Here is a 69,371-nt window from a genome sequence, read left to right on the forward strand (position 1 = left end):
GAGTAGGGTTGTTAACTTCCTGTGAAGTGGCCCGAACCTGTATATAATCCTTGTCTCTGTCTCTTTTACCTCAATCTCGCATATACCCTGGTAGGCTAGTACCGACGATCCCCATATCATGCAAATACCTTAGTCGAGATCTCAAACATCGACAGTGGTGCGCCAGGTAGGGGAATTTTGGTGCTTCAAGGTTTCAACGAGATGGGTTCAAGAGGTGGATTCTCCGACAACCTCTGTAAGTGTTTGTATATGCAATATTTGTCCATTAATCCTATTTTCTTATATCACCCTGTCTTGAAGTCGATCCTATCGTTCCTTTACGCTACTCTCAATGCGTATTAACCAAGCTGCATAAATCGGGAATTGGTTTTCCCAACTTCATGGCTAGGGCCTAGGATTTCGTCAGCTTCTATTGACACGAAAAACACGCACTGGCCTGAGAGATCTGCTTAACTATAGTGCAGGTCCAAAGAAATTGCCTTCAGGTTCTGAGCATGCCAGCTGGTTTGATCCTGCAACCAACAAGATAGAAAAAAGACAAAGAGTTAAATCCATCAACGGTAGCCAATCGGTAGGATTGCCGATGACGTATCATCCGAGGCCATGCCGATGTAACTTGCGTCAGATCGGCAGAGGCAGATTAAACTTGGAGATTGTTGGGTGTACTTGATCGACTGTAGATGTTAACGATACGTAATCCAATCCAATGGGACACGCTTAGATCGAGTGATTGGGATAGATCAGTCGCTGCACCGAGACAGTATAAATCACTCCATATCTAAATGTGCCCCAAAGTAGGGATTATGCATGCTCGCAGCATAGCCGATGGGGCGAACCTAACTTGTATCGGCTAATACTCTAACACCACCTTATACCAAGATATTAGCACAGATGAAATATACAAAACTGAAACCAATCTAGCAAGCAGGATGAACTAGCAGACTGATAGGAAGCTTAATATACTTTAAATGGATGAGATCTTGATATAAGGGGCAGATTTAGATGATCCAGAACCAAATAAGAAAACAAGACGACTAAATCAAGTGAGATCGGCTGAAACTCCGATGCTATCTCTATTAGCAATCAAAGAGAGGGCTAGATAAAGCGTTTCAAGACAGTACTTAACAGATCGAACCTAACCGATCCAGCATTAAGCATGAAAAGAAACATAAGATCTAATCAAATCGATGAAAACTCATTCAAGATGGTAGATACACCGCATAGTCTAGCTTGATATCGAAATCTAAACCTGCCAGCTGTTTTCGATGATAGAGACTAGCCGATAAAGCTTAGATAACAAGGCCAATCTAGATTATGCGGTATATATGATAACTCGGTGGTTTACATTGACAGGATTAGAGTGCCATGAAGATGTAAGCACTAATCCCGAGAACGCAAACCGCCATTGAAAGTTCAAGCGCCATTAATTTGGTTTTGGTGATTAATGACAAATTCAATCACATGAGACTAATATTGTTATAAGCATTTCTTTGTCTACTAGTCTCATATGGATATGAAAGTGGAATATGTGAGATGTGATTTTCGGACTTCATATGAGTTGAGAGAGAAACATTCATTGATGGTTTACCTAAATCACAAGGATGAAATGCATGGAGATCAAGCTATATGTATCACTCTTTCTCTCCGTGCACATATTGATATATTCATATATAATATTTTCATGTGATTACATAAACATGTGAGACTAATATTTTGTTTGAGCCATGTCTTGTTTAGTCTCTTTACATTGAGAACATGTAGATGATGAAGGTATGCTTTTATTTTAATGTCTATATTTGAGAAATACCTTCTATTCTTATATAGGATAAGCTCTCAATGTTTTATATCTTGTTATGCATACTCTTACTTCACACAAATATTTTGTATGCATACATTTAGGGGGAGCAAATCCTATACTTTAGTTATGCACGTAATCGATCCAAGTTATTCACTTTCATTTAATTGGGATCTTTACATTTGAGCATACATTCAAGTATATGACACTTGTGGTGTTGATTAGTACTCAACATTTATTCATATCCTTTTATATACGCGATCGGTTGGTCAACATGTGGAGGTTGACATCCGGATCATTGGGACTAATAATTTTATTGAGTTGAATGAGAGAAATAGGTCCCAAGGATTGCAAAGGTGTTGATGTTCAAGTGATATCATTACACCTAACGATACCAAGAATGACAAAGTGAAAAATGTTGAAGATGTGGGATACGAAGTGGCTACTATGGCAAAACGGTGAAGGGCAAGCGATGCTCGGTCACGATGGACCATGCGGCGGTAAAGGGCAAGCAAGGGGCTTGGCACCGAATAACCAAATCCGGTGGTGAAGGGCCAGTGACGGCTTTGTCATGATGGATCGTACGAGACCATTTGAAGCTACAAGTAACCACATCAATCATTTGAAGAATATATGGTGAAACGGTGTAGACATTGGCGTCCCTTAAGACAATGAAAGAAAGATGGAAAGAAGGCATTCCTATTGGTATAATTCTCTTCCTATTTACATTTGAGTTTAGGAATGCCGTACTATTAAGAGAGATGCAACGTCGAGGTGTTTGTGTATGTCTCGGTGCTCAAAGTGACCTATCATAGTGCTACCTTGAGAGAAACCCAAGCTTTAACCTATCCTTTGAGTGGTTGTAGACCTTGGTTTTGGTTGAGTTGGGTAGTCCTCTCAGTGAGCTTTCCATAGAGTCCAAGTTCATCAAAAACGGACTCCCGAGCGAAAAGTTATATCTGTTTTTCTCTGTGTTTTTCGGAAATTCCGAAAAAGGATGCGAAACTGAGATTTGCTTCAGTAGATTTTCGGACTTGTCCGAAAATGCTTTTCGGAAAATCCGAAATTTACAGTTTTGGCCTTCAACGACTAGTTTTTATGAGGCTCGGGTATATAAACTCCTCGACCCCTCCTTTGAGTGGCTGTTGTTCCTGGGCAACATTAGACACATCCAAAGCCAAATAGCCATCCCTATTTCCCTACCTTTGTGGTGCCTTTTGTGAAGGGGATTTGAGAAGAGAAGAGAGTTGGATTGAGAGAGTGAGGAGTTGAGAGCTAGCGAGCTTCACTCCATCCTTTGTGGTGCCTCTTTGTGAGAGGGATTTGAGAAGGGGAAAGAGTTGGATTGAGAGATTGGGAAGTTGAGAGCTAGTGAGCTTCACTCCATACTTTGAGCACTCTAGTTCATAGCAAGCAAATCTTCGATTGTGTTTGTTACTCTTGGGGACTAAGGTCTCCTAGATGGTCAGGCGTCGCCGGTGAGCACCCAAGGTTGTGGTGTGCCACGGAAAGTTTGTGAAGGCTTTGATTTCGCCTCCACAAGGGAAGAAATCAAGAGTGAAACCGAGGAGTGCATTTGTGCAACCTCGTGAGGAAAGGGTTGAAATAGACCCGGCCTTGTGGCCCCTCAACGGAGACGTAGGATCCGTGGATCCGAACTTCGGGAAACAAATCAACGTGTCTCCTCTCTTGGTTTGCTCATTCTTGCCTTCTCTCATATTGTGCTTGAGCTTGTTTTTACCCGATCTACTTGCATGCTTAATTGATTTAGTTGGTGACCTTATATCTTGCTTAGATACCTTATTTGTCACCTTTTGATTCATATACATTTTGTTTATTCAAGCTACAAGTTCATAGCTAGTGTTTTATCCCGTTATCTGCCGAACCTTTCGGTTGAGATCGGAACTTCCAATCCTATACCGGAAGTTCCGATTTGAATCAAAAGTTCTCATCACTCTAATATGCTATGAAGTTGTGATAATTTTAGGAACGCCTATTCACCCGCCCTCTAGGCGACATCAAGGTCCTTTCAGCCATAACAAGCTTTACCTCTTCGTCGAAGATCGTACCCGATGCAGCTCAACTCGAAAGCAAAAAAACTCATCGAAACAATGAAAATAGAAAAGGGTGGCAATGCACCGAAGTATTATTGAACTATCGTCCTTTGATTACATGGTGTCGGGTCATATTTATACCCGAAGTACATAACATGTACTTGCTGGACACGACTCTTATCTCTAAGACAATTTAAAATGAGTCCTTCAGGGGGACTCTTACCAAACATATCTCTAAGGAAACTGGAAAATGTCCTAGTTAATAGATACAATTGTCCTTTTTAGGACTCCAGTCCTTGTGTGGCAATGGCTATGAAGTGCTGCGACCAATCCCGACGACGAACGTGTGACCATCTTTCCCGAGACAGGTTGCATCGGCTTGACTCTGTCGGATCCGGCGCTTAGCCGATATGTGGCAGGCGATGCTGCTTGTAACCGATGCGTATTCTTTCTCGAACGGAATTTCTCCAACTCAGTCTTGACTCTAGCTTTGAATCCATGATGTGGTATTACCAAATTTGTTCGTTAACAACTTCAGCTTGGTTTGTTATAAGATTTAAGCTGTCTTTGTGGAAAAACGATTTTTCCATAAAGATAGCTGGGGGCTAGGAAGAGTACCAGACTCCAATTGCTAAGGGCAGCTTTAGCGAGAGTACTCTTTTCTTGTCATGTGCATATTCAATTTATTTTCATATTATATCGTGTTACCCTAGGGCGTTCTGTCACGTCCTGATAAATTCACCCCGAAATAAAAATCATTCTCTAAAAGGAATAATAGAATTAATTAAAATTCGAAAAGAAATTGGCAAACACTAAAATACACGTACAAGAAAAATCCGAATGTGGCCCAGAGAATTTTTGTTAAATTCTCCTTGGCCTAAAAGAAGCCCTCAAATTTTACTTGAATTTTCAGAACGCTGTAAATAATTATTAAGCAACAACAACCTTTATCAAAGTTTATTAAAAAGAACTAAAAATCATCCTCCTCCCTCCTTTGAGCCAAGTCTGACCCAAAGTCCCTCTCCTCTCCCTCTATTTTCCTCCCTTCTCCCTCCTTTCCTTCCCGGCCCACTCCCTCCTCTCCTCCTCCCGCCTGGGCCTGCCCCGGCCCAAGCCGAGCCGCAGCTCTCCCGCGCGCCGCACGCGCGTTGACTGCGACCCACGCGGGTCCCACCCACCCGGTCGTCTCCTTCCTCCCGCACGGCCTCCTCTCTCTCTCTCCCGAAAACCCTAGTTGCTTTCCTCCCTCAAATCCACACGATTCAAACATGGGATTCCAAAATTAATTAGGGAGAATTAATCCCCTTTCCTTCCTCTTCAATTGCGCCTAAGGCCTCGTTCGGATAGAGCCCGGCCTTTTCCCTCCAATCCCTAGGGATATTGGTCCACCACCCAGACCAGTGGAAATCCACCACTCGCCGCCGCCTCGCTTCTCTCGTCGCGTGCCGACGCCTCCTCCTCTCGTCGCGCGTCGCGGCGCCGCCGCCGCCTCCGTCTTCTCTCCCCGAGCGGCGCCCACGCCGCCTCTCCTCTCGTCGCGCACCGCGGCGTCGGCACCTCCCCTGCCGCATCGCATCCCTCGCGCGCGCCGCCTTCCTTCCTCCCCAGTGTCGGCGTTGCTTCCCTTTCTTCCCCGGTGCCGGCGCCTCCTCCCTTCCTCCCCGCTGTACATGCTGGACAGAGTGAAGCAGTCTTCTCCAAGCCCAGATCCACGACATCAGCCATCAGGTACACCCCTTGCTCTTCTCCTCACCGCATCTGTTCATATTGATGTGCATATTGATTTTCTTGATTCAGAGCGTTTCACTATTCAGATCGATTCATATTGATTTTCTAGTTTCATATATGTACATGGATCTGCTGTTAGAGCTGCTGCATATATACACTTTTTAATCAACTAACAGTTAAGATCTTAAAAGTCTGGTCAAAGAAAAAGAAATTCTCAAAATTGGTAGATACCATAAAATTGGTTGTTAGTTCAGTGTTTCACTAACAATGAGATGTTATTATAAATGAAAAGTTAATTTTAATCATAACTCGAATTTTTAGAAGTGTGTAAATAAAGAAACCATGCGAAGTTTTATTATCTAAGTGTTGCATTTCAAGTCTGAAAATAAGTTGGAGATAGGTTTAAATTCATTATTCTCACTTTTGTTTTTCATCATCTTAGACTAAATGTCTTTGTTTTCATGAAACTGGAAACTCAAAAAAGATTTACTATTATAACATCTTGCTTGTTCAAGCAGTTCTTTGTTGGTTTGGTTTCTCCCTGCCGGTCTCGTCTTCTTACGTGTTCTTCTCTTCTGTCCAGTTGAAGCAGTTCGGGGGACTCAAAGGCCGGAGGGCTTGTTCGCCAACCTAGCTCACTGAGCTGCCAAGCTCGCTTGTATTGGTAAGGTGGTTGCTTCTCTTCCTCCTTTGTTCCTCGTGCATCTGCTACTGCTTCTAGTTTTGATTCCATTCACCAAGTAGTATGTGTGTAGTATTGGTCAGCTAAGGTCATAATTTATAGTGATTGCTTCTAGTTGAACTGCAGTATGGCACACAATAAGATCAAGTTTATTTGCATTCTTTGCCATTGGTATAACATATTACAACTTACCTAAAGATTGCTTTCTATAAGGTCCAATTGAGTTAGCGATGTTAGAAACAATCATTAAAGAACTTGTTTTTGTGAGTAATTTCATATTTTAGAGCTATATTTTACTCAAGTCACATTCCAAAGAGGAAGCATGTTTGAGTGAGGCCATATCCTGTTCGAAATTTTATATGTGTAGGAATAGATTTTTCTCTATATGTGCTGCTAAACATCCAAATGAAGACTGATTGACTTTGTTTTCATAATAATGGAAGCTCAAAAAATGTTTGGTGCTGAGACCTTATTACCCTTAACATGAATAAATGAATTAGTGATGCTGATATTTAATGAGGAAATCATTTTTTTAAAAAAAGTCCTTATTGACCCAACCATGATGTGAGTATAGTATGCATGAACAGTACACTTTTTTTCCTCTTGTGTGTAGTTAAAAAAAAAGGGTTCAAGGGCTATTCGAATGAGGAAGCGGGAGGAAGAGGATGACGATATGATTCTTTTCCTTTTCCCTGCTCTGCATCTTTTCTACTAAACACAAGTACTGCTCAGGTTATGAACTTTGCAATGAGCTAATTGTCAAGGAGCAATCATTTTAAGCATGCAAAAAGTACCTTTTAGAAGTGTATAAATGGACAGATAATGTTGCATGATGAGTCCCCCTAATAATATTTTTGACGTTTGATTCAGTTTCCTTTACAGTCCCTGTACCTGCTACTTTGTGTTGCCCAGACTTTTTTCAGTGAAGAAGTTAATGGTTGCGCCAATGTATCTCAACTATGTGAAATAAAGATAATTGCATCTTTAGCATATGAAATTGTCCTGTTTCTTCATGATATTGTTGGTTTGAAAAAGAAAATAAAGTGGGGTAAGATTGTCATGTTTTTTCATGATATTGTTGGCTCCCAGTTAGTACTTGGTACTCCTAGTATCCTAAATCCAGAAATAGATCAGGTGCATGTTTCTCTGAAGGATCTGTTGAATTGTCTTGTGGCATGTAGTTAGTTAATTTGATTAAGGTGAATATGCTACTATGGTACTAATAAGAATTAATTATGTCTGATTCATGTGGATAGTCTCTAAGTTATTAAATAAAATTGTAGAGGAATTACTTACAATCAAAAGTTAGATTAGATGGGGCTGGTCATGGGCTGAAGATTTGATGAAATGTTCCTTCTGTGATTATGAACATGTATGCAGTTAGCTAATTATTAATGAACAGTTAGCTGAATTTTTAGAAGTGTATTTACAGGTGCCTGTCAGGCTTTTGACACAAATAATTATACTGACTTTGACATATTGTTTTGGTGTGCAGTTTTCTGATATGTGATGTCCACGGGCCTTTTGTTTGCTGCACCAATGATGCAAGGAAATGTATTATGATGTATGTCGGAAAGTGTTGTTACTAGATAGAACTATTAAGGCAATGAAGCTCAAGTTATGTCTTGTTTTCCCCTCAAAAAAAAAGTTATGTCTTGTTCGATTTAATACTTGTAACACTGAGAGATATTTGTGTCCTAAATCTCAACGTGTATTGGTTCTTCATGTTGGTTGCCTTTTTTTTTTTTGCAATATTGTAACAATTACGACATGGATTTTGCAGCAGGTCTTCAGTATTTCTTTAATTTTCTACAATTTTCGTAATTTTCTAGGCATTTATATATCTTTTTTCTGTATTTTCCTGAAAAATTAGATTTTGTTTGTGCAGTATTTCGAATTATGTGCATAATATTTTGAAATTTCTGGAGTGAGACTATTAAATTGATATGATATCTCACCACTCACTATTATTTACCACACCAATATACTTAGATCCCATGGGTTGAGGGGATTATATCCCATGGTGGAGTGGATTGACGTGGGAATTGGGTGGTGGGAGGGGATCCACCCAATCCCTGCCGCCTAGTGGTATTTTCCCTGGGGAAAAACCACCCCAACTACCGAACAAGCCCTTAATTATCCCTTGATTCGTGCTCTTATTCACCCGGAACGGCCTAGCCATTCACGGCTGCCATTTCCGCCGCCGTTCCATGCCTCTCCCGTGGCCGGCTCCCTCCCCGCGCTTATAAAATGGAGCCCCCTCGTTCCATTCTCGTGTTTTTGCCTCCTCCCGAGTCTCCCGTGGCCGCCCCGCCCTCTCCCTCCTCGCCTATGCGCCGTCCGGCCGCGTCGTCACCGCCCTCGCCCTCGCAGGTGTATCCTCTTCCCCGGCGTCGCTTCCGTTCCGCGTGGAGACCACCGGAGGTACATCCTCGCCGGCAAACAGTGGCGTTGCCGCGACTCCACCGCCTCCAGTCGCCGCGCCAGAGCGCCGGTCGACGTGGCTGTCTCCTCCTTTGGCATCGCAGCGGCAAGGTCGCCCTCGACCTCGCCTCCCCTCCTCCCGATCCCCACCGGTCTTCGTCGTCGTCATCGTCCTCCTCGTCATCGTCTCCGTCCGACGTCGCCATCCCCTCCTCCGGTTGGCCGTTCATCCTCGCCGGCTCGTCGTCTCGCTGCGCCGCCTCCGTCGTCGGCCTCGCAGCGGCGTGTTCCACGCCGTCCTCGCCTCCGTGTAGCAGCTGCCGGCTGCCCTCGTCGCCTCCTCGCCGGCCCCGGTAGTCGTCGTCCTCTCATCGTTTCGTCAAGTGTGCTGCAGCCCCGTCGTCATCTTCATCGTCGGGTCCGCGTCGTCAAGCCCTGCGCCGGCCGTGTCTCGCCTTCGTCCAAGGGTCGCCGCCGAAGTCATCCCCTCGCCGTTCGTCTCCGTCATTCCCGTCCGCCTCCGCTGTGCCCGTTCGCCGTCGTCGTTCCCACGCCTCGTCGCGTGGTGGTAAGGATCCCTCTTCTCGCTGCCCCGTCCTCGTTCTTTCGGTGTCGCCCCGTGCCCGTTGTGCGGTTGTCGACCCCGATACCCGTGTACCGGTGTCGGTAGTCGTTCGTGTGTGCGTGTGGTGACCGTGTTGGTGTGCCCGCTCGGTAGCCACGTGGTTTCCACGTGTGCAGCCCGCGTGGTGTCTAGTGGAGTCCGTTTGTCGGCCACTTGCCTCGGTTGACACATGGGGTCCGCTTCCGTCGACCCGTGGACCGTCTCTGTGTACTCGGTCTACCGTGGTCCTTTAGGTTGACATGTGGGGTCCGCATGTCAACAGCGCATCCTTCATGTCTTTTCCATGCTAGCGCTTACACATGTTTTATAGTTGCAAAACCTAATTACAATAATCCGTAAATCTCCATGTAATAGCATTAAACTTCGGATTACCATTTCTTGGTCATACGAATTCCGAATCGACCCGTTCAAGTCTCTTAGTGTTTGTTATAACCTAAAGAACCCTGTGTTTTCTTTTTATGTATTGTTATTGCTTCTTTTTAGGCTTGTAGCTTTGCTTGTGTGCTTCGCGTAGCTTTCGTCGTTCCGGAGGTTCCCGAAGCGTGGTTCGCTGTCGTCGCCGAAGGTTCGGAAGGACGTTCTCTCTGAGCAAAGCAAGTCACATCATCCTTGAGCATATTGAATCCCAATTTATAAAATTAATTATTTTGATTTAAATTTTTGCATTATCGCTTTATTTAAATCCCTGCATTATCACTGTTTTATTTAGCAATACCTATTAATCTTTGTTATAGCCTTATTATTGCTATTGTTTATTATCACCTTGCTTACCCTAAGAAAACAAAACCCCAACTAGTGGGTACTCTATTAATGGTTCCACTAGTATGAACTTAACTAGATGCTTCGCTGATTAATTAGGCAATACTAGGTGGTTTTTTAACTTTAGACTTTGGGAGCTCTCATATCATTTGGACATTATGGAATGGTTGGCTTGTGATGGAATTGAACACACACCTCCCCCCTCTATTCAAAACTCCCAAAATGGTTTTAGGCTGGGCTCAAGGTGCATGGTTTTGCTAGGAGCACCTCGGCCACCATAAGGACCAGTCTTCGGGCCTCTGTTGCAAAGCACTACCGTACTAACCACATGTCTAATGGGTAAGGCTTAACTCGGTGCTCAGTCTAGTCCTGGCAAGAGGACACGGATAGATATGGACGAAGTTGGGGCTCGATGGACATCTCTAGGGCAAATGAAGGCTATACGGGCTACGGCTCGGTAGTCGAGATGTCATGGCACAGGGCCGGTGTTCTGCTGCTAGGGGCTCAATCCTGCCTACCTGTCCCGGGATTCCAGCCGTAGGCGGGGTTGGGTCAGTACTTTTGTCACGGCTAGGATGGGTAAAGGGGTTATGTCACATGTTTATGACGGGTTCCACGGCCTTGGAATGTGAAGTAAAGATGTGTCTTGTGGGTAAAGATGTACACCTCTGATCAGAGTATAATCTATTCGAATAGCCACGCCCTCGGTTATGGGCAAGCCTAGCAATATACCCAAGTTAGTGGTTTAATTCTTAAAACTTGCTTAACAACTAAAATGTGGAATGGTTGGCCTGGGTTGGCTTGGGACGAACTGAGACCTGGGTATGGTTGCCAGTTTGGTCTGAATCATCATAGGCCTTGGGTTAAGGCAGGTTCGTGTGGGTTCACGGCCTTGATTAATAATATTGTGTAGCCCTAGGATCATACTTTTGAAATAGCTTTGAGCAACTAAGTGTCTTTTAAATGCTGTTTACTGCAAAATCTAACCCCTATATTATCACCCCCTTGTACCCCCTTGCATTTTGTCTAAAGAAAAGTTGCCTATTAATAAGCAGTCTTCCCTCTTTCATAAGGCTCTAACTTGCGTAAGGAATCAAGGAGCTACAGTTGTTTCCCGCCCCTTTTGTATTTTTCTGAACACAAGTTCACCGCATCGCGCCTCGTGCACCTTCAATTTCACCATTGGACCCTTCTCAAATGCCATCTACATTTATCCCCAATCCTCCTTCATGATTCGTCTCCTCAACCATCTGTAGGCAGTCGATCGCCTTTACTTGCCTTCGATTCTTCTGGACCGCCGGACAGGTCAGTCAACCCTTGAGCTGTACTGAGGGGTTGGACTGGAAAGCATACTTTATGTGATTCCTCCTTCCCCATTGTCCTCTCCTACCCGCCTTTCCCACATCCATCAAAGGGATGGCAATTCTATGTGATTCGCTACACTTGCTGGCGCTCCACCCCATAAGCTAACTCTATTGCCTAGCGGTTAGCGACACTTTTCCGGTAGTACAAATCACTACACTTCGCTTCTTTTTCTTTCTATATGATAATATGCACCGTCGGTTGCTGCGCACCCTGCGGGTAATAGCAAGAGAGTGAAGAACGAACGATCCTCAGTCAGCAGTGAATGAGTCCGACTCGAGTTCGTGAGTCAAAGGCGTGGCAAGAGAGCGAGTTCGACTCGCGAACGACCCGCAAGTGAAGGACCGATCCTTTAACGCCAGTACTGTTGCGAGACTGGTACTTGGGGGCTCACGAGCAACATATAGACTAAGGTTGCCCATCACTCCCTCGCTCCTTTTTGAAGGCCCACCGGCTTGCATTTTGGGGCGAGTACTACAGTTCCTCCATAATCACACAGAACGCCCAGCTTCGCAGAGCTGCTCTCTCCCCAGTCCACAGCAAGGTGTGGAATCTGGATCTACAGTGTGTTCTGACCCTATTGGATCAAGTCAGATACTAAGCCTTCTACTACTACTTAGGTACTTAGGAGAGAAAATGCTATATTTCAGAGATTGGACTCTCTTACTGTGTTTTTCTCAGGGCAGTTCCCGAGCCGGGATTAATCATGCATCTCCCGGTGTGACTTGTTGAGTACTGTGGTTGTACTCATTCTTGCTCTATCTCCCCCCCAATTCAGTAAGAGAAGCTTTGGAGAAGAAGTCCTAGGTGAAGTCCTGGCTTATACCCTAGTTGAGCGCCTGTGAAGATGGAGCCATAGGCCCGCTAGTCCGCTGCTGTTTATTTCTGTTTGTCAAGCCTTAAGTGCCTTTGTAATAATGTAAATATTATCGATATAATAAAGATGTGCCTTTCATATCATGTTTGTGTGGTGTACCCCGACTTTTCCTGGGACGGGGATTAATACACTAGCGTTCTGGAAAAGGTATTTTTCCGGGCGCGACACGTTCGCTCGGGGGCTATTTGTATCTAACAATCTGTTCTGAGTATTGATTTCAGGAAAGTCATATTTCAGGGCTTTATCGTAGTCGAGAATGGTTGGATGACTACTCGATTATTCAAGAACGGTTGGTGGAGTTTGACAAAGATTACAGAATAAAGCGATGGTGTACACGCTGTGAATGAGTGAATATTAGAATCTGTGATATTGTTTTTCCCTTTTCATTTGTTGTTCTTGAAACATATCCAGATGATCCATTGAGCTCATCTGCTCATGTCCAGAAAACACATCTCTTAACTGTTGTTTATATGCACGGTTGATTTTTTTGGCTGCTATGTTGGACTATTGAAGCGCTGATTAATTTTTGGCTTTCTTGCTTCTGCGTTGGCTCGCGAGCTAAACGAGCTAGCTCGAGCTGGCCAACTAGCCGAGCCGAGCTAGACTTTTATTAGCATGTTAGTATAAGCTTGACCGAGCTGAGCCGAGCCGAGCCAAGCTAGCTCGGTATCCACCCCTAGTCGGGTTTATTGATACCACATACCCAATAGTAATCCACTAAGCTCGGCAGGGCCCACCATATACCAAGTCTTATATGGAATCATACCTCATATATAGAAAATCAACGGTATTGTCAGACTAATTCCGTAGATACATCTGGTATGTATCTACAAAGGTACGCCATATTTTATATGCAATTTATCGTACTATCTATACAATATTGTCATATCAGTAATTTGTTATGTTTACCTAGAACATGTTTTTTATACAATATCTATTGTGCGAGTGTTTCTGAAGTTAGCCCAACTACAGTTTAATACTGGGGGCTCGCTTTATTTTCTTTTGTATAAATCATGCTTGCTTATGGTTTACGTAATGCCTGATATTTAAATATGCTCGTTATATCCTAATAATGCTAGAAGATTCATGCAGTTCTTTGAGTACATACTCGATATTCTCTGCTATATATCTTGCCTTCTAGACAATATTTTTCAGGAACAATCGAGCACTCAAGTAGATTGTGGTCGAGTACACCCCATTATCGAGAACGTTCTCGGTAAAGGCTGAGTTGTCACACCAAACCTACCAATGAAGACCGATGACTTATCTCATGTATAGCGCCGGCTACGCCTGGACTATTTGGGCATAGGTTGTTAACGGATAATTCCTCGTGAATGTTGTTGGCTTGATCACCCGATATGATTGCGAACAGACATCTGGATAAGCTACAAGTTGGGTATGTGAGTCATGCTGGCCACATGAGATGCACATGTAATACCTAACTGTAGTGCCCCTATAGGTGATTGAGAGATGTCTATTTTTGGTTGTCGACCAGACATTTGTAGTGACATCTTGCCGCCTATCAGTTGCCTTCAGGTGATCGATAGATGCCTACTCCTGGTTGTCGACCAGATGGTCGTAGCGATCTCTCGACGCCTATCGTGACAATCAACATGGCCATGATAACGATAACCGAGACTGACAGGATCGTCGTAGTCACCCGGATGACAACGTCCAGGACTGACGAGATCAAGGCGACAACAGACAAGGTTAACGACATCACGACATCACATGGTGACGATGAAACTCGAGATCCCCAGACTTCCAGAGGGCCTGAGGATGAGGTCGTAGGTCCAGGAGACAAACCCCCGACTACGATAGTCCCTCATTGACTTCGTCGTCGTCAGCAGGCAGTTCTCGCAGGTTGCGAGGATGCCGTCCATCTATCTTTCTAGATTCTCTTCAAATGGTCGAGAGATACCTACTCCTGGTTCTCAACCAGTAGGTCGTAGCGATCTCTCGTACCTCGGCTTCAAATGGTCGAGAGATACCTACTCCTGGTTCTCAACCAGTATAGGTCGTAGCGATCTCTCCTACCTCGGCTTCAAAAGGTCAAGAGATACTTACTCCGGGTTCTCAACCAGCAGGTCATAGCGATCTCTCGTACCTCGACTTCAAAAGGTCGAGAGATACTTACTCTTGGTTCTCAACCAGTAGGTTGTAGCTATCTCTCGTACCTCGACTTCAAAAGGTCGTAGTGATCTCTCGCGCCTCTATTTGTTGAGTACAACTATACACGTGGTCTTCGCCCAGTGTGGTGGTTGTCTCATCAAGTACATCAACTTCTATAAGTGTTTATATGTGCAATATTTGTCTATTGATCCCCTCTTCTTATGTCGCCCCGTCTTGAAGTCGGTCCTATCGTCCCTTTACGCTATTCTGACAAAGCCTCCGAGAAACCTAAGGGGATTTCAGCTGGGGACGCCCAGAACTGATAAGGCTTTGTTAGATGCTGCAGAGCCAAACGACCATGTCAGATTTGGTCATGTCAGAGTGCTCACTGGATGCGTATTAACTAAGCAGTGTAATCGGGAATTGGTTTTCCCAACTTCACGACTGGGGGCTAGGATTCGTCAGCTTCATATTGGTTTGTTATAAGATTTAAGTTGCCTTTATGGACAATGGTTTTTTCATAAAAACAGCTGGGGGTTAGGAGGAGTACCAAACTCTGTTTGCTGAGGGCAACTCTAGCGAGCGTACTCTTTTATTGTCACATGCAGATTTAATTTATTTTCAATTTTTCCATACATATTATGTCATGTTACTCTTGAGCGTTCGCTCGGGGGCTATTTTTATTTAACAATTTGTTTAGACTTCAATTTTAATTCACTTATGGACCGTTGGACTCCATTCAGCGTTGTCGAGGACTCCATGTCTCTACGGTCTTACACCGGGATCGACTAAGCGAGTATGACAAATGTTGACTAGAGAAGTCGCGGATGACAACCTGAGTTCATTTAACTCTACCCAATGTCAGAGTTCAGAACAGTTAAATCAGATTTCAGGGATCTGTCGCAGACTCTACGCCTACTCGATTACTCGAGAACGGTTGGTGGAGTTCGACAAGGAATATAAAATGAAGCGACGGTGTACCCGCCGAGATGGAATTTCTTGACTAAAATCCAAATTCTCGATTACGGTAAGACGAGAGACTTAGTCGTATGCTCCGTACTTTCTCGGTTGACATCGGAGATTAACCTAGACAAACCCAATATGGTGCCTGCAGAGGTCGATAAGAGGGATCTAGCGCTATCTCTGATCTCACCATGAACGGTCAAGCGAGCACGACAACAGTTATTCCAAAATCTTCGGTCGAGAACTTCAACTCATTTATTTGCATTGAAGTCGGGGGCTACTATCATGGTTATGGATACCACATACCTAATAGTAGTTGATTAAGCACGGCGGGACCCACCATATACCAAGTCTTATACGGAATCATACCTCGTATATAGAAGGAGTTCCAAATAAGGAAGGACAAGTAGAGTTCTATATGGAAACGACAAGGACTACTCGGATTGTATCCATATTGGTCTCCCTAGTTCTAATTGGACAAGGGGACATTTATGGGTATAAATACAAGACCCCCTAGGGGGAGAGACCAATAGAACAATCAAGATAGGCATAGACCAACATATACACAAGCCAACACACGCCGCTAGACATCGATATCAGAGATAAGCCTGGACAAACCCCGTATGGTGCCTACGGGGGGCCGACGAGAGGGATCTAGCACCATCTCTGATGTCAACGAGTTTGTACTCGAGGAGGAAGACTACCTGTCGTCGACTACATGTTGGTAATCCATGCCGCCAAGTCGACGACAGCTAGATAGGTTATCCTAATTATTGTACTTGTGTGATTCGGATGAATAAAGAGAAACACCGGCTTCGGCCAACAGGATAAGGGGCTCGAACATATATAAAATCCTTGTCTCCATCTCTTTTACCTCAATCTCGTATATACCCTGGTACCGACGATCCCCATACCATGCAAATACCATAGTCGAGCCCTCAAATGTCGACAACTGCGTCTGTGGACGTACAACCAAGTCTTGCTGCCAACATTTGACTTTGTTGTTTTAGCCTTTGCAACAACAAAACAATTGAGTTAGAGGCAAGTTATATGAATTGATGGATTAAACTCATAGCTTAATTACCTATAGTACGCTCCGAAGAATACCTACTTCATCTTCTAACCCAGGAGGTGTGCCAAGGGCCACACCCGCGTCGTTTACGGACATCATTAGCTCAAGTGCCTGTAGGTGGATTTAATCTAGTGAGAAGTAGGTGTAATGTGAAATGAAGAACTCTAAGCCTTAATATCTTACTACTCAACCATCGTCCTTGCTCGAGTTTGGTTGTCGTACTCATTCATCTCCACAAACCCCTCTGGATCTGTAGTTATGTCAGCTAGAGTCTAGGCCTTGTTGTGAGCGACTCGTGAAGCACAACATGAGCTGCTTAGTCACTATGTGGCCGAGAAATTGCACTTCTTTCATCCAAAATTCACACTTAGAAAAATTAGGCTTTTGTAGGATTAATCAAATTTGCTTTTTCTCGTTCTATCTCAGAGTATCCATTCATTCGATCTTGCTATCCGCTCTCAATTGAATCCCTTCTCTGTTGTCGACATGTGTGTCCGCATCTGGACCAGAATCACGATCTAGTATCTCCGTACTCGAATACCTCGTACTTTATTAATTAGGAAGTGAAGTAGGGAACAGTTTCCTATTCAAAGTACAGTGCCTTCGGTACATTGGTGCATTGGATATTTCCAGGTAGCAGGTCGGTAGAGTGAGGGCTCCATCCATAACAAAACAAGAACGTCTACTGAAATGACGGAAGATGCATATTATTCTCTCTCGTAGCTGGGGCTAAGAACGATCCTCTTATCCAACTTTCTGTCTATCCCAAAACCGAACCTTGCTCCTGCTTCTACTTGACCGGTGCTTGCTTATTATTGGCATTAGTTAGTAGCCTAGCTAGCGCCCTTCTGTGTTATTAAGCATATCTTGCAAACCTACTGAATGTTGAATCTCGATCGATGTCAAAAACCAACCGTAGAAAGAGAGGTCGAAGCACCTGATCACTCATTCAACTCGTTTTTCGCTCATGCCTGTATGGAATGCATAAGTCATTGCGTTTTGGTGGTGGAGTTCGCTCTGCCGCGTAAGATCCTCGAATCAACCACTGCCACTGTCTTTTGTCTTTTTTTCGTTCTCTTCCCTATGCTCTCCCTTGGCCCAGGGAGAGATGTAACAAACTCAAATTTTTAGGGAAAAAATTTTGCGAAATATTTTAAGACTTGATCTTCTCGATTCTTATGTTGAGCGACCTTGCTTTCTTTTAGTCTCTTTTACTTTAGATCTAAATTTTATTTGCGAAGTTAAAAGATCTCTTTTAAATTTCATAAAATCCTTAATTTATTCTCTAATTCGTTTATTTCAAATTTTACAAAACCTCTCTATTTACTTTCTTTAATCTCTAACTTTGGCTATAGATTATAATTCCTTTGAATCCTTACCCAAATATCTCCAACATCCAAAAATACCTTTTCTATCCTCACCTAACTATCCCCAGAGTACATGAAATATCACTCTTCAACCATCCCTAGAGTACATAAAATAGCGATTGCCACTTTCCCTAGAACCAATACTTTCCCTTTGGATCTCTACCCAAATATTCCCAGATTCCATGAGATATCCTTTTCAATCTCCTTGAGTCAATATACCTATCCTTTGGAGCTTACCAACCTACCACCAATTACAATCCTATAGAAATTCCTATGATTCCCCATTTAAAATTATTTCTAATCCCTTCTATTCAAAATCCAACTTCCTTTAGCCACAACTATTTCACCGAGAATCCATACCACATATTTGGAGGCCAAAATCCTAGTCATTTGCCTCCATCTATTTTTACCATCATCCCAAAATTTATCCAAAGCTAGAAGGTTAATCATTTGTATTTCTTTCCCTTCCTATTCAACCATTTCAATTTTTAAACTTTTAAAATATTAGAGAAAATCTTTTGTGACAAGTTTTACATTTGGTTCTTATTGAATTTTATAAAATTGGAGCATTTCGATCCTTTTTTCAAATAAATATCTTTGATTTTATTTTAAAAATATTTCAACTCCTTTTGCTTCAAAAAACTTATATTTAAATTCCTTTTATAAAGTTCAAAAGACCCTCAAGCATTTGTGTTTTAGATTTTATCTCTTTTAAAATTTATTTAAAACCCGCCATTCAAAATTCCCCTAGTTTTCAATTCCTTAAATTCTATTTAAATTCCTTGTCCAAAGTTCAAAAGGTTCACAAATATCTTCCTTTAGAATTTTTCCCCTTTGAATTCTAGTCAAATTCAAAAAGTTCACAAACATTCTTCCTATAGATTTCATCTCCTTTGAATTCCATTCAAAATCCTCTAAACAAAAATTCCCAAAGGTTCCTATTCAAATCGGGCCGAAATTCCTTCTCCCATCGGCCCATTTCCCACCTCAGCCCAAGCCGAGCCAGCCCCAGCTGAGCCGCCTCCTTCCTCTTCCCTGTGGGCGCGCGTGGCGCACACGCCACCATCACTATGGCTTTGCGCCACCGTCGCCGTCGTGTGGATATTATGAATAACCCATACCCACAGGGCATGTATATCTGACTGGGTATAGGGGTACCATATGTAGATATAATATCTTTAAAGGACTCGGATTAATTTCCTAACTTGTGTATCAAGGAAATACCCGAGGATCTTAGTCGGTTACGATTGTAATTTATCTTTACCTACCTATTCCGTTAGGAATATGGGCTGTACCCTGTAATACGGACTCCTCCCCTTATATAAGGAGGGGTTCGGGTGCCTCTTGCGGCATAACTTTTCTCCCAGATCATACGATCAATAACATACTCGGCGGATCAATCCCCGGACAGGAGTAGGGTATTACTTCTCATTGAGAGGGCATGAAACTGTATAAATCTCTTGTCTCTAAACCCATCCACTTTTCCTGCTTGATAGCCACCCCTTTTTGTATTGCCGAAATCTTGTTTCGACAGTTGGCGCGCCAGGTAGGGGTAGCGTCAAGCTTTTCGCCGATCAGTGCGATGGTGATACGACCCGACCAAGGCCATTCACACATAATGTGATTGTTGCACATCAATGCAAGGATAACGCTATGCTTAACTCCAAGTCTTATTGTTTTCATCAGGAAAGGCTGCTACTTGGCTTGTATGATTGTAGGTTAAAGCATATCGTTGTGCTTAAAGAGAGAGACTTAACTCAGATTACCACCACTACACCAAGGCAACGTAATCGTGCACTACCCTTGCTATCATATGAACGTAAACCAACAATTGGATTAGTGCCACCATTGCAAGGACCAACTACGCTAAGCCATGTTGTGACTCCATCACCAAGAGATTGTGCTGAGCAAAGATGGAGTGCACAACATCATTCAATAAAAACACGACAAAAGGTTAATTCATTTCTTGCTAAATTGAACTTTAGTATTGATGATAATTTTATACTATCTAAATGGTGTATATTTGCTTTGCTAAGGTTCATACCAAAGGAGATGGTCACTACTACAAATATCAATGACTACATCAATAACAATAAAGATTCCACAGAAGATGAAGTGACATTTGCTCAAGTGGAGATGGTTTACGACAACGAGCAGACTGGTTACACGCAGATGCTCCAACTTCCAAGGGATGTGCGATCCAGCCAGTCAAATTTCTCCATGCATAATATATATGGTTACAAAGATAATTAAGTCTAGTTTCACCTCCAACAAATGGCTCGTCATTTCGACTTCCCAATAAGGAGTTATGAACAAATCATTGAGGACTGCTCAGAAGCCAAACAGACGCGTGAGTCTTCTCGGAAATTCACTTATTGTGACCTTTGAGATAGCCTATGTCCTGTAAACTCCCAAGACCTTTCATTCCCATCTAGGAGGGTTGTTCCTAGTATAAATATCCCTTATGTTTTATCATTTGGAAGACTTTTGAGAATCAAAATACAAACCCCTTTGTTCAGCTGTGTGCTAACAAACACCGAGAGATAGAGATCTCTACCCCTTTGCTCTTGTGAATTCCTCGTGGGATTACATAGGCGGCCGCTTCATCGGCACCCAATCTGTGCTCCTGCTACTTCGTGTGCAGGCTGCTTAGGTTGGTTCTTTGAGAGTGTGATTGGGCGAATCCTTGGTTCAGGCTGCCGTATAGAGACGGTGGTTGGCTCCTTGTGCGTGTCGTCAGGTTGCATTAGTTATCCGGCTGCTCGCAGCTAGTTATCTTGGCTGATTTTCAGCTAGTTATCTTGTTCAAGATCCTACATCCTGAAGATCAGGACAACATCCATATCATCTGGTATCAAAGCTTTCGTTGTCACGGTAGGATTTTTTATCCCTAGCTACATATATTTGTTTTCTTCCTATCCAGAAAAAGACTACAAGTAAAATTTTCCGTAGCCTTTGTTTGCATCTGTTATTGTAGTGAGTTTGGTTAAGTTTCAGTTCATTAGAGTCTTTGTTTAGTTGCTGATCTATTTTCCTTCGCGTGTCCTTTGAGCCGATCTATTGTTGTCTCTAAGAAAATCCCTACAAAAAAAATAGTAGTAAACCATATCTATCCTTTGCGTATACCTTGATCCTATTATGTTCTAATTGCTGATTTTATATTTTTGGTTTGGTCTATCATTTGTGTAAGTGTTATACATGTTATAGTGTTGTCTTTGGTGAAAAGAAAAAAAAAGTTGCAAAAAAAAGGGACTTGAGAAAAGATTGAAGAAAAAAAAAAGAAGGAAAAGTGAATAGATAAAAAAGAACAGAGGTGAAAAAAAATTGTGAGAAGAGAAAGGTGAAAAGAACAATCTGTTGGTGTTATATGTGCTGAACCGTTTATGCCACCTTGCAAAATCAGCCGTTATCTACCTTTGGTGCAAATTTTGCTAGATCTGAAACGTAAATCATCCATCCCTAGTGTAATCCTTTGTTTTGCATCAAAATATCCTATGTTTCTTTGTGCGTGAGTTTGTGTTTCTATTCCAAACATTTTGGATCAGCACTAGGCATTGATATCTAGTTTGGATTGCTACTTAGCTTTACAACAACTAGAATTCAGATTGCTCCTTGTGCTTTATCCCCTACCAAGCTCCACATAAAAGCCATCGTGTACGGTTTACTGGTCTTGTATTCGCTCAATTATCACTTTCACTTTACCACCACACGGATTGCCTTAGTAACCTCATAAGAGCTTCGGTTGGTAAGAGAAGGTGAGGTTGTGAGAGTTTCCACATACTATCATATTCCACATATATTTTGCTACTTGTTTTACTAACCATGGCAGGGAGAATGTATATTCATCTTCCATTTTATGGAAGCGCTGATCCAGAGGAGTATTTTGGATGGGTAAATCAAATGGAGATTGAACTTGAAGCCCAATGTTTTTGTGAAGAGAAGAAATTGCAGCGTGCTACTCTCGAGTTGAAGGTTATGCCTATACTTGGTGGAAGAAATTTTCTCACAAGCAGTATGTGAAGTGTTGGGAAGATTTGAAGAAAGTGATGAGAAAGGAATTTATTCCAAAAGAGTACGAGTTGTTTTTACTTTGTTGTTTGAAGCATGTGAAGCAAGGAACCAAATCTGTCCAAGCATATTATGATGAGTTGAGTTCTTGCTTGTGCCGAGCAAATGCCATTGATGATCTAGATGCAATTGAGTATTTTAAGAGAGGTCTCAGTCCTAAAATTGCTACTGCAATTGAGGGAAGATATGCAAGAAGTGTTCGAGGTTTCTTGATCTATGCCATTAAAGAGGAGAAGAAAGTAAAGAAGTTGCAAGAGGGGCTTGCAAAATGTGCTGTTTTATGCCAAAATGTCCTCTCAAATGTGTGTGCTTCTACATCATACAGTGGGAATATTATTGCAAGAAGAAAAGAAGTATATCACCAAGTAAGAAGATGAAGGTTGACGATTCCACCCCCACGCCAAATTGTTTACGTCCATTGGAGAATACCATTGTTGATGGTGGAACTTTTGCTCCTGGTGTTCAAGTGGCTTTGGAGGAGGTTGCAGTTGACGACCATTGTTCTATTGATGCCCCTTGTTATGCTGATTTGGAGATGCAACAAAACCCAAGTGAGAATGAGAGCCACATAGCCAAATTGAGTGAAAGAGATAAAAAGAGTGTGTTGTCTGATTCCACCAAATATGAGGTTGAGAGCATCCACAATGAGAGTGAGAGAAATACACCACACAAAAAGAGAGGATTAGAGTGCAAAGCATGTGAGGATGTTTTTGATTCTAACAAACTTATCTCCACTTTTAGTGTTGTCTCTCCTAATGTTCAGGTTTGCAAAGAAAAAGATGAAGAGATAGTTGTCAACCCGATGAAATGTCAAGAAGATAAAAGAATTGAGAAGATAGACCTTATGGAGAATTACCCAACTACTGCCCTGAGTATTAACCATGATGATAAGGGAGGTAAAAATTCAGAAACGACACCCACATTCGATACGTCTCCACAAGAGCTGAAAGGTAACAAAGACGAATCATATTTCTGCAAGCATGAAGAGTTGGTGAGTGAATTTGTTGATACACTTGATCAACGTGATATTTTAATTGCAAATAAATTTGATCTTGTGGAACTGATTACTCATGATGAAGTCTTTACAAAAATATTGCCTGTTGAAATTTTGTGTTATATCATCCTCGATAAACATGTTGAAATACACGATATGCTTGAGAAAGTTTCTGAAATAGCTTCGCTGAAATCTTTGAATAGTATTCATGTATGCAAGTATACTTTTAATTTGATTGGTGGATATGCTGAAAATAAATTCTATATGTGTGCTATTTGCATTACTTGTGACAAGCTTGCTGATTTGAGGTTAAAATTAGTGAATAATCATGCTTTTGAACCTTCTTATGCTCAGCGTAAGTTGAACAAAATGTTTGGTGCTTGTTGTTTGGAACCATTTATGTCACCGACATGTGCATATTTTTCTTCTGAGACACTAAAACATAATGGTAGAAATGATGATTCTTTGAAAATTTTCTCATCCATGCTTGAAATGGTTGGCTTTGAAACTAATGAATTTGATTGCTCGAATATGTTGCATGATACAAAATCTTGGAATGCAGATTTGGTCGATGATGATAGGGATGACCGTCGGGTGGCAATACGCACTGCTCCTTTCACCGATATCCACCGGCAAGACACGAGGCGCCGTGCACAACTCCTTCCCCCCTCCTCCCAAAAAAAAAAGACGTGAATATTAGGGAAGGACCTAATATCAAATAATTAGAAGGGGTAAGGCTTCGAACCCAGTTCGTCCAGCCCACCACCTTGTGGAGCTAGCTGGTAGACCTCTGGGTGTTTCTCCACAACTCCTTCCCCGACCTCATCCTCCGTACAGCGTTGCCTCGTTGCACGCTACTCGCACCGCCCCTCATCGACGGGTAGTCCTCCTTGCTCATTCAAGAGAAAAGAAGAAGAGGGAGAGAGAAATCCCAACCATCAATGACGCCACGTCGGGCTCATAGCTCCATCGATACAACCATTGCGCGGCTTCAATCCATCGCCGCCCTGGCCGATGATTGTCGCCAGTCATCGACCACGCCGTCGCTACTACTTCGCTGCCCATTTCTAGGGTTGAGGAGAGAGGATGGGGAATGAAGGTAGGGACAAAATTGTACTCTCACATCATCACATCATTAATTTTATCTCTCCGATTCATCCGGCAATAATAAAATAAGGCCGTGGGTGTCCAGCAGCTAATTACCAGTCTTTTGTGATGTCCGACAGCATATATATATTCTTGCGATGTCCACTAGCTAATTACACGTTTTTTTGAATATCTTGTAGCAAATTTTACCTTTTTAATTTGGGATGAATTTATCACGACTTGACATCCCATGCCCACATCCAATGTGCTCTCCTTCTCGTACACCTGAACAAGAATGGAAAGTGGCCAACAACGTTCGCATGCCATCTCAACATATCTTCTCCATGTATCAGTGCAATCCATAGGCATAAGCTCCCAAAAATAACCTACAAGTTGACGGTTAACCAAAACATAAAGTACTATAAGGCCATGGGTCTGTGGATTGATTTTAAAGCCTCTCATCAGCCAGTTGCATACACCCCCGGAACTCCTTTCGACAACTCTATCAATGCCCTTAGTCATACTCTTGAACTCGAACATATCTACCTCATTCTGACCATATCTAATGTTGCCTTCACTGTAATACAAGTCGAATATCAGCTTACTTAACATATCTGCTCACAGATTAAAGTCTCGTTATAATATATTAAAATAAACGCAATTGCTATCTGTGTTGCTAAATGTATAAGTACCTAAATATGTCATAAGGTTACTACAGCATACATACGTACTAGATCTACACCCCTAGCATTGGATGTTATTACTAACATAGGATTTCTATACAAATTAATAAGTTGCTAAAATATTGTCCCTACTCAAACTTGCAATGCATTGAAATGGTAATGGAAAAAAAATTACCTCCAATCGAGTGTGCGATCCGGCAGGGCTCTGCTGCTTCCTTCTTAACCTTCCCCTTACCCCTCTTTCTTTTTTTTCTTGATTTTTATGAATAAATGAGAATTTTCAAGAGGAAGGGAGGGTTTTATATAGGGCTGTCAAAAAAGCTCGAGGCTCGCGAGCTGCTCGAGCTCGGCTCGTCCCTAAGCTCGCGAGCTTTTTTTCGAGCTGAGCTCGAGTTTCTAACGAGCCTAGTAATATATGATTTTTGTTGTTATTTAATAAATTAGGAGATCAAATATGTTATTTGTATGCCTTATATTGACATCATATATTTATTTTATTCTTTTTTCCTCTTCTATTAATATGATGAACTAGAAATTAATTATTTTTTAAAGATTATCTTTGAAATATATATTGTTTTCCTTGAAAATCAAGCTCGGTAGTCGAGCTCGAGCTTGGTCGAGCTCGAGCTTGGTCGAGCTCGAGCCGAGCCTGTCGGAAAGCTCGAACATTTTATAGGCTCGGCTCAAGCTCGACTCGAGCTTGTATTGAGCTCGAGCCTAGGCAGACGAGCTCGCTCGAGCTCGGCTCGTTGACAACCCTAGTTTTATAGGTGCGGGGAGGGGGGGTTGAAAAATCACCCTCCCCTTGGGCGGGGAATGGCCGGTCCCCTGGCCGGGAGGGGGCGTCGAGAAATTTTGCAGTGGTCTCCTCGCGGTGATAAATCGCCCTAGCGTAGGGCGAGAAGGGGCCGCTTGCAAAAATATCACGGCGCGCCCCTCTCCGCGGCCGCCATGTCACTCTTAGCCACCGTCCCCTAGGAAAATTTATATGCCCCGCCCTACGGGTGGAGTATAGTTTTGTAAAATTTAAAATGGAAATTTAATTTTGTAAATCTTTTCAAAAATAAATAAATAAATTCTTTTAATTTCAATGTCTGTTTAGTTTTGGGCCGGAACACCACCCGTTTGGGCCGAAAATCCAGCCCGTCTCCCACCATCGCAGCAACCGACGAAGTTCTCGCCTCCCCCCAACACGCGTGGCCACCTCCGCGGCGCCTCGTGTCATCCCCCACCTCCTCGCCTCTCCTCCTCGTCGTCGTCGGCGGCGGGCCGGAGCCACATGGGCCAGACCCTGCGCGGCGCCGCGGGGCGCGTGAGGGCCCCACCCACCCCGGCGCCCCCTCGTCCTCATCACCTTCCGCCTGCGCCGCCGTCGCCGGCGGGCGCTGGCGGCGCGGCGGCACAGGATCGTCTCCGTGTCTTCCAGGATGGTACGGCTTCCTTGCTGCTCGCATTTCGTTCGGTTCTTAGACGCCGTAGCTTGCTCTTCTAGGCAGAAAAAATGCTCCCTCTGAATGATCGCTACAGAGAGCGGGATGCTTTGATTTGCTCTACACTACTACTTATCAAAGATTTCTCATCTGCTCTAACTTGCGTCCAGGCAAATTAGTTCGTTCTTGAGAGGCCTCGCACCTTGTAATCTTGCTAAGGGAGGGGAGGAGGAGGGAGGTGCTAGGGGGGGGGATTAAGGTGCTAGTGGGACATGATGTTGATTATAAGCTCGAACAATATGGCCCTGGTTTTGATTCTTGATTATCTTCGGTCATGATGTGCTTAGGGATGTCGTCTGCGTGTTGTTCGATTGAATTTAGGTATTGTTTTGTCTAATGTAATGTTTTTGTTGCAGATTTCGTGAAATCGGGTACTGATCCCATTTGGGAAGCATATCCTCCTGGGCTCTCTATCGGGTCTCTTAATAATTGATAGATCGGTAGATATTTCAGTATTACAACCAATTATGTTGAGTTAAGAACATACAATTCCTATCCATCCCAAGCTAGTTCCGAAATTAGTCTCCCAAGTAAGCTCGTCACCAGTGCATGCTAATGAAGAGTTATATATAATTTTGATAACTCATGTGGGATGTTTACTGGAAGTAGCACAGTTTCCAGTTAGACAGCTTATTTCCAGCTGAGAGTGATGAGGGACGAGGGTCAATGTTCCTCCACAAATCATTACCGCAGCTTGCTCATCACATTATTATCTTAATATTTTAGAAAAAGAAGTTGTTGTATCTTGGTGGGTTTTACTGCTAAGCACTCAGCTTCCAGTCAATTTGTGGCCCTCCAGCCAAGTAAAAGGATTGCTCAACCGTCACAATGTAGCACTTTTGTGAACTGAGACCTGAATATGTTTTAGAATCATAGATTCAGCTAGGGTTTACTATCAGAAATTCATATTCCTTTCTAGGATTATTCATATTCTTTCTAGGATTAACTGTCTGGTGGGTCATTTGTTTGGGTTGAGCCTGTGTATCAGAATTTTAATTGATGGATAGGTGACTTCTCCAACACAATATAGGCAGCCCACAATATATGGGTTCTAAATCCTTGGGTTCAATTAGGGTTTATTGAGGGTTATTTTCAAGAGAACTGAAGGATACTTGAACGTTCTCAAGTCCTCAGCACAAGCTTGATTGAGATTTACCAAAACATTTTACATGGTTGTAGGTTTCAGATTGCTGTGGCCACTATTTTGCTTTGTAGTTTATGATTTTTAAAGAAATGGACTGCAGATGTCACAACACAACCAAAAGATGCCCCTGGTGTACTTAAGGAGCGTGATCCAAGTTATGATGAGATGCTTAAGCACATGGTTGGGAGAATCACTACAAAGCCTGGAGGAAAGCCAGAAATGGGTGAAGTAAGCCCTCTAACTTCAGTTGTTCCCCCATGCTGAAATTATGCTGTTTCCCTGGTGTTTTTATCTCATTACATGAATCGGTAAATAACCAAACCTAAAGAATCAGGTTGTTTAGTTTGAACGTAATCAAATGTCGGAGGATGGATACATCATACATGCTACAGCGCTTACATCTGAACCATGAGAATTTTCTCCTTTTATTTGAAACATCATTGCTGACATTACTTGCTTTTCCTGGTAACCATTGTATGGGGAAAAATTGGAATACTTTAGCCTGAAAATATTGTTGTAACAATATCAGTGTTCATGGGGAATAAATAAGTTTCATTATGTACTCTGTACTTGAATATCCAAATTTTCTTTGCATTGCCATACTAATTCAGGTTGTTATCCTTGTAGGCTTTCGTCGTAGATCAGTACAACAGGCCACTCCCAAGGGTTAGAACATCCAGACCTGAACCCGGGGAAGGCGGACACAGACAACTACCTCCAGGAACCATTAGCGTCGCTCATGTCCATGAAATCATCCAACTGTACCAAGGAAAGTCCAGTAACCACCCTGGCCCAATGAGCGTGGACAAGATTGCCTCAAAGTTCAGAGTCGAAGCCTCAGTGGTTCAAAACATCGTGCAGTTCGTCTCACTTCCGCAGGAAGAACATGTTACCAAGAAAGAGGAATACTGAGAGTCTATAGGATATAGCGATCTTGCAGGCTGTCTAACACAATTCCTTTGTTCATGTTTCCGAGTTTGTTCTGTGGTGGACTACTGGGAACACAATGTTTCGTAGCTTAGGTTCTTTCTTCTTGTTGTTGCTGCTGCTGCTGAGATAGTGAGATGAGATGATGATGGAACTGGAAATATATATGCTGTATGAATAAAGGTGAAGGACGTGTTTTGGCCCCTTGATGCTCAGGATGAGCATAGCTGCATAGGTTGTTAACTTGTTGTATGCTCTTTTGTCAGGTTGACATCTGCTACATCTTGGAAACATCATTAATTGGCTGTGTACTGAGAAAAACACCAAACGTAAATCCAGACTTTTTAGGTGCGTTATTCATTTTCGTCTTTTTATTTTTACCCAGCCATGTCTTGATGAATGCAACTACCAAATGAATTTTCATAGGAATTTCTTTACATACTGGTAGCTTGCAATTTCAGGCCTTTCTTGGAATAGCAGAATTGAATTTAAGGCCCTTTTGGATTGAAGGATTTCTTTTTTAAAAAAAACTTGGAGGAATTCAGTCCTTAGGAAAATCTTCTTATAAGCATCTTTGGTACAAATAAATATCATTCGCAAAAATCCTCTGGATTTGCTTCATATGATTCAATTCCATAGGAAACAAAGCATAAGCTTATACCTCGTGTCTTTATTTTCCTAGTGCAAACCATCTAAACTGACATTGATTTTCTCATGAAGATATAGATTTTACCTCGGTTTCCGTTAGCATGTTTTTCAAACTACTAAATGGTACGTTCTGTGCGAAAACTTTCTATATAAAAGTTGATTAAAAATATTAAATATATCCATTTGTCAAGTTTGTAATAATTAAAACTTAATCAATCATGTGTTAATAGCTTTTTTATTTTACTTGCACTAACTTAATTTTCATCTTCATGAGTTTCCAACACCACCATAGCATAACATCCGTTATTCATATTCATAGAGAAGGAAATTATGAGATAATCAACATCCAAGAGAGTTTGAACATAGGGCGATGTGTTGCTCCTGGTAGCTACCTACTAGCTAGGCTATGCCATGTTTTTTAAGATTAAATTGCACCCACGGTACACCAACTTAGCAGGTGGGTGCGATATAGTGCAAGAACTTGAGAATTGAACGTCCGGGTGCAACAACTTGACAAGTGGGTGCTTTCTAGTACAAGAACTTACAATTTAGTATTTTGGTGAATCAATTTGGTTAAGCATATGCTAGGTGAGGTTTTTCACGATGTCAATATGCCAATACACAGTAATCCTATAGATATTACATTATAATATTGAATGTAATCTTTAAGAATTATATTGCACATACAATTTACATATACAGTTACCTTTAAGAATTTTTTGTTTTCTTCACCTTCTCAAATATCAACCGAAATATAATAATTTCTACATCCAGTTTAATTGACTCAGTTATTAGTTATTAGAGTTATTAGTTATTAGGATAAAAATATAAATATGTTTATACAAATCCACGCTAGTATATTGTCAAGTACTTAAAAATTTGAATTTATATAAAAAATGCTCCAAATAATTAAGTTGTCACAACTTCTTAATTTATTGTATCAAAATCGTAGCTACCTTGCAAGTTGTTTCATTTATACGATCATCACTTATAAAGTTATTATACTAAATTGCACATTCTTGCCAAGTTGTTGCACTAGAAGGCTCATTTTTCAAGTTATTACACCAAATTGCACCCACCTGCTAAGTTGTTGCACCGTGGGTGCAATTTACTCTTCTTTTAATATAACGTGAAGTGGAAAAAGCACATGAATTCAAACACATAAGAGCTATGTTTTTTTTATCACATGAAGATTTTGAAGACAGATAGATATGAAACAAAACGACTTTCCATTAAGCTAAAACTAGATGTTTTCTTTCCTATAGAAATAGAGGAATTGCCACCTCTCCGAAGGAATCAAACTGTTCCACTCCTTTGTCCCAATCCTAATCTGAAACTCCAAACGATTGCACGCCTCCAAAATTTCTTGAAAAAATATTCGTTCCAAATAGCGTAGTGCTCCCTTCGTCCCATAAAAAACCATATAATATTTTCTGATACAATGAATTTGGGCATACCCCTATTGAGATTTACTATACTAGGAAATGGCACATCTCATTTTAAGTTGGTTTTTTATGAAACGGAGAAAGTATGTAGGATTAGGAACCCAAAAGGGTGTGAATGACATCATATTCCTATGTTTAATCAACTTGAAGTTGGTTGCAAACCCTTTCATCAATCAAAAGAGAAAAAAAAAAAGGGAAATTGGGGTGAAAAAACAATTAGGCAAGGAATCCCTCTCCCAAGCCGTAGGATCACCTCTCGCACGAATCACGAGGCGCATCTCTCCAAAGCCTCCGGCTCCACTCCAACTCCTCTCGCCTCCGCGGCTCCGCCCATTTCGCGGGTCGCCGGAGCAGCAGCAGCCGCCGCGCCAGATCTCGAACCTTCTAGAAGCTTCCGCCCGCTTCCACCCATCTCCCCCGAGGGCGCCTGGATCCCGAACCTTCTAGGCGTCGGCGGCCGGGGAAGGCGCGAGGGGAGGCGGACCACGGGATCTGCTTCGAAGCCCCTCGCCTCCTCTGGAACCTTCCGGGCGCGGCGCGGCGGGATGGCGGTGAGTTTCCTTCCTCCGCGCTGCGAGTTACCCGGATCGGCTTAGACGATGCAATTTCTAGGCGAGTTAACCAGGGATTCCTCAAATTGTTGGTGGCTTGCTGCTGCTGGTCTCTTCGACCATTGAACCCGCAGTTCCTGCGAGTTGATGATTTGGTTTTGGTTCCCCTCCTGGGCATGTGTGCTGCAATTAGAACTCAGAAATTTGTAGAGATGGTGGAGGATTGGTGGTATTTGTTCAAGGCAAATCTTAGCTACAGAGCATGCCACTGTTTGACCAGAATGTGTGTTTACCTGTCACGCAAGCTTGGTATTTGTAGCATTTCTGTTCATGTTGCTATCTAGGCGTGTAGAATCCATGAATTCAGTATTATTTGAAAGTCATTTGCTGGCATTCAGGAGAGTTTGAATTTCTTTTTTCTCTTTCTTTTTAAACCATGAATGATGTGTGTTCTCTTATAACCTTTTCACGTTTCATGTCACTAGAGTGCAAAAGTGTCGCACCCCGTTAAATCGGCCTCCGAGGAGTCCAAAGTACTCGTGGTGGAGAATGGGAAGATGGTTGATGTTCAGGACAAGGAAATCACCATGGAAGGCCTCTGTTCCATAAGTTCTTATGACCAGTGGGCACGGATCCCTGTTTCTGGACCGCTTCCGAAACCTCGCTACAAGGTCCTCCTTTTTTTACTTGCATGATCTCTAAATTCCGTCTAGTCTGTTGTGCTGCCATCGTCTTCTCTTGGTGGTTTTGACATGCTGCACTTATCTTCTACAGCATGCAGCTGCTGTGGTTCAGGAAAAGATGTATGTTTTTGGTGGAAATCACAATGGCCGTTACCTTGGTGACATGCAGGTATATTAGTCGGTCATTATACTTAATATGTTTTTTTCTTGTGATGGATTCTTGGTATAAACTTTAAAATAGACTCAAAATTCCTTATTTGCTTATTAATAGAGGTTAATTGTGCAAGTTCCTAACTTTACTCTCGAGCGTTGAGAATGATATGCATCTCAACAATAGTATCTTCCTTTGGTTGAAGGTTCTGGATTTCAAATGTTTATCATGGTCGAAGCTAGAAGCTAAAATACAATCAGAAGAACCTTCAGACTTGACTGGAACAGCTTCGCTTCCTCCTTGTGCTGGTCATGCACTGGTAATCACCAGATACTCTTTATAGTCAAGTTGAGCGGAACTGGATTTTCTCCCAGATAGATATAACTGTGTAGCGTATTTCCTTCTGGCATTTAATCTCCGCAGGTTCCATGGGGAAACAAGATCCTCTGTCTTGCAGGACACACAAGGGAACCTACAGAAAGTCTCAGTGGTTAGCCTAATATTTTGCTCCTTTTTTTCTAATCTTATTTTTTTTGTGCGAGTTATATTTCTTATATAAAATAACATATTTATGTCAGTTAAGGAGTTTGATCCACAAACTTGCACCTGGTCAACCTTGCGCACTTATGGCAGATCACCGGTACCTTTTTTTTAATCTATTTATATTGTCAGAAAGCTTCTAAAGTACTCGCTGCTTTTTTTTTTTTTGTCTAAGAATATGTGGCGGTAATCTTCCTTTTGCTTTAGAGCTCATGCGGTGGCCAATCAGTGACTCTTGTTGGAGGCACATTAGTAGTGTTTGGAGGTGAAGGTGATGGGAGATCCCTTCTGAATGACCTGCACGTTCTTGATCTCGAGACCATGACTTGGGATGAATTTGAGACCACGTAAGTTTTGTGATTGAAGCATGTTTTTCAGTTGTTGTAAAGTGAACAAATGACAATATATTTTTTTAAAAAAAAAAGTGATCAAAATGTTTATGGTCCTTAATATTAGGATTCTGCTGAATGACCTGAATTTTGTAACTCGTGTGAAAATGCTATTGCAGGCGTACTCCACAAGTTATATATTTTTAGGCATTAATTATGAAATCATTCTTCTAGTAAATTCATTACCAAGTTCCTTGAGGTGCAGAGCTGATATCTGACTATTTTAAACTGTACTGTAATTTTCCAGAGGCACACCCCCTTCTCCAAGGTCAGAGCATGCTGCTGCGTGCTATGCTGATCGTTATCTCTTGATATTTGGCGGGGGTTCTCATTCTACATGTTTCAGTGATCTACATCTCCTTGACATGCAGACGGTGAGAATTGAATCTTTTCTTTAGAGCTGGTATTCACTACTTTAGGAAGTCCAAATAAATGGTTATCTGCTAATTGCAGATGGAATGGTCAAGACCAGAACATCAGGGTATTACTCCCGAACCAAGAGCAGGGCATGCAGGTGTTACGGTTGGTGAGAACTGGTTTATTACTGGAGGTGGTAATAACAAGAAAGGTAAGGATGAAAATCCAGCACCTACCTTATACTACGATTATGACTTCCAAAACAATTGAGCTTATTCAATTTCCATGGTTTTATCACCCTTGAGTGTAGCTCCTTATCCATTTACAGATGATATATTTGTTATATCTTTTCTTGATAGTTTTTGAGCTTTTCTTTAGAAAAAGAAAAGTAGCTCACGAAACAGTTTTCGCTCACATGTGCTTAATCGGCTAATCATGATGCACTGCAGGTGTCCCAGAAACACTTGTACTTAACATGTCAACATTTGTATGGTCAGTCGTTACTGGTCTTGAAGGCCGTGCACCCCCAACAAGTGAGGTGAGCTCTTTATGTAACTGGGTTCTCCTAGTAAATAAATGGGAGCATCATCTTTGTTCTGCATATTTACTCTGAATCATCTGATAGTTTGGGTGAAAAGTTTTGTTGGATCTTGTATTCAAACATTGAAGTTCATATTATTCTAACCAATGACATATTTGTAACCCTTGTTAATTGCATTTCTTTCATGTTATGCTCCCATGCTGTTGGTGATATTGAAATGCTGTTGTACATCAGGGCTCAAGTTTAGTGCTGCACAAAGTTAATGGTGAAGATTTTCTGGTGTCATTTGGAGGATACAGTGGACGTTACAGTAATGAGGCACGTCTATTTCATCAGTTTAGTTCTCCTGATGCATATCCTTGTATTCTGCTGAATAGTTCTTTGGTATAGATTTATGCTCTCAAGTCAAGTCGAAAGTCCGGTGTGCCATCTGGGCAACTAAATGAACCTGAAACAAATGGATTGGCCTCTGTGGCAGAAAATTCTAGCAGAGGGGTCATATTTGAAATTGAAGAACTTCAAGATGAAAAGGTAATGGTAGGGTGCAGAACTTCAGTTTTTTTTCCAAATATTTTTAGAAGCATGACTACTTGAAACTTGTTTAAGACATCGAAAGTCCCTAGTGCATATGTTTTGATTATTGTTTTTTTTGTTTTTATATTCATAGAAAATACTAAAAATATAACTAATTGACTACTGACGTCATTTTCATCTCAAATCTTAATCAGTTAATATTCCAAGGCTTGAGTGCACACATCCTAAAATGACGTCCGTTTAAGAATGGAGGGAATAACTCCCAAGACCTGTTCATGCACAACTTATGTGTTCTTAATCACTCAGACTTATATGTTCTTAATCTTTCAGACTATTAAGAGGGCAGATACAAGCAAAACTTTGTTGCAAGCAGTTAAGGGTGAGAAGAGTCATATAGAAGAAAAACTTAACCAGGAAGAGCTGCAGAGTTCCAGACTGAAGCAGGAATTAGCTAACGTGGAGACAAAAAATGTGGAACTTACCAAGGCAAGCTGAATTGTTTTTATAGAATTGTGCAGGAAATGTGATGCTTTTTTCTTTCATTTTACTATCAGAAGTTATGTCTCTACCTATTTCTTATGCATGGGCTACAATTTTCCATTTAAGTTCATTTGATATTTAAGGCTCAATTGTATGCAATTCAGAAAAATATTTATCAAAGCAATGTATGATGTACCTCAGTGAAATTTGTTGCTCTAGGCTGCTATTTCAGTTGTGTTTATCAAGATTCTGTCATTGAGTGCATTCAATGTTGAAACCTCAATGTGCTAAACTTCACAGCATATCACTTTGGAAATACTAGAATATAGATCGAATAGAAGATACTACCTCTGCTAGTGTAGGTGCTCTCTGCGGAGGAAGAAACATGCTTTAGTCTCTATGCTATCAAGTTTAATTGCTGTGCTCTCTGTTATGCAGGAACTTGACTTAGTCCGCAATCAACTTTCTGCTGAAGAAGCAAGGGCGTCGCAACTTGAGGTAGGTAAAAAGAATTTAGGGAATGAACACATGTTCAAGCATTCAGTGAATTGTTCAGATCAGAAAATAGGGTTTGATTTTACATCTATACTCATTTTCTTATGAAAAGCTATGAATGGTGTGCAACAACTTAGGGTGGATTCAGCATTATTGTTCCTTGAAGACACGTTTTCTTAATGATAAAAGGAAAACAAACACCTTTTGCATGGATTGGAACAAAGCTCATTGACAAATTAAATCGGAAACCAGCTTAACATGCGGCCTAACCAGAAACGAGAAAGGCAAACTGTTTATCCCTGTACATAATTGGAACCTGTACTTGCCATTTAGCTTATCTAGCTAGTACCTTTATTTTTTTAAAAAAAATGGTACACAATAAATTAAAAAGTGACATACTTTTTTTACTATTTTATTTATGTCCATGGGCTGATTCTGTTGTTTTCAGATAACATTGTTCATTTACACCCTTTACGTTGCAGCCTTGAAATGTCATAGTTTAACCTTTCACGTCCTACTACTCCCATGGGGATATAGATGCAACGATAAGAATCTTTTGTTTCCAAATGCCAGAACGAAATTTCGGATCTTCAACAAAGGCTGCAGAAGATGGAGACCCTGGAAAAGGAGTCCGAATCGCTTCGGCTTGAAAAGGATGCAGAGTCCGACGATTCATCTTCAGGCAGCAACCAGCGGCCTGCTGATAAGGGCTTCTGGAGGTGGAATGGATAAAAATTCATCGATACAGGTAGTAGCATACTAGCATTGGATGTATGGAGGATATTTCCTGCAGAGTTGCACATTCTTTCAATTTTTGCCCATTTCTTTTTTCCCCTGGAGAGCCCAGTATTCACAAGTAGATCAAATATCGAAAAATGTTTACTCACAGAGAAACAGGATGATAGCAAATCGCGGTTCCATCAAGAGAACTGATCAACCATGAGAAGAATTTAATAAAGTTTACAGGTGGTTCTATTTTTTTCACCTCAAGAATTTTCGCTTTTTATGTTCGTTTGCTGTTTCTGGTTTGGTTATGACGTTAGGAAAATAGTGTTTTGCTCCATATCCTTAGGTTTCAACTCACTACAGGGTTTTGACCTCTGATATTCGGAAATACGTCAGCCTCGATGAGTTGAAGTCGCTTGTCTTCTAGAGGCTTTATTATGCGAAGCCATTGACAAAAAAAAAAAAAATGAAGGCCCGTCTTGTTTGAGCTGTACTCCAAGCTGCAACCAATTTAATTTTAGAAGTTATTTAGGGAATTTTGATCGCTCGGTCTTGCCTTTTGGACTCTGTCCATAACAGAAGTAGTGAAGTACAAAAGTTTTATCCAAAAATTATTTATTATTTTTTACTGTTTTGATCACGTTTCTTCGGCTGGGGGGAAAATGCCTTTCAAAGCATGCACTATTAAGAGTAGTAGTAAATTCAGTTTCTCAAAAAAAAAGAGAAAGAAAAGAGATATATATATAGAGAGAGAGAGTAGCAAGTTCAGACGACAAAGCTGTTTGTTTCTTGATTGTTCTGATTAAGCTCAAAACTGTTGTAACATTTCTGATTCAATACAAAAAGACGTTGGTTCTATATTGATGGAGCAGGCTTTAAGATAAATAAATTTATCCTCAACTGATTTGCAAAATCAAGCGTGCCACCAAATATTACGAGTGGCCAGCCTACAAATATAAGTCATGAAACACACGAATGCTGCTTCCAAATTCTAGAGATCACTTCGGACATCTTATCCAGCTAGTAGCAAATATCTCCAGGCAGTTTTTGACATCAGACTCAGCCAAACATATTGGGAAGAGGTCTCGCCGCCATAAATACATCGACCATCTGCACAAACATGAAATCAATTAAATTATGCAAGAAATTTATATTGCTGGCAATGCTACATGTTTTAAGAATTTCATTAAGCGCATATTCCAGTGTTATCTGTATCACGGCATTTCTTTGATATGCTTGGGTGCATCTGTGCGTACGGAAAAATGTACTTCAAAATATAAAGAAGTGCGCAAGATTGCATAGAGTTGTGTACCTCCTCGGTCACTAGTGCTCTAGCTCTTTGATGTCTCGCAACCAGTTCGGATAGAACTGCAACAAGGCGCTGCTTCACTTCACCCGTCAGCATCCTTCCTTCCTTGTACTCCTGATGAGTTTCAGAAATGTTAGCGGAAATCAGTTGAAGAAAACATGTTAAAGAAACACATCAGGCAAATTAGCTCTACGCCTCTACATATATAGCATAATTTGTATTACCTTCTTTATGTGCTCGAGCTCATTGTCATCTTCAAGGAAGAAGTTCAGGTACTTGATTGGAACATCCACCTGAACATCACAATCACAACTGACATTGATTTAAGGAGAAAAATAAAATACTTTTTTCTGAATCTAAAAATACAAATACAGAACTTGAGCATTGCACATGCGTTAAAGTAATGAAAGTGCCTAAAAAGGTAAAATTTTTGCATGTGTTAGTGTTTGGGGGAAAAATATTGATGGCTTCAATAAATGACAAAAGTACAAACGAAAAGGAAAGGTCCTGAATGTATGAACTGTGAATTAGCATTCTTCCTATATTCAAATTATTTTTCTTTAATTTACATGTTGCATTTCAAACAAATATATGTCAACAGTGCATAACTCAGGTAATCGGGGGAAAGCATACTTTACTAAGTACACACGTTTCACAATTAACAATAAGTTCAATATAACAAGAAAATGACTTACATCAAGGTTAGCTCCAAGTTTTCTATGGAGCTCAATTGAGTCCCGGCCACCTGAGAACGCATATTTGTTCACCTGGAAAAAATGGTAAAATAAATGACAGGCCCATGAAAAGCAGAACCATAAGGCTACAGGACGCTTGACTTAATTGAAGACCAAAATTTGAATGGCCTCAGGTAAAATATAAAATTGCAGTAGTTTTCCACTAAAATACAATGCTTAAAGCAAACCTTTGTCTTTATTTCTTTAGCACTATCTGTCACATATATTGCAGAATTTGGATCACTGGCCGACATTTTTGTGTTCTCCCCCTGTAAATGGAAATAAGCAGCTCACATAAATCAATGTCCCAAATATTATGCTATCTAAAATAGGAAATAAGAAAAATAAATGCTGAGCAATGGACATGAGCGATGAACTTGGCGAATGAAGATGCAATCTTATCAGACATAGATAAATGCAATATAAGAAAATAGCAAGTTACTAATTAACCAGGAGCTGTCAAACAGCACAGGAAAATTAAGTGGAATTTCACTTAAAAAATCGTGATTAATTGCGATTGCCTTTTTTTTAACTTTACTAGTAATAATGATTCTAGTGACAAAACTTGCAAGAAAAATAGATAACCCGTCCTTTCAACTGAAATTTCGTATGTAAACAATCGCTTTGCTATCATTGAAGGACTAACTTCAGATTGAGGTACTGAGCATGAGCTCTGTATTATGCCTCCATTGTTGAATTCCTTTTCTATGCTCATTTTACACTTCTATACAGTGAAGATATTAAGCTATAAACCCATGGTCCTAAAAAAACGTACCTGAAGAGCAGGGAAAAATCTCGATTCAATTAATGATGGTTTCTGGTAACCAATTCTTGGAGCAACGTCCCGGGTCATCCTGAAATAAGGATCCTGGAAGAACAAATCCAATGAGCAACTCAAATCCAATGAGCAACTCAAACTTGCATAACAGAACATGAACATCTACAATAGCTACCTAAAATTAAAGAAATTACAAGAATAAATGTATCATGGTCTGATTGATGTGTTCCTAGACGAAATGGCATGATAGCAGCATGGAAAGGCAGCCAAACCACAAATTCACAGGGAGAAATGGAATCAGGGAGCCCAGATATGTTTATACCTGGTCTATTGCACATGGGATTAAGCACCGTAGTTGGTCATTCCCAGAGAAGAGATGTGGAAATGAAGAAGGGAATGATGGAACCGCTTGCACAGGAGGAAAGCTGACTTTTCCTATATGATCCTCTGGGGTGAATCCAAATATTCCAACAACCTGTCGTTCAAGAGTAAACAATATCAGCAAAAGACAATGGTTGGATGCAAACAAGCAAGTAACCAAGCGATCCACTGCCCAAAATATTGCTAGACTAACTTAAACTGCTCACCTTATTATATGTCACACATCTGGCAACTTTAACCATGTTTTCATAAAAAGCACTGTAAGAAAATGACAGAGGATTACTTTTCTATAGAATAAATAAATCTCAAGAATTACTTGCTTAGCAGAAGAACAGTCATTAAATTAGTCATAAATGAAAGATAAATCAAGACTACAGTTAAGAAGAACCTTACCCTCCAACATAATTAAAATCAGAGAAAATGAAAGTCCTTTCGACATCAAATCCACAAGCAATGATATCTTTTGCATTTTCACGGGCAAGCCTTTTAGTTTCCTCAACAGTCAAATTCTTCCATAAGAACTTCTCATCATCAGTTAGCTGTATTACTAGGGGCACCTTGAAAGCATCCTGCAGATATCTGAAAAGGGATACTGACAGTTAATCGACGTTGTCCAAGCATTCTCACAATTATAAATTAGAATTAAGCCAACAATGTAAAGGTTCATCAAACAAGATATTGCAACAAAGTTTGGAAGCTACATTCAGACTAGAAAGCATAGGAAACATTACACAAAGCAGCATATCTATGTTATATTGTTTCCGTGCAAGATGTAAAAGCATGTCTTGTTTTAAAAAAATGTTTAAATACCGAATTTTCTTTCATGCAAGGAACATGGTAAGATGAAATGTTCCGGGGTAACATTCATCACACCCGACCTTTCAACTGGTCCGGTAATCTATTGCATCGCTCTGCTGATTCACCACATAAACTACAATAAGCATATGAAAGGTTCTACCAACACTGAAAATAGGTAAAGTTCACTAGGTCATCCCAGCAAATAACACATAAAAGGTTTGTGCACATCACCAACAAACGCATTATCCAAGATTCGGCTGCTCTAGCCAAACATACAACTACTCCCTCTCAATACTGCCGCGGCATTGCCCAGTTATTTATACAACAACACGAGTGAATCAAGAACATTGCAGGGGACAGCGAGTATTGCAGATTGGAACAATCGCGCTTACTTGGTGAACATGAAGGGGATGAGATGGCCGAGGTGCAGCGCCTCCGACGAGGGCCCCCTCCCCGTGTAGAGGTAGAACTTCTCCCCCTTCTCGTACAAATCCAGTATCTCGTTCAAATCCCTGCACACACACACAGAGTGAGGGCGAGCAAGCAAACCAAAATCCAGTACTTAGAATCGGGAAACAAGCATTAAGCTAGGGTTTGGAGGGCGGCGGCGGGCGCACGCACCGGTGGGCGAAGAAGAGGCCGCGGCGGAGGAAGCGGTGAGGGGGGCGGGCGGTGAGGCGGGCGACGCGGGCGACGAGCGCGTCGTCGAGGCGCTGGCAGCCGAACTGGTCGACGAGCTTGTCGTAGTCGATCCCGCCTTTCCCCGCCGACACCTCCCACGGGTTCACCACCTGCTCCTCCTCCTCCCCCTCCTCGTTCGTGGCATCCACCTCGGTCACGGCCTCCGCTGCCGCTGCCATGGCGGGATCTCACGCCTCCGGTCGCCGGGGACGCTGCGGCGGCGGCGGCGGCGGCGAGGAGGAGGGGATTGGAGAGGGTGGGAGATAAACCTCGTGCTCTGGCTGACGTGTGGGGCCCGCTGGTCAGAGGCGAGGGCTTTGATGGTGGTGTTTCTTGCTACGCGGGTTCGGGTTTGGGTCTCGTTTTGTAACGGGCCGGAAGGATAGTGAATTCTTCACAATTTTGGCAAAATTCAGGGGATTGTAGCCAAAATAATTTTTGGTAATGATAAAATTTTGGTAAGTTAACAGTATACTAAAATTGGATTTCTTAGTGTCTGTTCAGATTATAGCCAGAATAAACCTTACCAAAATTTTAGTATGTATTTACCAAAATTTGGTAAGAAACTAAATAAATGCACATATTTGACAACTCTATCTAAAACCGGTATGGTTTGAAATGGCATCAATCTGAACAAGCCATTATATATTTATCAAATTTTGGCAAAAACTAAATGACTTAAAAAAAAGGTATAGTTTGAAATGACGTTAATCTGAACAGCCTCTTAATTCAATCGAATTCATAATTATTATGCCCAGGATTGTATCTGTAAATTTGAGGTGATATTGAAGAATGCAAAACATAAAGCACTCAAATTTGCGATGACAACGTATGTATTCTGAGCTATCCCATCGACTCTTGGTAAGAATCGCCAGTGTGTTCTCTTGACTTAGGAATATGAGATGAAAGGACAAAAGATGATAAAAATTCACGTACTAGCTGTTGAGGGTGAACTATACTCTTTCGTAATTTTACTTCAGGTACATGTATTAGGTTAACTAGGTGAAATCCCACGCATTGCTGCAAGATTTTAGTATGATAATAATAAATAAAAATAATGTGTAAGATAGCTAGACAACGTAAGATTACTTAAGTTAGCATGGTTCATGATAATTTAAATTTAAACCGTATATAGAATGATGATTTAAATGTAAAAGTAAGGTGATATGATTTTATGAAAGTAGAAAAGCATTGAGATAATTTATACCATGGATTAATCATCTAAAGGCTAAAAATCATTGAGGTAATATGAATTAATGAGAGATGAAAAGTAGAGAGATAATTTGTACCATATATTAATCATTTAAGCATTAAAAATAATTGATGTAATATGGCTTAATGAGAGAAGAGAGAAATATCATTAACTAAGTGAGGATGAACTATATAGGTACATAGTATATTATAAAAAATAATGAAGATATATATTAAAATATTATGTGAATTATGTGGGATGATAATTTAGCATGCTTGTATTTTAAAAGCTCTAAAATTTAATAAATTATAAAATTATAGATATTATAGCATGTTTACATAATGTTTAATTTAATGATTGTTAGTAGAAGATAATGTGGTATCTTTGCATGTTAAGTTTTAGGAGTTAGTGGGTTATAACTTTATAATAAGAGACGATATAGATTTTCTTCTTACTCAAGTTTAGGGTCTAATTGAGGACCGAGCGTAGCTCGGTTGGCACGTTCGCAGTGGAGCGAACGGCCGGTCGCGAGTAACTCGCGGGACCTCACCTCGACGGGATTTTCCCGTCTTTCTTTAGGACGGTCCTTCAGGGCAGTCTCGACTAGAAATAGGGCACACACGCGTGCGCGTTCAGTGAGACTACACGTTTCCCGTGCACTGAGACCTACTGGTCTCCAATCTCTTTCCCAGCGTGTGTTAAGGACGCACACACGCGTGCGCGTTCAGTGAGACTACACGTTTTCCGTGCACTGAGACCTACTGGTCTCCAATCTCTTTTCCAGCAGCGTGTGTTAAGGACGCGCACGCGTGTATGTGCGTGTGTTGTGGTGTGAGTGTGGTGTATGTGAGTGTGCGTTCTGAGCTGTACCCCTTCTTAAAAAAAGTTTAGGGCCTAATTTGTCGTTATATATGACATCCAGGTCGTTATTCACAGTATCATCGTTTAAATCAAGTAAATTAGTTACTCCTATTAACACTTCTTTGCCATTAAATTTAAGATATTTTTATCGGTATTTTGGTACGTCATACATATATGAGTCAATTTTTAAATTCGTTTGCTTTTCGAAATACATATCCATATTTGAGTCGGTTTTTAAAATCGTTCACTTCTCTTCTCTATCTCTACTATTATAAAAATTGATGTTGTTTTTGCTGGTAATTTGATACGTCATCCGAGTTTGAATCGGTTTTAATTTTATATTTCGGTATTAACCTCTATGTCTACTACTGAAAAAGAACGAGAAATTTCCTTGGTCTGTAAAAATGGTAAAAGAAAAAAAGAAAAAGTCCGACTGTAAAAAAAAGTCCGACTAAAAAGGTAAAATAAAAAAGAAAAAGTCCGACTAAAAAGCGAAAAAAAAAAGCTTCTGTCGTAGTAAAAAGACATTTTGTCGTAATAAAAATTGTCCGACTCCGGAAAAAAAAGGAAAAAATCTCTCACCAGTAAAAAAACAAAAAGTCCGTTTGGTTTTTTTTACCGGTTTTTTCCCGACTTTTTTTTTCACGCGAAAGAGTTTTTTTTCCCACGCGCTAACCTTTTGGTTTTTTTCGTCTGGTTTTTTTATTCCGATCTCTGTTCACTGCACACCTCCCGAGCACTTTTGGTTTTTCCGTCAGTTTTTTCTGTCACCATTTTTTCTCCCGTGCGCTTTTTTTTACTTATCCAGTTTTTTAATCCGATCCGTTCGCCGCATGCCTCCTGCTGCCGCCATATCGATACTGTGTTTTCTCCTCCAATTTGATTGCAAAAATCGTTTCCCCACCCCTCCCTCATCATTCTCTCCTTGATTTTCCCTTTCGATTCACCTTTAATTTGTTGGATTTAATCTCCGTTTAACATTTGCCGATGATAAAGGCCATCTTCCCCGGTCGTTTTTATCCCGAGTTTCACGCTCTGATTTTGGAAAAAAAAGGAAATAGTAGATCGAGTGGATCAAAAATCCTCAACCAATTTTAGGTGACAGGCCACCGTACTAGTACGGGATTATCTTCGGGAGGTTGAAGATGGTAGTAGACGGTGCGAGCTGGGCTTACGGCTCCCTTTGTTCTAGGTCGAAGGGAAGTAGGCCAAACGAAGGGAGGTAGTGGACTGACCTAGGCTAAAAAGGAAGGAAGGCTTTCGACCAACGCACGGGTATTTTTTCTAGTTTAGTAATACATAAGAAATCATATAAAAGAATCTATTTAACAAAACTCGCATGCTAAAGAGACGATCGAACTCCTAACTACAGCTCATGATTTTCTAAAAATATATATATATCCAAACGAACTCTCATAGTAAATTTCATTTTAACTAAACCATATAACAATAATAATGTCGACGTTTGATGTCGCGATTCTGGTATTTGTATAGTATGGGGATCGTTGGTACTAGGATATATGCGAGACTGAGGTAAAGGAGATGGGGACGAGGATTTTTATACAGATTCGGGCCCCTGAACTGTCAGGTAATAACCCTACATCCTGTTGGCCAAAGCCGGTCGTTGATCTTATTCATCATAATCACACCAGTACAATATTTGGAGTAGCCTATCTAACTGTTGTCGACATGGCGGTATGAAGTTCTGACTCGTAGTCGACAACAGGGTAGTCTTCCTCCTCGAATCCGTGCCCGGCGAGATCAGAGATAGCGCTTTCGTCTCTCTAGACAGTATCCGGAGACACCATAGGAGACTAGCCGTGCTTATCTCTGAAGTCGATATCCGGCATCTTGTCTTGGCGTATGTTGGCTTGTATGTTGATCTTGTGTCTTGATCTATTGTTCCGTGTATGTTGATTGTCTCCTCTCCTCCTAGGGGGTCTTGTATTTATACCCATAGGTGTCCCCTTGTCCAAGTAGAACTAAGGAAACTAAAATGGATACAATCCGAGTAGTCTTTGTCGTTTCCATGTAGAACTCTAGTTGTCTTTCCTTATCCGGAACTCCCTCTATATCCAAAGTCAGTTTCCGTATAAGACATGGTATGTGGTCAGTCCTGCCGAAATTTAGTCGACTACTATTAGGTATGTGGTATCCATAACCTTGACAGTAGCCCCCGACTTCAATGCAAATGAACAAATTCATATTCTCAACCGCCGACCCTGGAGTAACTGTTATCGAGCTCACGTAACCGTTCTCGGTGAGTTCAGAGATAACGTTAGACTTCCCTTATCAGCCTCGTGCGGGCACCTATAGGGTTTGTCTGAGTCAATCTCCGATGTCAGCCAAGAAAGTACATAGCATACGACTAAGTCTCCCGTCTTGCTGTAATCGAGAATTTGGATTGAAGTCAAGAAATTTTATCTCGACGGGTACACCATCTCTTCATTCCGTATTCCTTGTCGATATCCACCAACCGTTCTCGAGTGATCGAGAAGGCGCAGAATCTGCGACGGAGCCTTGTCAACATTTGTCGTACTCGCCTTGGTTGATCTTGGCGTAGAACCATAGAGACATGGAGTCTTCGACAGAGTCGAATAGAATTTTCCTGAAATCAATACTAAGAAAAGAATATTAGATAGAAATAGCCCCCGAACAAACGCTCAAAGGGTGACATGTTATAATATGTATGGAAAATTGAAAATGAATTAAATTTACAGACCAATGTTTTGTATATTAGCGTCTTCTCTTTTACCGACTTCGATTAGTCAGTTTGTTGAGTCATACACTCTCCCTAGCCCCCAGCCTTGTCGTCGGAGAATCGTTCTCGGAGGATAAGGCTCTTGGACCCTTGACCTGCCTTGGTTGAAAAAGCACTGATCCTAGCCCCCAGTCGTGAAGTTGGAAAACTCAATTTCCGATTACACGGCTTGGTTAATACGCACGGCGAGAACTCTTACATGACCAGATCTTAGATGGCCGTTTGTCTCTACAGGATCCGACAAGGCCTTATCTGCTCTGGACGTCCTCAGCCGAAGTTCCCTTAGGTTCCTCAGAGGCCTTGTCAGGACGGCGTAAAGGGACATGAGGATAGGTTTCAACTCTAGGTGTCGTCGTGGTAAGAGATCTCTGGGTAAAACACTTAGCGATATTGTGTACCTGATATCAACTTTGTTGGAGTAGAGGTAGTGGGAGAATCGCTACACCGCTGGTCGAGGACCAGGTAGTAGTCGTAACTCGACCACTTAAAGTGGCGGTGCGAGAGATTGCTACGGTATACTGGTTCGAGAACCAGCGAGTAGAATTATCTCTCGAGCACCAATAGAAGTTACGGTGCGAGAGATTGCTACGGTATACTGGTTAGAGAACCAGCGAGTAGAATTATCTCTCGAGCACCAATGGAAGTTGCGGTGCGAGAGAGTGCTACGGTGTACTGGTTCGAGAACCAGCGAGTAGAATTATCTCTCGAGCATCAATGGAAGTTGCGATGCGAGAGATTGCTACGATTTACCGGTTCGAGAACCAGCGAGTAGAATTATCTCTCGAGCACCAATGGAAGTTGCGGTGCGAGAGATTGCTACGATTTACTGGTTCGAGAACCAGCGAGTAGAATTATCTCTCGAACACCAATGGAAGCGCTAGAGTTGGTTTATTACATGGGCATCTCATGTAGCCAACATGACTCACATCTCCAACTTATAGCATATCCGGATGTCTGTTCGCAATCATGTCGGGTGATCAAGCCGACGACGTTCGCAAGGAATTATCCGTTAACAATCTTTTCTCGAGTAGCCCAGCCATGGCCGGTGCTATGAGATAGGTCGTCAGTCTTCGTTGGCAGGTTGGGCGCGACGACTCTGCATTTGTCGAGATCGTTCTCAATAATAGGGTGTACTCGACCACAACCTACTCGAGCGCTCAATTGTTTCTAAAAATATTTTCTAGAAGGCAAGACATATAACAGAGAATATCAAGTATGTACTCAAAAAACTGCATGGATCTTCTAGCATTATCAGGATATAACGAGCAGATGTAAATATCAGTCATTATATACACCGTAAATAAGCATGATTTATATAGAAGAAAATAGAGCGAGCCCCCAGCGTTCAACCGTAGTCGATTTAACATCGGGGACACTCGCGCAATAGACATTGTATAAAAAACACGCTCTAGGTAAACATAATAAATTATTGATCTGACAATATCTAAAAATAGGTACGGTAAATTGTATATAAAATATTGCGTACCTTTATAGATATATACCGAATATATCTACGAAATTAGTAGATTAATTTAAAATCAATCTTACTAATTACCTTCGTTCGCATATTTATAAAGATCAGACTATGCGAATATCTGTTTTTCCTCGTCATATATAAAGGTGTCTTGGTTATATGACTGATCAAAGCCATTAATTAGCTTCCTGATCAGGCGCACGTGTAGAAGCAGCATCGGTCTTGGCTTCCATGTGTAGCCGGCCGGACATGGCAGTTGATCTCCCTTCCGTCTTGCTGTTGTACACGCGTCCGAACTAGTCACGTGTGTTTTCAGTATTGGATTTGGAGAAGATGCCATGCTCGGTTTGAATTCGTAAGGATGCCCATCGATGCTTGCTCCGTATCCTCCTTCTCGATGCCGGATCAATTTGTGACGTCGCCTCCACGGTCAGAGCAGGTACTCCGATTGATGAAGTAGATTGGATTGTTAATGATGATGGTTCTGATCTTGTCGGGAGACATACTTCGATCGGGTTAGATCTCCCCTTCAGCCAAAGTCGCCGAGTAGATTATTGTTGAAGAATCCATCTTTTGAACCCATCTCATCGAAATCCTAAAGCACCAAAATCCCCCTACCTGGCGCGCCACTATCGACGTTTGATGTCGCGATTCCAGTATTTGCATAGTATGAGGATCGTTGGTACTAGGATATATGCGAGACTGAGGTAAATGAGATGGGGACGAGGATTTTTATACAGGTTCGGGCCCCTGAACTGTCAGGTAATAACCCTACATCCTGTTAGCCGAAGCCGGTCGTTGATCTTATTCATCATAATCACACCAGTACAATATTTGGGGTAGCCTATCTAACTGTTGTCGATATGGCGGTCTGAAGTTCTGACTCATAGTCGATGACAGGGTAGTCTTCCTCCTCGAATCTGTGCCCGGCGAGATCAGAGATAGCGCTTTCGTCTCTCCTGACAGTATCCGGAGAAACCGTAGGGGACTAACCGTGCTTATCTCTGAAGTCGATATCCGACGTCTTGTCTTGGCGTATGTTGGCTTGTATATTGATCTTGTGTCTTGATCTATTATTCCGTGTATGTTGATTATCTCATCTTCTCCTAGGGGGTCTTGTATTTATACCTATAGGTGTTCCCTTGTCCAAGTAGAAATAGGAAAACTAATATGGATACAATCCAAGTAGTACTTGTCGTTTCCATGTAGAACTCTAGTTATCTTTACTTATCCGGAACTCCCTCCATATCTAAAGTCAGTTTCGATATAAGACATGGTATGTGGTGGGTCCTGTCGAGATTTAGTCAACTACTATTAGGTATGTGGTATCTATAACCCTAACAAATAACATTAAATAAACTTCACCCATTGTAACGCAAGAGCTTTTTTTTCCAGTTTGAATTAAAGATTTGAACATTCAACACGAAACTATGAATTGTGATGATTCAAATTCAATTTAAATTTTTCTTACTTTTTCGTAGTCGCCATCAGCTCCAGACCAAACCCCATCCTAAAAATCCTCCAAATCTCGCCCATGTCGCCGCCGACGATGACGACCGCCGCCGCCGCCACCGCCACCGCCATGGCCGCCGGCGTTCTCCCCCGACCGCGCCCGCACTTCCTCCGCCGCGGCATCCTCCCCTCGCCGGCCTCCCCGCTCCCCTTCGCTTCCCGGGTCTCCTCCGCTGCGCCCCTCCGCCACCGCCTCCCGCCGCCGCGCTTCTCCCTCTCCCCGATCCCCAAGACCCTCTCCTCGCCGTCGCACGTCCCCGTCCGCTCCCTCTTCACCGGCATCGTCGAGGACGTCGGCACCGTCCGCCGCATCGGCCCGCCGCCCGCGCCGCCCTCCGGCGGCGGCGGCGAGGCCCCCGGCGTTGACCTCGAGGTGGAGACGAGCACCCTCCTCGCCGGGACGCAGCTCGGGGACAGCGTGGCCGTCGACGGGGCCTGCCTCACCGTCGCGGCCATCGACGCGGCGGCGTCGACGCTCACCTTCGGCGTCGCGCCGGAGACACTCCGCCGGACGTCCCTCGGCGGCCGGTCCGCCGGCGACGCCGTGAACCTGGAGCGCGCGCTCACGCCGGCGTCGCGCATGGGGGGCCACTTCGTGCAGGGCCACGTGGACGGGACGGGGGAGATCGCCGCGTTCCGGGCCGAGGGGGACTCGCTCTGGGTCACCGTGCGCGCGCCGCCGGAGATCCTGCGGCTGCTGGTGTCCAAGGGCTTCGTCGCCGTCGACGGCGCGAGCCTCACCGTGGTGAACGTCGACGAGGAAGGCGGGTGGTTCGACTTCATGCTGGTGAGGTACACCCAGGACAACATCGTGCTGCCGAACAAGAAGGTTGGGGACAAGGTGAACCTCGAGGCCGACATACTCGGCAAGTACGTCGAGAAGCTCCTCGCCGGGAGATTGGAGGCGATGTCGAAGGTGTGAATTTGCCATTTGTTGAGCTGGAAGAAGCACTGCTCTTCATTCCTTTTCGGTATAAATAAGGCGCAATCTAATGTTCATCAGTAATGGCAGATTCTGTATTTCTCCTTTCTGTATATGTTGATTGAGATGCATATTTAGTTATTTATGATCAATTGATTTCGGTGACGCTACCTTATTCATATTGTTTCATAGTCATTGAATACTTTTTGCTTGCTGCGGAGTAAAGTGCTTGGTGTGATGGTGTCTTATCTTGGTTGGATTGGTCTAGTAGTTCACTGGTTCTAGTTCATCCTCGCGCTACTTAAAAGTTAGTGTTTGATCAGTGCCATGTCATTTGTCATGTCTGTTAATTGTTCAAGAGGTAGTAGCCTGGTTATAACTATCTCCAATTTATTGGTTCCATGCAATGTCGTAATTCTTGAAAGAACTGGTATCAATTTTAGGTGGTAGTAGCGTGATTTTCTGCTGCCATATATGAACATTTCCAATTTCTGGAATAGATCGTGATGTAGGGTGTGTTGGTAGTTGTGGTATCTGTTTGCGCAGTTGTATGTACGGTTATCTGTTCTTGATGGGCTTGGCATCTTGGGGAAACAGGCCACACTAATGGAAGTAGAATCAGCAAACCTTCACCAGATTGATCTACATGTTACCTTTTCGTTGTGTTTTTCCTGTATATTTGATACTCTGTAATTGATATACCCGTGCTTTGCATTGTGCAGGCAGGAAAGAGAAGGGAATGAAAGCGGATCCTGATCCACTGCTTCCTTTGCGGAATCGTTCTGGAGCCAGGAGCAAGGAAGATAAAAAGAGAGGCTCTTTTCAGACTTGCATAGCTCCATTGCATCGACGAAAAATTATACCAACAGTGTTCTTGTAATAACGCAGCTTGTAAGTTGTAAGCTTGCCTTTCCATTGCCTCTGTTGAACGAAGCGGAGACAGTTGAAGAGTTCCATATGATAATTCAGAGTTATAAAGTTTTTGACATTGTGTAAATTTGGTGTTGCTTCTGCTGCTGCTCGTGTAATTCTGGTGGCTGCTTAGCTTGTTGCTGAAGGCTGTGTTTAGTTGAGGGGAAAGTTTGGATTTTGGTTGAAATTAAAGATGATGTGACTGAAAAGTTGTGTGTGTATGACATGTTGATGTGATGGAAAAGGACTGAAGTTTGGATCTAAACACAGCCGAAGCTTTGCTCCAGATTTTGTATGGTGGTTACTGGCTGAGGAATTCCAGGCAGGTTGTTGTCCTGATGCTGTTTTATAGAGTAGGGTAGAGTTAAGTGAGAACAATTAGTTTAGAAAATGATCAGTTGACAGAAAGCGCATCTGGTGTAGTGGTATCATAGTACCCTCCCACGGTACTGACCGGGGTTCGATTCCCCGGATGCGCATTTGTTTTTTATTCTTTTCACTCTGTCTTTTTTACTTCTCTCATCATCAAAAACAAAATGCATCAGTCTGATGATCAACCATGTTTTTTTTGGGGGGGTTTCTTTTTACTCATAAACGAAATGGATCAGTCTGTTGATCAACCTTCTCACCATCAAAAACAAAATGCATCAGTCCGATGATCAACCATGTTTTTTTGGGGGGTTTCTTTTTACTCATAAACGAAATGGATCAGTCTGTTGATCAACCAGGCGTTCGTTTTCATCTCTTTCTCTTGTTTTTTTTTTAATCTCTAAAACAAGATGCATCATTTTGTAGACTTTCTGATGATCAATCAGGTGTCGTTTCTTTTCTTTTCAACTCCTTAAACAAAAGCAAAGTGCGTCATTCTGATAATCTGATGGTCAATCATATCAGGGTGAGGATTGAAGAATGCATCGTCTAAAAAAAACGTGAATGCTATATCATTCTGGCCGGTTGTCAATCAGGGATGACTTGTGAAAGCATTCGCAGGCTGCACTGCACTGCTACAGTCAAGGCAGCTCACTGAAGGCCGTGATAACCGATTTGGTCGCCATAAATTATGCTAAGGATTAATTATGGTCAGTCTACTAACCCTAACATAATTATAATTACATTATTAGGTCCACGGTTCACCTTCACGCTTCGTGAACTAATACATCTCCATCTCTTACACTCTCCTACTACCTACCTCTATATATGTGCTGGATTTGGATACTTCCATTTGTGCCATACATTTTGTCATTTCGACCTGCTCCATGGCAACCACATGCATGTTCTCCAAACTAGTGATCCCTAACAACTACAATAATCGGAGTTGGCATCTTGTAATTTATTTTTTGGTATACTAACTGTGGGTATAAATTTAGTTCGTAAACTTAATAAATGTGTGCATTATTCCTAAAACTTCGTATATTTTTTTTCGAGGGGACAGGCAGGGAGCTCCTGCAATTTACTATAGAAAAAGAGAGTTGATCCAGTTTATAAGGAAAACCGGACCCAAAAACCTTACAACTGCACAGTTAATTAAAGGAAAACTGGCGAAAACCCGGCATTGACAAAACTGAACCAAATGACAATTGTCCAACAAGGAAAAAAACTCCTAGAACGAATCCTTCAAGAAGGTTACGCTGACAGAACGGCGACAACGTCCGATCCTAACGAATCCAAGGTTTTCACCCGAAGAGTTTCCTTGAAGTGGAGTTGAAACGAGGGCTCCAAACGCAACGCCTTCAAGAAGGTGAACGGCGTCCGAGGGCGCTGCCGTTAGTAGCACCAGAAGCGGAGCAAGGTTTTCACCTCGGAGACCCTGTCAACCAAAGCATCCAAAACGGAAGCTTCCAAATGCCTCCTGCACACCGAAGGGTACCTGCACTATGGACACCACCTGCACAATGACCGGATTCTGCACCACCCTTGACCCCGACTGAGAACGCGCCGGATCTAGACCTAAAGCCCAAATCGGCCGTCCTCCTTTCACCACCATCGCCAGCCACGGGCGAGGTTGGCTGCCGGCGCCGCACGCTCCAAACACCACCGGACGTCGCGCCACCGCCGGATCCAGACGCGCCGCCGCCGGATCTGTTCACCCCACCGCCGCCCGTCTCCAACCCCGCCGCCATCGGCCGCTGCCGCCACTACCGCCGCCATCTCCATCCCCGCCACCGTCGCCCATCGCCGCCCCGCCAGATCCGGCCGAAGCGGCGCGAATCTGGCGGTTTACCGCCGCCGCCTCTCCGGAGAGACCCCCGGTCTCCTAAGAGTGGCGCGAGAGAGGAGCCCCGCCGCCGCCGTCCTTGTGGCCGCGCGGCTTTGCCGGCGGCCACTCGGGCAGCGGCGAGGCGGAGGAGGGAGGTGGGGGAGAGAGAAGGGGTGGCCGAGTCGTCGCCTCCCGTGCCGCCCCTGGGGGAGGACGACGCGAGGGAAGGTTGTCCCCTCAAGTATCACACACTTAAAAACTTCGTATATGAGTGCAATTTAGTCCAAGAAGTTAATAAATAAACATATAGGTGCAACAACTTATAAGATGGGTAAGATTTTGTACAAACTTAAGAAGTGATATAACAACTTACTTAGTTTGGGCATATTTTTTCTATACATGTTCGGTTTTTGAATAGTTGTTTTGTGGATATACATGTGCATATTTGTATAAGCTTACTCAAATTTTATCATTCTAGTAAATAAAACAATTAGATTTTACTATGTAGAAATTTTTGTATTTCGGTTGAGATTTGAGAATGTGAAGCAAATCAGTGGTGCAAATTATATGATCAATGTAATTCTTATGGATTAATTTAGATTGTGAGGCAATATCTACTGGATTAGCATGTGATGGCAAATTGACATTATTGAAAAAAAAAACTCAGCTAACACTCATTAACCAAAGAGCAAAGTTATTACACTCACTTGCCAAGTTGCTAGAACAAAAAAAAATAAAAACCTAAGTTGTCAAGTGGTACATACTCACTTGTCAAGTTATTACACTCGAATGTTCAATTATAAGTGTTATATAATGAATACAATTTACTCTTATTTTAGGAGAACAAAAATACGAGACCGACTGTCTCTGCACCATCTGAAATACACACAACCATATTTCGTGAATTAACACCTAATCTCGATCTATTGTACATAACCTAAATATACACACACTTATATATTTATAGACACGATTTGAATCCTGGTGAGAGTGATGGAGGCCAAACACAGACGCGCACGCAACTTAATTTACCATTACACTAATGGTACTTATTGTGCAACTAATTGACAGTGGATTAATTTTAGAAAACGAGTTTAATCTCAACTTTGTTAACTACTTCCTTTGATTCAAATCATTTTAGCATTTTACATATTAATATAAAATGGTAGAATGACTTACATCGTATAACGGAAGGGTACAAACTAATATATATAGGTACATGCGTATACGTACACTCATCACCTGGACCTGGTAGGTAGATTAATTAGGCCTGGTCGTAGTAGTCTGATATATATATAGGCGTGTGTGCGTGTCATGTTGCCATGTACACACGTTAATTAGTACGTTACGTAGACATGCAAAGCACACGTTAATTAGCTAGCTCCTTGGCTACTAGTAATGATCAGGTCAAAGCTTAGTCATTAGTATAAATTCTGAACTAACCTATGGGCGCACACATACGGGAAACGGTACGATTGGCCGTGTCCTGCATGGTGGTCAACGTAGGCACATATATGCTCAGAGACCTTGCCTGGCCTTCCAAAATATCAAGTCGTCAGAAGCTATTCTAAACGGTTTAGATTGTAAGTTAGATTATGAGAATATCCAGTATATAATATGGAAAATAAATTAAAAGTTAGAAGTTGAAAAACTCAGTTTTTCTAGCTAGATTCTCACAAGTTAGGGCCCTTCCATTCTATAGGAAAATTTCCTATGAAAACCTTTCAAACAAAGAATTAAATCCTATGTTATCCTTTCAAATTCCTATGTAATGGATAATCCTATAGAGATTTTAAAGAAAATTTAGCAAGAACTCTAACCTATTGGAAATTTCCATTTGATTCTATCTCTCTCATCTGATTCATGGTTTTTTTTCTACGGTCCAATTAATCGGTTATTCATGTGTTTTTCTGTATTTTGCAATCATCTGTTTTACAAGTACATTCCTATTAGAATTCTACGTTTTAACTATTCCTCCGTTTTTACATTCCTACTATTCAAAAGGGCCCTAACATTTTACCATCTGATTCTCATAAGATCCCTCAATTATGGCTTTTGGCTCTTTCCACCTTCCGTGTGGGTGTTAGTACTATATATGACATTTATATAGGTTTTATGGTATTTTATAGAAATTATTTTAATTATAATATAGTCGATAGAGAAGTCACAAATTAATATATACTGCTATAATTCTCGTACTCTGAAGGAGAGGACGAGTTAGCACAAGCAACCTTCTTAGGCAATATTTCCATACACAAAGAACATGCCAATTATATTGTTCCTAGCTAAGTGGATAGTGGATACAATATGCCTTATTTATTAGAAAAGAAGTCGTTAGAGCGATACAATAGCAGATTATTAGCCAGCTGTAAACATATTTTAATGAGATAAAACATGAGAGAGAAGAGCAGCGGGCTACAGATCTGTAGCCAGCTGCAGCGCGGACTCCAAGAAGCAATATGTATATAACAGGTGAAACCATATATTAATAGTATATGACGGAGCGTGGGGCTCCTCACCGGGAGACTGCGCGGGCCCCCCTTTGCCGGTTCGGCCGGGGGCGCTGAGTGAGGCTCTAAGCCCTTGATCTGTGGAATGTTTCGCGAGAAAGGAAACGCACAAGACACGGGCGATGTATACAGGTTCGGGCCGCTGAGAAGCGTAATACCCTACTCCTGTGTTCTGGTGGATCTGAGTGTGAAGGAATTACAGAGAGCAGAAGAGCTAGAGAGCTTAGGTGTTCTCTCAGTTGTCTTCCTCCTTTTTTCTTTTTTTCTTCCCCTTTTTTCGTCCTTTCTTTTCCCCCCTCTCTTTTCGTCCTTTCTTTTCCCCCCTCTCTTTTTTCCTTTTTGGTGGGCAAGGTCCTCCTTTTATAACTCAAGGGGATCCCACATGCTCCACTTCTACCTACTTTTCTTTTGGGTGGAGACCCACTCTATCTTCACCAAAACTCGACTCACCTTCTCTTGGAAGCTAAAACACAGCTTGTTCTTCAGTGTGGCCAGGCGTGCTCACTCGTCTACTCTCGGAGATCACCCTGTCATCCCTTCATAAATGGGCGGAGATTTGCAATGGCTGCTGTCCGAATGACCCTCCGATGGGATGGGTCATACCTACCTCCACTCCGCTGGAAGGAGGTGCAAAACGGGAGCGCGGTTGTCCGCCTATGACATGACAGGCGTCAGACCAGTCACAGACCGGTCACTCTCGTCCACCACGCGTCAGTTTAGCAAGCTGCATGTCTGCCCTTCTTCATACAAAGACTTCCTTGCAATGGTTGGGATGAAGCCTGGCATATATCTGACCGGGACCGACGTGCCATCTTCAGGAGCTGGCACGCCGTCTCCGGCTAGGGACAAGTGCCTGGAGGCTCTCATCAATCCGACGGGACGGGGCGAGGCGTGTAACAGGCCACCTGCCACCACCTAACCCGCGATCTGACCGGTCTGTGACCGGTCACACGCTGCGCCCGGTCACGGACCGGATAAGCGAGCGCGCTGCGCTGCATTACATGCGACGTGACGCGCTCGTTCAACCCGCAATAAATGCGGTTAGGTGAGCCCCGCTGTGCTCACCTAACCCATATACGTGGCGCCAAACCCACAGGGGGTCGGGGCGCCCCGGCCCTCGGGGCCGAAACGGGAGCGGTCCGACCCCTCGGGGAGACAAAAGGAGGGGCGGCCACATCACCCTCGGGCCCGCCCCCCCCCCCCCCCCCCCCGAGGGGGTCAGGCCACGTGGGTGATCGCGGCTGCCCAAGCCTCTAGTCATGATACTCCCGGTCCCATGTCACCGACAGTATAGTAAGCAACTATTGTATGAATTGGCTATTGTATTGACTATATATGAATTGGAGCTAGTAGTGAGCTATACTATTAAACTTGCTCTTATGGTGGTGGAGTTGAAAAATATTTATCGAGGATCAGGGTTTACACTTCCATTTTCCACCAAAATTTTGGGCTCACTTAAAAAAGAGTAAATTACACCAGGGGTCCTTAAACTTGTAAGCATGTTTTACATATGTCCATGAATTTGGAAAACGTGCGTCAATGTCTTTAAACTTGGTTTATTGTATCATCACGGTCCAAAATCTCGTTCGACCGTGGACTTACCTACGTGACATGCTACGTAGTCAAATGAGGCTTTAAACCGAGATGATATAATAAATCAAGTTTAAGAACCTTGATGCGCACTATGCAAGATATCGCGAATTTAGGTGAAACCTCCCTGTAAGTTTACGGAGCGCTAGTGTAATTTACTCTTTAAAAAACATCTTCCGTACATAGATACTACGTTTAAGTACTAAACATTTCCTTTGGTTTCAAGAGTTTGATTTCTCCCTGATTGGTTGACCATGTATAAAACGTGTATGCAACAAGACAACGAGTATAGTACAATGAAGACAGAGCGACGACCGAGATGAGGAATTTCCTCCGGTTTTTGATCTTTTCATCAGGACTGTGGAATGCACACGACCGTTGCCAAAATAATGGCCATGACAGCTCGTGCTTAATTAACAAGTAATCTCAAAAAATTTGGTCAGCGTTCTCTCTCGCTCGCAACGAATCCAAAATCCAAAGTTATGATCGACGACCCAAATCCAATCAAGCAAAGTGGATCCTAGTTGGTAGAAAAAAGAAGGAATTTAATTGGGGCATCAAGTTTTTTTTTGAGTTCAAGAAATAGATTTTGATGAGTATATGTTTCCATGGAATTTATGTAATATTATTTTTACTATCTTTGAATAGAAGTTTCACATGAAATTGGTGTGACATTATTTTACCGTTCTCGAGGCGAGGATACCAAAATAACATGATATAAACCTCTGTTTCACATGTCATAAGTATCTATTTGGCTAAACTGTTAACTGTGCATTATAATCAGAAGTGGATTTTTAATTTTAACTTTAGAAATAATTTTAGGTATTTATTTGTCTATTTGGTTGCCGGCATGATTTTTGCTAGCTAGGGGACAAGTAAAAGAAATCCTTAAAAATTTTCTTACAACTCAAAAGTTAAAATTTTTTCATTGTGAATGTAGAAGCTGGATTTTAATCCATTTTCTAAAAAAAATTATATCATTTTACCTACAGTATAATTTAAGATAAATGAGCTGTTTAATTTACTCGTGTGGGTAGGAGATAGAGAGAACATTGTCATTAGTAATCACTGATTTACAGATTAGTCACTCATCTGCTGACACAAGAATGTAGACACCGTTGATGTTGGAACATGGAAATCACTGCATTCATACGCATCAACACAACTATATAAAAGCTACAGAAACATTGTTTTTGCATTTCGAGGTAATAGATAACTCTAGCCCCCATTACTTTTGAGTGCCGACCAACACAGTTTTCAATTTGGCTAAATATCTTTCACAAAATGCCAATGAAATTGTCATAAAGATGATCCAAACAAAGCCATGTTAGGTACCACAACCTTTTGTTCCGTACTTCTTCATACCACACAAAAACAAAAAAAAAGATAAAGTCACAACCATTTCAACAAAAATTCCAACAATGTCCCAATGACAAGTGGGCCCACAACCTGAACCGGCTGACACGGTCCCACATTTCAGTGACAGATATGAACACCCTGTGAACCATGTGGACGGTCTCTTGCACACACAGGAGAATATTTTGTTGTGCAGGGGAGATGAACATGGACAACCTATGATGATCAGTTGATCACCTATGATTTGTTGAAAACAATGAGCAGAGGAAAACAATGCTGGTTTGGTAGACATTCTCAGGGTTGATGGAGCTCAAAAACTGGTGACAGCGGCTAGTGGTTTTTCACAGCTCCTGTTCTTTGTTTAACTAACAAACAGCTGCATGTTCATATGTTTGTGCCTAAGAACTTTCTTAAGCGTGTCCCAACAACCCCTTTTGGTGAGAGCAATGGCTCAACAACCTTAGCCACTTTGTGGATTTTTTTTCTTTTGTTCCATGATGATTAGGAACTGCATGCAGGGGACTTGTTTTAACGGTGCTAATCTTTTGTTTGGTTCGTTGTTGTGATGTATCCATGCAGATAAGAGATAATTCAGTTGGCCTAACTACTTTACTGATGAGCACATGGTTTTTTCATCAAAAGTTTGTCTGGATTTTTAATATTGATGACAGTATGCTATAAAAATTACTAAAACATGGTGAAAAAAAGTACATTTGTCTCATTGGTGATAGAAATAAATATAGCACATTAATTGGTAAAAAAAACATAAATATGTAGTTTAGGCCTTTAGGGTGCATTTCGACTATAACAATTTATTTCGCATTTTGCCTGGATATAGTAAATGAGGGTGACAATTTTTTAATAAATGAACTTATGAACACAACCACAAAAATTAGGCTAATAAGTCCACAAACCTTAAGAAAATTATCAATATTTTTTTAAAAGTTTATGTAAGTAATACATTAGTGGTACCATTAAAGAGTTTACGAGTTAGAACTATTAAGACTTTCATCCCATGGACCACACCAATCTATCTAGTTTAGTGCTCATTTGTCATCTCCCACATTGAACATCTCATAATTAATCTTCTCCTAACTCCAAACCAGCCAGCCAGCCAGAGAACAAGTACACAAAAGAATTAAGTATCCTAGGAGATAAATACCATGTCACATTGTCACTCAAAAGCCCATGAAACAATCATGTGCTAAAAAACCAGGCTAAGTCATGCATGTGTCCATGTAGCAGAGAGGATAAGACTAGAGAGCAGCCAGGCCACATTATAATAGAGGGCAACAAAAAAAACAAAAAAAATCCAGCAGCTAGCTTCACTGGTTTTGAAGGCTTCCCTAACTAGATGCTGGATTTGCTGCTGCATGGGCGGCGCCCCCTGTATTGGCCACCTCACCACCTCCATGGATTGCAGCTGTCCTCTCTACCTTAACCCTTTGACCAGTGCTTGTTTGTGTGTAGCACTAGTAGACAAAGCACCATCCATGACTTGAAAAGAAAATTCACCAAATTGGTTGCAAGTATTGGTTGATGGCTCTTATCTATCTAGTAAGTAGAACTAGTAGAGGAGATAATTTGCAGATGTTTTGCTTTCTTTTCTTGTCCTCACCGAATCCTACTAACCTCCTCTTTGTGGTAGGCATGTGCATAAGTGTCAAGTGTCTATATATATTCTTCTGCACATTCTTTGCTCCCTGCCCATAGATACACATTTCCTCTTCTTCTTCTTCTTGTTCTTGTTCTTGTGTCCTGACTGTTCTTGATAAAGCTCAGATTTGGGAATTGGACCACATCATAACATTCTTTGGCAGAGTTTGTGAAGGTACATTTGGAGTTTGGATTAATTTCAGGTGGTTAGCTGTTCTTGATCGTTCTTCTTGTTGTTGGTTGCTGGAAGATTCGAAGATTTTTTTTGTGTGTGTGTGTAAATTGTGGTGTTCTTGTTTGGCATTGTTGCTCAGTTAGTTGATCATGGCGAGCCGGGAGGAGAGCGGCAATGGCGGTGGCGGTGGCGCGACGCCGGCGGCGGATTACCGGAGCTCGGACAGCCGGAGCTCGAGCCGGCGGAGCACGCGGTTCAAGGAGGACAACGAGTACGTGGAGATCACGCTCGACGTCAAGGGCGACGACACGGTCGCCATCCAGAGCATCCGCAACGGCGCCGACATGCCCGAGGTCGCCCTCCTCGCGCGCGGCCTCGCGCAGCAGCCGCCGCCGTCCGCGGCGCCCGGCCCCGGCGGGCTCTCGTCGCGGCTCAAGGCGGTGAGGACCGAGCTGAGGCGGATCGCGTCGTGGAAGTTCCCCAGCGGCGTTCTCAGCGGCGGCGGCGGCGGCGGCGACGCGCCGGGCAACGGCAACGACCGCCGCCCTCGCCTCGACCGGAGCATGACCGGCGCCGCCCGCGCGCTGCGCGGGCTCCAGTTCCTCAACTCCAGCGCCGTCACCAATGGCTGGCCGGAGGTGGAGAAGAGGTTCGAGCGCCTCGCCGTCGACGGCTTCCTCCTCCGCTCCCGCTTCGGCCAGTGCATCGGTCAGCTCAAGCTCAAGCTCACCTCTGAAAATTCCTCTAAATTTCTGATGAATTCGAACTGAAACCGACTGAATTTTCTCGCCAAATCGTGTTCCAGGAATGGTTGGATCCGAGGAGTTTGCGGTTCAGATCTTCGACTCGCTTGCGCGGCGGCGAGGGATCACGGCTCAGTTGCTGACCAAGGATCAGCTCCGGGAGTTTTGGGAGCAGCTCTCTGATCCAGGATTTGATGCCAAGCTGCAGACTTTCTTTGACATGTATGTGTTCAGTTCTATCAAAAATTCAAGTTTACATTCAGTCTTGAAGTAGTAGAATTTTAGTCGTTCAAATATTGTTAGTTGCACATGTTTTGTCTTGTAATAGTGAAATTTGCCACTGAACCTTTTGATTAGTATGCACATAGATTCAGTTATGACTTTTGGAAAGGGACTCTGAAGTTTGTTGACTGACATCTGAGTGCTGAATTTCTTGCAGGGTTGACAAGAATGCAGATGGTCAGATCACTGAAGAGGAGCTCAAAGAGGTAAGAAACTGGATCAAAGCAACACAAAAAAAAAATTAAGCATAATTTTTCCATGTAATTTGAAGCAGATTGAGGATTCTGAATTTTTCTTGCATTTTTCAGGTCCTCACCCTGACTGCCTCTGCAAACAAGCTGTCCAAGATCCTGGAGCGCGTCGACGAGTACACCGCGCTGATCATGGAGGAGCTCGATCCCGATCAATTAGGCTACATAGATGTACATACTCTCACCCTCAAATCCTCCACATATTTGAAAAAATATATATATCTGAATTTGACATTGTTAAGAACAAGAATCTATGCAATTCTGAATCTGAAATTGTTCAGAGTACTAGAGTAGCAGTATCTGCAATTCTGAATTCTGACACTGTTCATGGTCACCTCCCATTTCCAAAGATATCAAACCTGGAGTCGCTGCTGCTGCTGCCGCCGTCGCAGGCGCCGTCGAAGCTGGTGACGCACAGCTCCAACATCAGCCAGCTGATCAGCCAGAAGCTGGTGCCGACGCACGACCGGAACCCGCTCCGGCGGGGGCTCCGGCGGCTGTCCTACTTCATGGAGGACAACTGGAAGCGGGTGTGGGTGATGGCGCTGTGGCTGGCCATCAACGCCGGCCTCTTCACCTGGAAGTTCATGGCGTACAAGCGCCACCCGACGTTCGACGTCATGGGCTACTGCGTCTGCGTCGCCAAGGGCGGTGCCGAGACCACCAAGTTCAACATGGCCCTCATCCTCCTCCCCGTTTGCCGGAACACCATCACCTGGCTCCGTTCTCGCACCAAGCTCGGCGCCGTCATCCCCTTCAATGACAACATCAACTTCCACAAGGTAACACTCTTTCACACAAGTATTTTTACGGTGATCTCTACTGTTAGTAGAATATGTACCGCTACTAGTATTATCACCAGTAGAAGCGATCTAAATCATTGATTTATAAATTCTACTGGTAGAAACAATATCGTACCATCGATAGTTAAGGTTGTACTATAAATAGACATTGTCCATTTGACGAGGGAGAAAAACAAAATAAAAGGTTCAGATTTATCCTATTACAATATTACCGGTAGAGAACATCGTAAAAACTCAGTAAGGTCATTATTGACAGTTGTCTTCTCCGGTGACGGCAGGTGGTGGCAGGGGGAGTGGTGGTAGGGGTGGCGCTGCACGGGGTGACTCACCTGACGTGCGACTTCCCGAGGCTGCTGCACGCGAGTGATGCGGCGTACGAGCCGATGAAGAAGTACTTCGGGCAGACACGGATCCCGGACTACTGGTGGTTCGTGCGCGGCGTAGAGGGGATCACCGGCGTGATCATGGTGGTGCTCATGGCCATCGCCTACACGCTGGCGCACCCGTGGTTCCGCCGGAGCAAGCTTAGTGACAGCAACCCGCTGAAGCGGCTCAGCGGTTTCAATATGTTTTGGTACTCCCACCACCTCTTCGTCATCGTCTACATCGCCTTCGTTGTCCATGGCGTCTGCCTCTACATCAACCGGACTTGGTGGAAGCAGACGGTGAGTGAGCCAGCTTCTGGTCGATTTGCGCCCGTCGGGTTCTTTGTGGTCTGAATTCTAAAAAATGTTGCTAACTTTTGTGTGATTTTTCAGACATGGATGTACCTTGCCATCCCTATCCTGCTCTACGCCGGTGAGCGGATTTTCCGGGCTCTGAGGTCTCATGGCTTCACCACCGTAAGGATTGAGAAGGTAACCCAACTCTTTTTTGTTTAACATCAAAAAGAAAATTAGTTCTGTAGCACTGAAAGTTTATGGGAAAAAAAACTTTATTAGCACAGAAAGATCTTTCTGTTCACTTTGACACGACAATTTCTTTCCCTGCAAATGTATACTGATATGGTACTGAATTCTGTTCAAGGAAATTGAATTAAAATGGGGTAAATTTGAAACGTGCAGGTTGCAATCTATCCTGGCAACGTGATAGCCATCCACATGACCAAGCCCCATGGGTTCAAGTACAAGAGTGGCCAGTACATCTATGTTAACTGCGGCGAGGTCTCGCCATTCGAGTGGTAAATCCTCAAATTCCTCAAAATTCTCCGGTCGCGGCACGCGAACCAATACTGGTTTTCACCTGACGATTGTTCACAACTGATCATGCCAATGCTTGTGTCATGACAGGCACCCGTTCACCATCACCTCGGCTCCCGACGACAGCTATCTCAGCATGCATATCCGGTGCCGCGGTGACTGGACCTCGAGCTTCAGGGCCATCTTCTCTCAGGCAAGCTGATCGCCGAGCCACCATGGCGAATCGGGGAAAATTTCGGGTGCTCTGCTTTGTGAAAATTTGTGGATGATGATGGCTAACAATGTGGTGTTCTTGGTTGCAGATATGCAGGCCTCCGATGAACGGCCAGAGCGGCCTCCTCCGGGCTGACTGCATGTCCATGGAGCACCATTCAAGGTGCGCTTTTTTTCCCCGGAATTTTGAACAAATTTTTAGTTTTTGAGATGAATTCGCTCCAATGATTTGTTCTTTTGAAAAAAAGGGAGTAAAATTTAAAAACCTACAACTATTTTTTGTCAAAATTACCAATTTGCTGCAATTTCAAAATTCAGAAAACAACAACATTTTTTTTGTCAAATTAGATATTTGCCACAATTTCAGCTTGGCCAATTCAAGAGGACAACAACAATAATGCACGACTTTACCTGTAAGCCGGCCCTTTCAAAAATGATTTTGTCAGAGAGCTACAATAATACCTAAAGTCGCCCGAATAATTGCTGCTTTACGAAATTTACTCCAAAAAAAATCATTCTGATTCCATTTTGACATTTGACATTTCAAAAACGATTTTATCATAAAGCTACAATAATACCTAAACTTATTCAAATAATTGCAATTTTTTTTGGGTGAAATTTGCTCGAAATATGAACTCAAATTTTGGCATCTTGTGCAGGTTCCCCAAGCTCCTGATCGACGGGCCGTACGGCGCGCCGGCGCAGGACTACTGGAAGTACGACGTCCTCCTCCTCATCGGCCTAGGCATCGGCGCCACCCCTCTCATCAGCATCGTCAAGGACGTCCTCAACCACATCTACGACGACCCCGAGTCCGCCGCCTCGCCGCACACCACCAATGGCGGCGGCGCCGCGGCCGCGGCGAGGAGGGCGTTCATGACGAAGCGCGTCTACTTCTACTGGTGCACGCGGGAGGAGGGCTCGTTCGAGTGGTTCCGCGGCGTGATGAACGAGGTGGCCGACCGCGACGCCGGGCGCGAGTTGATCGAGCTCCACAACCACTGCACCAGCGTGTACGAGGAGGGGGACGCGCGGTCGGCGCTGGTGACGATGCTCCAGGCGCTCCACCACGCCAAGAACGGCGTGGACGTGGTGTCCGGGACGCGGGTGCGCACCCACTTCGCGCGCCCGAGCTGGCGCGACGTGTTCAAGCGCGTCGCCGTGAACCACCAGGGGCAGCGCGTCGGCGTCTTCTTCTGCGGCGACCAGGCGCTCACGCCGGAGCTCCGCCGCCTCGCCCAGGACTTCTCCCACAAGACCACCACCAAATTCGTCTTCCACAAGGAGAATTTCTAGATCATCGGATTCATCGTCGTCAGCTGCCTCTCCGGCGGATAATTGAGTTCTTTCATCCTCTGAGCGAGCTCAGATTAAGTGTACAATTATATACAGATTAATGGTGAGAGATAGGACTACATATTTTAGTGAGTGATTGGTTGTTCGTTCGTTTGTTTTTTTTTCTCCTTCTGTGTAGGTAGAAGAATGGTAGGGGGAGTGATGATTAAGTTAGTTGATGTTTTTTTTGTTTCACAAGTTTGTACAAAATTACCAGAAAACGATGATATAAAGCTTACCACAAAGTGCTTTTTTTTGTTGTTGTTGTTGATATACAGATATAGTGCTTCATTCGGTACTGTTTGTAGGTTGTTTCGATAAGAGTAGTCAAAGTAATTTCATCCTCCTGGGATATCCGCTTGTTTAGTACATTTCATCTAAATAGTCCTAAAAAATTTTTGAAAAAAATCGGTAAGATATATTAATAGAAAATATATCACTTCAGAAACATGTAAATTAAAATTCAACTTACAAACTTTTGTAAGTTGTAATAAAAATAACAAATATATAGTTGCAAATGTACGATAATTATTTTTAATTTATTTTATTCTTTTTGTTGTAACTTAGAGAAGTTAAATTTGGTTTTGTATGTTTGTGTAGTAATATGTTTTATATTAATCTATGTTAATTTTTTTTATAACTATTTATATGACATGAAAAAAAACGAGGGAACGTCGTCTCGAGGAATGAAAATCCATATATAAATTTTGTCCCGACTTGTCATTTGAATCCATCAAGTTGCAAACACACGTTAAGAAAAACAAAAAGAGTATCTGGGTCCTTAATCTTAGTTCAATGTACTCTTTAAAATGAAGATTAAGTTTTTTTTTTTCCGTAAAACGAGATGGTATTAACGTATGATTGATTGAGTTCTAATTATTACAAACTTAAAAAATAAATTAATATGATATTTTAGAGCAACTTTCATATAGAAAGTTTTCGTATGAAACACACCGTTTAGCAGTTTGAAAAACGTGCCACGAAAATCTTAATCTTCATCCAACTCTTGTTAGAGAAAAAAATGGGACTTGGATGAAAAGTAGTTGTCTTCCTAGAGTTTAAATTTTGTTTTAAATTAGTTGTCACTTTAGAGTACTAGTTGTAGCTATGTAAATAATCTCATGGGCTTATTTGGTTGAGTGTCAACCTTTGTCAAAGTCGTGGCAATCAAGTTTGACCAATTAAGTCTAGTGTTTGGTTCATGTTACAAGTGAGTTACGCCATAATTTTTTAGCAAGCTGGTCCGCTTATTTTTTTTTGCCACAACTTACCACAATTGTAGCTGACAAATTCTTAGTCATACAATGTGTGGCATGCACACTTAGCCAAATATTTTATGGTAAACTATAAAAGTTATCTAAACAACCCCTTAGTTCAAGGTTTTTTGGAGCTAGGTATCTTCAACTTTACAAATATATAGATCTGGACCTACCTCCATGCTCCATCGATGGGAAAAACTGTAGTACATGAAAATTGTTTTCATATAACTCACAATTAAAAAAAAAAAAAGCTCGAGAAAGGAAACATGCAGCCCGTTGGCCCCACCAGTCAGCCCCCCCATGGTTTCCCCCGGGCCCCGCTCCCCATCTCCACTTCTTCGTTCTTCCCTTTCCTCCCAACCCTTCCACCATTTCAAATTTCAAATCCATCCTTCGTCTCCTCTCCTCTCCTCCTCCCCTTCCACCCCACGCGCCCCGCACCCACCCACGCGCCGCGCCCTAACCCTAACCCTAACCCTAACCCTACTCCTCTCGCTCGCCATGTCCGAGCCCGCGTCGCCCCCACCGGCCATGCCCGAGGACGCCGCGCCGCCGCAGCCGCAGCCGGAGCCGGCGGTTCCAGCGGGGGAGGAGGCCGCCCCGTCTCTGGAGGTGAGCGCCCTCCCCTCCTCCTTCCACCCTGACCTTCGATTTCGGTAGTAGCCGCTGGGGGCTGGATGGATTTCTAACCTTCGGTTTGTTTGTTTTTTTTTTTTGGCAGAGGAAGGAGGAGTTGCTGCCGGTGGAGGAGAAGATCTCGGTGAGGATCCCCCTCTCTCCCGCTAGGGCTTTATATATACTAACCTTTATTTGTTTTCGCCTTTTATTTTGGCATTCGATCGATCAATGATGCCGGTGAGGCTTACTGTGTGCGGTGGTGTATATATGGGTTTATTAGCGGGTAATTATGTTACCGAAGATTCAGGCTGCTGTGATTTGAAAGCTTCTCTGTTTTCTGTGGCACTGATGACCACCGAAAAATGGGCGGAGAAACTAATTATGTTTTAGAAACTAAAATGCTAATAAATACAGCTGGAGTGAGGTTGTAATTAAGAGTTGCTGCTTCAGGCAACAGATATACGCAGATTAGTATCATGGTTATAGCTGTGATTCCTGAGAATGCTTGCGGCATCAGCTGTTAGGGAAAGGGGATGCGTTGCTGTCATGTTTGAAAAGTGATTAATTACCTTTAGCCACTACCTGAACTACACTAGTTCGTTGCTTTAATGCCAGCATATACTTTCCTCAAAAATCCAAATCACGGGTCTATGACAGTTGCCTTCAAAGTTCAAATTATCTGCCTCATTAGCGCACAACTCTGGATATGGTTGTGGAGACAACACTCGTGCTGTCAATGCACCATCAATATCAAGCTTTTGTATACATGGATACTTAGAGTTCAAGGATCAACGCAGATTTCGTAAGCCAATTTCCACAAAAATAGGGTGTGGAGATAAATCTCTAAGCAAAACAGTGAGTTGTTACTCATGTGCCTTCCTCTATCAGGAGACAATGATAAATACCACGGATTCTTAGTTGAGGTAAGCATGCACAATTGCACATTATCACTGTGTACTGGACTGTAAGAATTTAAGGGGTTATACCATGGTTAGGGGCAGGCCTCAGGCTGCTTGGCCATGACCTGAGGTCTGGGAATAAAGGGCCATTAACTTGTGCTCATTTTCACCATGGTAGGGCAAAGGCAGGCCAAAATAGGCTGGTTAGCCTGTGCCTTGGCCCCATATTTGGGTCTGCCACTGACCATGACGTTAGTTATTGGATGTTTCCCATATACTGTCACATGTTCCCTGACTGATTTGTTTGCTAATTATTTTTGGGCATAAAATTACTCTCTGATTTAATTTTTCCATTCCCTATTGATTCTGTAGTGCTTTTTTTGGCTTATAGAAAAAAGTGTTGACATTTCTTTTGTGTTGTTGACATTTCTTTTGTGTCTGAGTGACAGGAATTAGATGAATCACAGTCACAGCTTATGGGGAGACTTCGGGGACTCAAGGAGGTATGTTGAAAACTTGAAATATCGTGAAAATGTTCCTAGTTATCTGCATTCTTCTTATTACATCTCTATTCATTTTGTTATTAATGTTTTTAACTTTTGGGAATTAGTTTTTGTTCAGTCAACATGAATGACATACGGTCTCTTGTGGTTTGTGCTGTTCTTTTATACGCATTTTAACAATCCTTAGGGCAAGTGGGATGATTTGAAATAGAAATAGATTATTTTTTTGTGGCACTTGTGTGTGTAATACCTAAATTTTGTAATGGCATGAAGAATTATGGTTTGAATATCTTGCTGCCTAGACTAGAAAGGAACAATGTGCATGCTTTTCAATATTATAAAATATTCTTGTTCTTGCCTTTTCTTTTGTTGTTCCCATTGAAATTGTAAGTATTGGTATGGAACTGAACTAATAATAATTTTTTTTCAGGATTTGCTGAATTGGAGGAGCAGTTTAGATACACAAGTGACAAAATACAAAAGCGTAAGTTTCTCCACCCTTCAATTGATGCTATATATTATCCGTGTTGGGGAAAATCCTGAGTCCTATGTGTTCTTCCTTGTAGTGGTTCCATCCATGCCTATCCTTTGCATACCCAATTTTCAGAATAACTCCCTCTATTCCATAATGTAAGGCATGGTCAAACTTGGCACGGTCTGCAAAACTAAACTTTGACTTATAATTTCTCATATACTATAAAGTTTGTAGTGACAAAATTATAACCATATGAAAGTATATTGAAATACCAATCCAATGATATTATTTTCAGCAAATAAAATTCAATTTATAGTATACTAATCGTTAGTCAAATGTTTTTAAAGTTAAATCTTCAAATGCATGCGCACCTTACATTATGGAATGGAGGGAGTAACTTTTGTATTTAACAGCTGGAAGGAGAGGATTCTTCTTCTTTTTTTATTTAATCTGGGCTGTATGTTCTATAGATGAATATGCTAATTCTGAAAAAAAGAAATGAAACTCCACTGGAGATATTTTAATACAATAAAGCTATATGCTTCTGTTATCTTGGAGCCTTTATCAGTTGGCATGTTCAAAAATGCGTCAAGTGGTTTGGTGAGGTTATATGCATGCTTGCAAATTTCTGCATTGGTTGAACCTGCACTCATGCGTGTGGCTCACATGCTATAGCACAGTTATTGGAATTTGTTTACTGATCTTATTTTCATTTGATGTCTTTCAGGAACTCTCTGATATCAAAACTGCGCTGAATAGCGAAATTGAACAGCTGAGATCAGTAAGCATATGCACCCATGTTCTGCGACAGATCTCAACTTGTATCTAAATTTTTTTGCTCTATTTACAAGCTGTGATCTCCTTCCCCCTCTTATAGGATTTTCAAGAATTGAGGACCACCCTTAAGAAGCAGCAGGAAGATGTATCAAATAGTTTGAAGAATTTGGGGGTAATTTCCTCTGTTTTGATGAGGATGCAGTATTTTGTGTTGAATGATTGCTAAAGATTTTGCATGCTCAGTTATATCAATCATTTTCTTTCAGCTACAAGATGCTACTGACAATGATGGGAACAAAGGAAGTGGTGAGGAGAATGCAAGTGAGGGTGTCTCAGATACCCTAGGGAACCTGAAAGTATGAATCTGTCAAGCTTAATTTACTTGCTTAAAGATTGGTTGTTTTGACAGAAAATTTCAGACAAGTAGTCACAACCATAGGATAGTCAAGTGACTTGTATTTTA

General features: G+C 42.4%; 6 protein-coding genes, 1 long non-coding RNA gene and 1 other non-coding gene across 16 annotated transcripts in view; 7 read left to right on the forward strand and 1 right to left on the reverse strand.

Moving 5' to 3' along the window:
* The first annotated feature begins 5,194 nt into the window (after positions 1 to 5,194).
* LOC9269082 (uncharacterized) lies at positions 5,195 to 8,064 on the forward strand. The gene is made up of 4 exons (XR_001541816.3): positions 5,195 to 5,577; positions 6,161 to 6,241; positions 6,873 to 6,991; positions 7,755 to 8,064. It is a non-coding gene; the product is annotated as an uncharacterized lncRNA (long non-coding RNA).
* Positions 8,065 to 25,869: 17,805 nt separating this feature from the next.
* On the forward strand, positions 25,870 to 28,416 carry LOC4352433 (uncharacterized). Of its 2 annotated transcripts, XM_015763056.3 has the most exons (4): positions 25,870 to 26,081; positions 26,498 to 26,512; positions 27,386 to 27,513; positions 27,913 to 28,416. In XM_015763056.3, exons 1-4 carry the CDS (start codon positions 25,931 to 25,933, stop codon positions 28,195 to 28,197), a joined length of 579 nt encoding a protein of 192 aa, XP_015618542.1. In that variant the 5' UTR covers positions 25,870 to 25,930; the 3' UTR covers positions 28,198 to 28,416. The 2 variants fall into 2 exon arrangements, with proteins under 2 accessions (XP_015618542.1, XP_015618543.1); XM_015763057.3 differs by lacking the exon at positions 26,498 to 26,512.
* Positions 28,417 to 30,619: 2,203 nt separating this feature from the next.
* Positions 30,620 to 36,010, forward strand: LOC4352434 (acyl-CoA-binding domain-containing protein 6-like). Its single transcript, XM_015764759.3, has 15 exons — positions 30,620 to 30,856; positions 31,342 to 31,527; positions 31,631 to 31,708; positions 31,896 to 32,009; positions 32,114 to 32,180; positions 32,269 to 32,330; positions 32,438 to 32,577; positions 32,867 to 32,993; positions 33,073 to 33,187; positions 33,426 to 33,514; positions 33,752 to 33,835; positions 33,908 to 34,048; positions 34,382 to 34,537; positions 34,970 to 35,029; positions 35,600 to 36,010. Exons 1-15 carry the CDS (start codon positions 30,851 to 30,853, stop codon positions 35,756 to 35,758), a joined length of 1,584 nt encoding a protein of 527 aa, XP_015620245.1. The 5' UTR covers positions 30,620 to 30,850; the 3' UTR covers positions 35,759 to 36,010.
* Positions 36,011 to 36,516: 506 nt separating this feature from the next.
* LOC4352435 (tryptophan--tRNA ligase, cytoplasmic) lies at positions 36,517 to 40,723 on the reverse strand. The gene is made up of 11 exons (XM_015764760.2): positions 40,374 to 40,723; positions 40,145 to 40,264; positions 39,348 to 39,533; positions 39,161 to 39,212; positions 38,896 to 39,048; positions 38,571 to 38,663; positions 37,984 to 38,064; positions 37,757 to 37,828; positions 37,286 to 37,354; positions 37,065 to 37,175; positions 36,517 to 36,862 (listed from the first exon to the last, which is right to left on the reverse strand). The coding sequence occupies exons 1-11, from the start codon at positions 40,610 to 40,612 to the stop codon at positions 36,812 to 36,814; spliced, it is 1,227 nt and encodes a 408-aa protein (XP_015620246.1). The 5' UTR covers positions 40,613 to 40,723; the 3' UTR covers positions 36,517 to 36,811.
* A 7,484-nt stretch (positions 40,724 to 48,207) lies between these two features.
* On the forward strand, positions 48,208 to 50,152 carry LOC4352436 (riboflavin synthase). Of its 2 annotated transcripts, none has more exons than XM_015762934.3 (2): positions 48,208 to 49,204; positions 49,878 to 50,152. In XM_015762934.3, the coding sequence occupies exon 1, from the start codon at positions 48,256 to 48,258 to the stop codon at positions 49,153 to 49,155; it is 900 nt and encodes a 299-aa protein (XP_015618420.1). In that variant the 5' UTR covers positions 48,208 to 48,255; the 3' UTR covers positions 49,156 to 49,204; positions 49,878 to 50,152. The 2 variants fall into 2 exon arrangements, with proteins under 2 accessions (XP_015618420.1, XP_015618419.1); XM_015762933.3 differs by having other exon boundaries at positions 48,208 to 49,149.
* A 323-nt stretch (positions 50,153 to 50,475) lies between these two features.
* Positions 50,476 to 50,546, forward strand: TRNAG-CCC (transfer RNA glycine (anticodon CCC)). Its single transcript has one exon. It is a non-coding gene; the product is annotated as a tRNA-Gly (tRNA).
* An 8,640-nt stretch (positions 50,547 to 59,186) lies between these two features.
* Positions 59,187 to 64,633, forward strand: LOC4352439 (respiratory burst oxidase homolog protein B). Of its 7 annotated transcripts, none has more exons than XM_015763123.3 (13): positions 59,187 to 59,277; positions 59,503 to 59,579; positions 59,691 to 60,259; positions 60,357 to 60,516; positions 60,734 to 60,782; positions 60,885 to 60,998; positions 61,178 to 61,609; positions 61,909 to 62,295; positions 62,389 to 62,487; positions 62,695 to 62,810; positions 62,920 to 63,022; positions 63,132 to 63,205; positions 63,702 to 64,633. In XM_015763123.3, exons 3-13 carry the CDS (start codon positions 59,701 to 59,703, stop codon positions 64,336 to 64,338), a joined length of 2,730 nt encoding a protein of 909 aa, XP_015618609.1. In that variant the 5' UTR covers positions 59,187 to 59,277; positions 59,503 to 59,579; positions 59,691 to 59,700; the 3' UTR covers positions 64,339 to 64,633. The 7 variants fall into 7 exon arrangements, with proteins under 7 accessions (XP_015618609.1, XP_025877991.1, XP_066162604.1 ...); XM_026022206.2 differs by having other exon boundaries at positions 59,695 to 60,259; XM_066306507.1 differs by having other exon boundaries at positions 59,503 to 59,551.
* A 1,370-nt stretch (positions 64,634 to 66,003) lies between these two features.
* LOC4352440 (uncharacterized) overlaps positions 66,004 to 69,371 on the forward strand; it is a 4,132-nt gene continuing 764 nt past the window's right edge. The window contains exons 1-7 of the mRNA XM_015762870.3: positions 66,004 to 66,248; positions 66,358 to 66,396; positions 67,603 to 67,656; positions 68,087 to 68,140; positions 68,859 to 68,912; positions 69,009 to 69,080; positions 69,175 to 69,264. Coding sequence (XP_015618356.1) covers positions 66,138 to 66,248; positions 66,358 to 66,396; positions 67,603 to 67,656; positions 68,087 to 68,140; positions 68,859 to 68,912; positions 69,009 to 69,080; positions 69,175 to 69,264 — 474 coding nt within the window. The 5' untranslated portion in view covers positions 66,004 to 66,137. The remainder of the gene's footprint in view (positions 66,249 to 66,357; positions 66,397 to 67,602; positions 67,657 to 68,086; positions 68,141 to 68,858; positions 68,913 to 69,008; positions 69,081 to 69,174; positions 69,265 to 69,371) is intronic.

Source organism: Oryza sativa, chromosome 12 (genome assembly GCF_034140825.1).
Source record: "Oryza sativa Japonica Group chromosome 12, ASM3414082v1".
Lineage (NCBI taxonomy): Eukaryota > Viridiplantae > Streptophyta > Magnoliopsida > Poales > Poaceae > Oryza > Oryza sativa.

Excerpts from the sequence above, each read along its gene's own strand:
- LOC4352433 (XM_015763056.3), top strand. The coding sequence starts at position 25,931 with ATGGGCCAGACCCTGCGCGGCGCCGCGGGGCGCGTGAGGGCCCCACCC. Across the intron at positions 27,514-27,912 it reads GAAAGCCAGAAATGGGTGAA|GCTTTCGTCGTAGATCAGTA; the intron begins GTAAGCCCTCTA and ends TTATCCTTGTAG.
- LOC4352434 (XM_015764759.3), top strand. Across the intron at positions 33,836-33,907 it reads GTGGACGTTACAGTAATGAG|ATTTATGCTCTCAAGTCAAG; the intron begins GCACGTCTATTT and ends TCTTTGGTATAG. Across the intron at positions 34,049-34,381 it reads AAGAACTTCAAGATGAAAAG|ACTATTAAGAGGGCAGATAC; the intron begins GTAATGGTAGGG and ends TTAATCTTTCAG.
- LOC4352435 (XM_015764760.2), bottom strand. The coding sequence starts at position 40,612 with ATGGCAGCGGCAGCGGAGGCCGTGACCGAGGTGGATGCCACGAACGAG. Across the intron at positions 39,049-39,160 it reads GATGTGTGACATATAATAAG|GTTGTTGGAATATTTGGATT; the intron begins GTGAGCAGTTTA and ends CTTGAACGACAG. Across the intron at positions 37,355-37,756 it reads AACTTGGAGCTAACCTTGAT|GTGGATGTTCCAATCAAGTA; the intron begins GTAAGTCATTTT and ends TGTGATGTTCAG.
- LOC4352436 (XM_015762933.3), top strand. The coding sequence starts at position 48,256 with ATGTCGCCGCCGACGATGACGACCGCCGCCGCCGCCACCGCCACCGCC. Across the intron at positions 49,150-49,877 it reads GATTGGAGGCGATGTCGAAG|GCAGGAAAGAGAAGGGAATG; the intron begins GTGTGAATTTGC and ends TGCATTGTGCAG.
- LOC4352439 (XM_015763123.3), top strand. The coding sequence starts at position 59,701 with ATGGCGAGCCGGGAGGAGAGCGGCAATGGCGGTGGCGGTGGCGCGACG. Across the intron at positions 60,999-61,177 it reads ATCAATTAGGCTACATAGAT|ATATCAAACCTGGAGTCGCT; the intron begins GTACATACTCTC and ends CCATTTCCAAAG. Across the intron at positions 62,488-62,694 it reads CCACCGTAAGGATTGAGAAG|GTTGCAATCTATCCTGGCAA; the intron begins GTAACCCAACTC and ends TGAAACGTGCAG.